Raw genomic sequence first — 71,200 nt, 5'->3', positions numbered from 1 at the left:
AAGATGTAAAGGAATCATTTAATGAAAAGTATAAAAGCCTTACCAAAGAAATTAGACAGGACACTAGGAAATGGAAAGATGTCCCATGCTCATGGTTAGGGAGAACCAACATAGTGAAAACGGCTGTACTGCCAAAATTGATATGCAAATTCAACGCAATCCCCATTAAAATCCCAAAGACATTCTTTACTGAAATAGAAGATACAATCCAAAGATTCATATGGAACAAGAAAAGACCTAGAATAGCCAAAACAATTCTAGGCAAAAAGAGCAATACTGGTGGTATTATAATACCAGACTTCAAACTGTACTATAGAACCATAATAACAAAAACCACATGGTATTGGCATAAAAATAGACCAGAAGATCAATGGAACAGAATAGAAGGTCCAGAAATAGAACTACATACCTATAGTCAACTTGTATTTGACAAAGGAGCCAAAGATATAGAGTGGAACAAACACAGTCTATTCAATTATTGGTGCTGGCAAAACTGCAGCCACATGCAGAAAAGTAAAAATTGACCCTAGCCTTTCGCCATGCACAAGCATTAACTCAAAGTGAATCAAAGACCTCAACGTCAGTCCGGAAACCGTGAAAGTGCTACGTGATAGAGTAGGAGAGACACTGGAACTCATAGGCACAGGAAAAAGGTTCCTGAAAAGAATCCCAGGATCACAACAGATTGGAGAGAGACTCAATAAATGGGACTACTTAAAAATAAAAAGTTTCTGTACAGATAAAAGCATAGCCACAAAAGTAGAGACAACCAACCAACTGGGAAAAGATATTAACCAATTATACATCTAACAAATGCTTAATATCTAGTATCTACAGGGAACTTAAGAAACTAATCCCCCGCAAACCCAACAGACCATTCACTAAATGGGCAAGGGAACTAAAGAGAGACTTACCAAAAGAAGAGATTAAAATGGCAGAAAATCATATGAGAAAATGTTCATCATCCATGGTCATAAAGGAAATGCAAATAAAAACAACCCTAAGATGCCACTTTACCCCAACAAGAACGGCCAAGATTTTGAACTCAGGCAATGACAGATGCTGGTGGGGTTGTGGATATAAAGGAACCCAACTTCACTGCTGGTGGGATTGTAAACTAGTTCAGCCACTCTGGAAAGCAGTGTGGAGGTTCCTTAAAGAACTGAAAATAGACCTTCCCTACGATCCCACCATACCACTTCTGGGCATCTACCCTGAACATCATAACCCAGGAAATGATAAGGACACCTGCTCAGTTATGTTTATCTCTGCTCTATTCACAACAGCCAGGCAATGGAAGCAATCCAGATTCCCTACTGCAGATGAATGGATATTGAAAATGTGGTATATATATATATATACACAATGGAATTCTCCATAGCCAACAGACAAGATAAAATAATGGCATTTGCAGGGAAGTGGATGAATCTAGAGCGAATCATGTTGAGTGAGATAAGTCAAGACCAAAGGAACAAAAGGCCCATGGTATCCTTAATATGTGGCTATTAGACCCAAAGAGTACAAGAGCAAGGACTCAATAGTTGCATACCCAATGCTATTGACATGGTATTGGAAATATAAACACAACTACATAGATATAAAAATCTATAGACCTAATGTTTTATTTCATAGATTCTTATGTATCTATGATATGCAAACTCTTAGCCTAATTTTGATTATGTTATAAAAACTAAGTGCCAATGATTGTATATAGAGATTCCCTTCCTGAATACTTGTTTGTTAAACATGTCATTTGAAATATGATGTAAAAATCAATGTTAATAAATTCTTTAATAAAAATAAATAAAATAAAAATGTCAATAATCAGAAAAGGAGCTGCTTTATAAGAAGTAACATTGTACTCTGTAATGAAAAACCCTTAAAAATTTTTTATTAGACTTCATTGATCATACAAAATATTGAATGCATTATTGAAAACAAACTTTCAAATGTACAGTAAGTTATTCAGAGCCAGGTAGAGTGCAAATGTATAATGTAGGCCCTAAGGAGGATGAGGCAAATCAATTAAAATTTTGTGATCGGCCTGGATTACAAAGCAAAAACCTTAAAGTATCTATTAATCTATCTATCTATCTATCTATCTATCTATCTATCTATCGGTCTATCTATCTTAAGAGGGTCCAAAAGTTCCATGAGACAGAATGTCAGTTTTTAACAAATGAATAATTTAAAGTAACCTGTTTAAAAAGAACAGATATAAAATTTTCATGAATATTTTGAAAACAGGAAACATGGCTACTGACAAAAATTTTAGAATATGAAATAAACTCCAAGTATATTTTCTTTAGGATATCTCAAAGTTGTTAGATGGAATATTTTACTGAGAATTTCATATATAATAAAACGCACAAAGACATCAAGGAAATAAATGAGTTCTCAGGAAGTCTCAACATTCAACCAATAGAAGTATCGAACAAAATCAGAAGAAGCAAAATCTTCAATTAACTTTAACAAAATCTTCATAATTTAGTAAGAGTACTTTTTAAGTACTTCAAGCAATTGAAAATTTTATATTAGGTGAAGTTAAATGGTAAGCAAATGAGAGAGAGAACTTCTAGCTTCAGTCTAGAATGCAGCTAGAAAACAATTAAACACACTGAAAATTCATAGCCATTCCCGACTACATAACACAACTCATAGTGAAAGTAGCTAACTTGTAATCTAGAGGACAAATACCTTCAGGGAAAACTTAACTAGGGTAATGCAACCTGAAGCCTGTAAGCTGTTAGGGAAAATAAGCACAAAAATGAATACCTAAAGGCTAAACATGAATTTGTGTGAATATAAAACCACTGGAGGCTATAGACACATGGGATTCTTACCTTCTTGCAAGGTTTTCCTCTGAGATATGTAGAGAAACAAAGGCTGAAAGTCTCCCTGAAGTCATAATTTTCATCATACACCATGCCATCGAGAAGAGAATTGAAGGGAATCTTTAAATTGTTATAATCAGGAAATAGTAAACAGAATTGATGTAGCAAAAAATAATCTTGGAAAGGAAGGAAGAAGAAACCAGATATGATAACTGACATGTAATTCTAGCTGTCCAGGGACAGATAATAGGAGGATCATAAATAGAGGCAACCTTGGATAAAAGTCTGCAAGGCCCAATCTTAACCAAGAAAATTCTGGGTACAATAGCACATGCCTGTCATTGTAGCTATGAGAGAAGGGTAAATAAGAATATTATGGTTCAGGCCAGTCTGAGCATAAATATATAATCCCATTTGAAAATAAAGCACAAAGACCTGGAGTTGTGGCTCAGGTAATAAAGGATCAGTATAGCAATTGCAGGGTGCTTAGTTCAAATCTTAATGTCACAATTATTTTTTAAAAATAGGAAGTGCTATATACTATATAGATATGATATTTTATTACATAGATTAATATGTATAACATATAAACTCTCATCTTAATTTTAATTATGTTCTAAAATCTTTGTGCCAGTGGTTGTATATAAAAATTCCCTTCTTGAATACTTGTTTGTTAAACATGACAATTGAAATATGATGTAAAAATCATGTTAATAAAATATTTTAAAAAGGGAGGAAGATGTATAGATTATCTTAGCAAGTAATATATGAGAAAATGTATTTCCATTATGTATAAGCTACCAAAATTTTACTGAAGTTCGTTGGTCAGATAACTATGCTATAGGATAGGACCTTGGATATATACAAAACATGATATAAATGGAAGCAAAACATAAGCTTTTGAAGTCTTTGCATCTCTAAGTCTTTTTAAAGCCAAATAGCCATACAGTGTACATTTATAGAATAAATAAAGATGAAAGGCATGACAGAAGTGGCAAAGGGGATAGGAAGTTGTCCAGTGGAAAGGTAAATAACACAGCACAGTGCTGTGTTTATTACTTTAGGGAGGAATCAAATTAGTTTTAATGTATTTGGCAAATATCAAGATAACTGTTAATAATTTTAAATGCAAATGGTCTAAACACAGATACAAAATACACTAAAAGCAAGTCCCAAATATATGCTGTGTATGAGGAATAAAATTTGAAAAGACAATAATGTATTAAAAGGAAAATGATATATAAAGGTGTATTTTGGAAAATGAAACGAAAAAAAGGTGAATCCTCTGGATGAAGTTTTCAAAATGTACCTCAGAATAAAGAAGATTTCTCTGGTGGCTCACATCTGCAATTCTAAGATACTCAGGAGGCTGAGATCTGAGGATGGTGGTTCGAAGCCAGCCTGGGCACGAAAGTCTGTGAGACTGTTATCTCTAACCACCAGAAATTGGAAGTGGCACTGAGGCCTGAGGCTCAAGTGGTAGAGATCTAGCCTTGAGCTGAATTGCTCAGGTCCATCTCCCAGGCCCAGAGTTCCAGCCTCATGGCCCAAAAAACAAACAAACAAACAAACAAAAAACCCAAAATCTCATATATAAAGTTAAGGTTGTTATATATGATTATATATGCTAAATTCATCTAATTTTTAAATATGAATAAATTCATTTATGTATGTGTTACATGTCTCTAAGGCTAAAGCTTAAAAGTACACAAGAGGGGTTGGGAGTTTGGCCTAGTGATAGAACGCTTACCTAGCATATATGAAGATCTGGATTTAATTCCTTAGTACCACATACATAGAAAAAAGAAAGCTGGAAATGGTGCTGTGGCTCAAGTGTAGAGCTCTAGCCTTGAGAAAGCCCAAGGACAGTAGTGCTCAGGCCCTGAGTTCAAGCCCCAGGACTGGCAAAAAAAAAGTACCCATGAAAAAACTGATAGGTATAAAAGAAAAAATGAAGAAATTCACAGTTGTGAGGTTTGAAGACCTCTTTGTCATTAGTAGGAGAATTACATAGAATATCATCATCAGGGTAACAGATGGTATCAGTAGCATTAGTAATCTATCTAACAAGCACTTACAAAATACGTACCAATATTAGCAGAAAACATTTTCTGATGTATATACACAAAGCATTCAACAAGATTTTACAACACAAAATAAATCTTAGCAAATTTAACATTAAAAATCATTTTACTGGGCTGGAAGTTTAGCCCAGTGGTAAGAGTGCCTGCCTATCATGCATGAAGACCTGGGTCTGATTCCTCGGTACCACATACAGAGAAAAAAGCTGAAAGTGGTGCTGTGGCTCAAGTGGTAGAGCTCTAGCCTTTAGAAAAGTCCAAGGACAGTGCTCAGGCCCAGAGTTCAAGCCCCACAACAGGCAAAATAAAATCATTTTACTGACTTCTAAGAGGTCTAAAAATGGGATGCTAAAGACAATTTTATGCTGAAGACAATTTTGATAAGTTAGATGAAATGAATTTATTTCTGGTGAAATTCAGAATTATTAAAGTTACAGAAAACTTAAGTTCCTTTATATTATATAAATTGAATTTGTAGTTAGAAACTCGACAAAATACAGTAATAATTCATGTATACATAGATTAATTGGTATGTACCAATAAATTGGGAAATTTTATTGGTACTTACCAGTTCTACCATTTGTGTGTGTGTGTGTGTGTGTGTGTGTGTGTGTGTGTGTGTGTGTGTGTGTGTGTGTTGGTCCTGGAGCTTGAACTCAGGGCCTGGGCACTGTCTTTGAGATACTTGGTTCACAGCTAGCATTCTACCACTTCAACTATACTTCTGACTTTTTGGTGATTAATTAGAGATGAGAGTCTCACAGACATTCCTACCCAGGCTGGCTTTAAACTGCAGATTTCAGATCTCAGCCTTTGAGGAGCTATAATTACAGGTGTGAACCACCCAGGCCCAGCTCTACTTTCTTTCATAAAGAATCATTTATGTTCTATACCCTTTTTTTTTGCAGAAAATACAAGAAAGGAGACAGTTTTTAGCACATTTCTCAAGGCCAACATTATCCAAATACCCATGAAAATAAGCTACAGTTCAATATCCATTGTTCAGATACTCAAAATGCCCTCAACAAAATACTAGGAACATAAACCAGAACTATGTTTTATAAAATATTTCATCATAGTCAAAATAGGTTTATCTCAGGAATGCAAGGTTGGTTCAGCATTGGGAAAATAAATATACTTCACTGCATTTACAGACTACTTTGATAAAATTTTGCATCCACTCAAGATTTTTTAAGTCCAAAAATAAAGTGGAAATAAAATTCAAATATCTTAGTTTTATAAAGTATACAGAAAAAAACCAGTTAACACAATACTAAGTAGTAAGGAACTTAAGGGTTTCTGCTTAACATTGGGCAAAAATATGCGTTCATCACTTTTACTCAATACTGCAGTTGAGATTGTAGCAATCACAAAACAATAAAGAATTTAAACATCTTTAAAATTTGCAGGTGACACAGTTGTCTTGGTAGAAAATGCAAAAAGAATTCCTAAAATCAGTAAATGAGTTATTATAACAGCATATGACATGAATATAAACTGCCAATAATATTTGTGTATTGGCAATGTAGAATTGAAACTTGAAATATCAAGGAAACATGTATCACATATAATATTATCAAAAATTGTGCTTTGGATAAAATTAGCAAAATATGTAAAAGGTATTTTTATGTCTCAACAAAATACAGATTCAAGGAATCAAGAAGATCTGAACAAGTAGAAAAATATACTCTAGTTGTAGATTATGGAGCTGCAAATACAAAAACTAAACTAAAACATTCAAAAGAGATCTAGACCACCAGATTATATCAAGTAAAGGAAAGAACTGGTAAACTCAAACATAGGCCATGGGAATTGAGGATAGGAAAAATAGTACATATGTCACAGGTTTAGGAATAACCATCTAGAGAGCTACCTCAAGAGTTAGAAAAATGCTTGCTTTAATGGAAAATGATGAAGACGTAATAGTTGAAAACTTCTTAAACCTGAAGGTACGGACATTTAGATAAAGTTCAAAAATCCTCAAAAATTATAATCTAAAAAAGGCTCCAATAATATATAGTACAACCAAATACACTTCAGAAACTAAATGCTAAAATAATATATGAAACAGCGAAAAAAAGAAGCCTAGTATATACAAAGGAAGTTCTAAAAGGCTAATAGTGGATTTCATGGCAGAAATTTTGCAGGACCAGGTGATGCATTGAAGATGAAATGAGCTATTCAAAATGCTTTAAAAAAATAATCAACTAGTTTCTGGGAGTTTGTCTAGCGGTAGAATGCTCGCCTAGCATGCACAAAGGCCCTGGGTTTGATTGTTCAGTACCACATACATAGAAAAAGCCAGAAGTGGTGCTGTGACTCAAGTGGTAGAATTCTAGCCTTGAGAAAACCCAAGGACAGTGCTCAGGCTCTGGGCTCAAGCTCAAGACTGACAAAAAAGAAAAAAAAATCACCTAAATTACTATAAGGCTGTCTTTTGTCAATGAATGGGAGAAAAGTACCATCAAGGAAACAAAGGATGAGGAATTTCATCATCACTGAAATTGCCTTATAAGGAATTCTAAAAGAAACTTTTAGAAATCATTATAGTTAATAACATGAATATATAAAATTTAAAATTCACTGGTAAAATGGAGTCAAATTAGAATACTCTAATATTGAATTGTGGTTTGAGTTCATTCATAACTTCAGTATAAAAATATATTTGCTATTATTCACTCATAATATTATTAACTGATAACTTTCAAATAAAAACAATATAAATTTTGATATCCAAAACAGAAAATGTGAGAAAGAATAAAATTAAAGGGCTATCAGTTGCATCAGTTCATTTCATTCTCAAACCATTCATGGATATTTTATATTATAAAATAATTCATTTTGAATTATATCTCATGCCATATGAAAATTTAGTTTGAGCTGTTTTAATATTGTTTGTGACTGGTGAAACAATCTAGATTCTAGAGGAAAACGAGAGTATGTTCATGATTTGGGAGTTTTTTGTTGTTGTTGTTGGTTGTATGCTGAACTTTGGGCCTGGGCGCTGTCCCTAAGCTCTTCAGCTCAAGGCTAGCACTCTACCACTTTGAGTCACAGCACAGAATTTCATGTCTGGGCTGGCTTTGAACTGCAGTCCTTAGATCTCAGCCTCCTGAGTAGCTAGGATTACAGGCATGAGCCACCAGTGCCCGGTGGGATTTTTTTTCAGTATACAAAAAGCACTAATTCTAGAATGAAAATAATAACTAATCAGGCTTAAAGTTTAAATTTCTGTTCATTCAAAGTAAGAAGCATAAATGAACTCTAGACTTGGAATATCATACTTAGTCTCAACAAAAAGTAAAATATAATACTAATAAGCAAGAATTTGTACTCATTTTTCTGGCCAGGAGTGTGGTCTAGTGGCAGAGTGCTTGCCTAACACGAATGAAGCCCTGGGTTCAATTCCTTGGTACCACATACACAGAAATGCCGGAAATAGTGCTGTGGCTCTAGTAGTAGAGCACTAACCTCGAGAAAGATCAAAGACAGTGCCTAGGCCCTGAGTTCACACCCCAGGACTGGAAAAAATAAAGAATTTGTACTCCTTTGGGTAGTCTGATACTCAATCTAGTTGTAGTTAAAAGTTTATTTCATATTCACATGGGAAGATGATTAGTAGGTAAACTCAGTCACTTCTCAGCTTTTACAGGAAATCCTAAAGTGTTCATTCTTCTTGATGTGGCTGAGGGAACAGTCTTGGCCTTCTGCACATTTTTAATTTTTCCTGTCTTATCTAAGGAGCTCCTTATCAGCATAGCAAAATGTCTCATTCAATAGTTCTAGGTGATTTCTTCAACCTAGAATTGCCAAAGATGATTCATAATAAATCCCCTTGTCGCTATGAAAAGTTCTGTTTAATTAATGATTCCAAAGTCAACCTTCTTATGTGACTCCAGGGACTGCCTGGCAATGAGTTAGAGGGATTTTTGGCTCCTTGACTCAATCTGTCATCCACTGGCTCTCTAAATCCAACTGCCATTCTCTGATTGGATACATAAGAGGATCTTTTCTTCAGAAAATGCTAGCAACCACCTAGTACTCATTGAAAAAATTAAGTGGACAGGAGACTGTGATCTGAATTAGGGAAGATGAAATTGCTAAGAGATTTGCATGCTTGAAGATGACCCACCCCAATAGAAATTAGAAAAAATGTTCTGAAGATTTGTCTATAGTGTCTTTCAGAGCCTGGGAAAATGTATTTATTTTTTCCCACCCAGCCTCCTAGATTGAAGACTATACATATCCCCCATCTGAAGAAGTGTGGTGCCTACTCTCTTGATGAGAATCACCTGAGGTAAGATGTGTTCGCTTCTCCAGGGATTCAAGCCAAGAGCTTCTTTTTCCTTATTCCATCTTTTCATGGATTTCTGAGACATTAATTTGATTTCCAGTTCTTCTCATTTCTTTCTTGCTATTTTAGAGCCAGACTGGCTCTCCTTATACTAAGATGTGCCTCTCCCTCTAAGATGTGCCTTTCTTCTTTTTGAAGTATTGATCATTTATTACAAATTGAAAGGCATATTTTAGTAATCCATTTTGGCCAGGATAGTAGTAGAGTGCTTGCTAGTATGCACGAAGCCCTGGGTTTGATTCCTTGGTACCACATACAAAGAAAAAGCCAGAAGTGGTGCTGTGGATCAAGTGGTAGAGTGCTAGCCTTGAAAGTTCAAGGACAGTGCTCAAGCCCTGGGCTCAAGGCCCAAGACTGATAAAAAAAAATCCATTCTTTTCTGTATACCATATAATTGAATTTGCAACGCTGCAAGTATTTTTATTTTAACTGTGAAGATAGGTAACATGCAATCAAAAGCTGAAGTAGATTTGCAAAGCTTAAAGAACTGGATAATAGCACACTTGGGGTAAAGCCCTTCACACATGTGTGTCTCCAAGGATCGCTGGTATCCTTTTCTTCTCTTCTTACCTTTTGGCATTGAGTCTGTATTTCTGCAGGGTCTGGAAAGATTAGAAGTGCTCAGATGATCACTCAAGTGGGTAAAAATATTAAGTGAAGATTTCTAATTATTTTAGAGTAAGTCTCCTTTATTCTTTGATATCTCAAGATCTGTTTTTTGGCACTTAGAAAAAAATTATAAAATCACATCAGGTCAGTTACAGATTAACTTTCTTAATGTAACTGTATGAGTGGTCAGTGGTTTTCTAGTTTAAGATCTGATGTGATTTTATAATTCTTTTTTCTAAGTGCCAAAATAGTATCTTTAAGAACTGCATATATTGCAACAAAAAGCACATTTGGTGCTCTTGTTTTCATAAGTGGAAATCTTGCAATGGCTTTTTTTCTACATTTGAAAAGCCAAGGAGTCAAAACTGACTATACAAAATATAGTGAATTTAGACCAGTAGAGTCTTAATTGCTTCACAATAAAAGTTGGAATTCCTTTCAGCACAAACATGCTGAAACTATACTTAAAATTATTTAAGGTGGCCCCAATTAAAAATTATCCCAAACAACAGTTTGAGAACTTAAGACTGGCTTTTAATTTCTACTGAATTATATTGACTGTGAAAATATGGTTTTGAAATGGCAACTGGGGATCCACTACCCTCTTAGCTGTGGGGGCTTCTAGCACCAAGGGTGGAGTGTTCACCACTCAAAAGTATTTTCCCCAAATAGCAGTGTTCTTTTTTCTAAAAAAGTTTTGTATATAAATATATATAGGTATATTTATATTTATTTATATATCTATGTTTATATCTATATTGAGAAATATATATATGACTGAAGGGATTAGAGGGGGCAAAGGAAAAGAGAATGTTGGAGAATAAGCAGTATCAAAATGATTGAGAACTGTAAATAAAGATAACAAAACAAAACACAGAAAGCTGGGAAGCAATAGGAGGCAGTAGGGAAGAAGAAAGGGAGAGTGAGTGAGGGAGTCCATCTGATGAAAATGTAGCTTGCACCTGTGTGACATATCGCTGTGATACCCTGACAAACAATTAACATGTACTTTTAAGAAGTGAATGACAGGGCCAGGAGTTTGGTCTAGTGATAGAGTGTTTGCCTAGCATGCACAAAGATCCGGGTTTGATTTCTTGGTATCACATACACAGAAACCTGGATACATAAGGCCATATAGGATGAGGCTAAATGAAGGGACCTCCAGAATATGGAAACAAGAGCCATATAATGTGCAATTGTTGTTCTTAATGTATTATGTTATTTCTCATCTCTTTTTTGTTCCTTGGATATTCTCATATTGTTACAGTATATTACCTTGTTATCTGGTATAACAAGGGGAGGGGGTGGAGGGAGGGAATTAGGGACATAAACATGAGAAGGGGTATCAATGTGTGTGAAGTAATGCACCTTCTATCTGGCAAATATAACTGTAACCCTTCTATTAATTATAATAAAAACATATATGAAAGAGAAAAAGGAAAAGCCAGAAATGAGGCTGTGGCTCAAGTGGTAGAGCTCTAGCCTTAAGAAAACCCAAGAACAGTGCTCAGGTCCTGATTTCAAGCCCCAGGACTGGCACAAAAAAAAAGAAGCAAATAACAGGAATGTAAAAAGAGGGGTCCCTGGTGGGAGTGGGAAGGAGTACAGAGAGGATGAAGGGTGGCAAAGATGGTCTAAGTACTTTATGTATGGAAGTGGAACAATGAAGCTTCTTAAGATTAGTTTGGGGAAGAAGGTGGTGAGTCTGGCTGAATACATTGAGGGGCCTGTCAATGAAACCCCAGTCTACAACTAACTATTGAAAATAAAAATGTGGAAAAATAAATGGATAAGCAAATGTATGTAAGTTGCATAGATCAACAATGGTGGTAGTTCAGATACCAGCTGGTCTAAATGTAGGTTTTCATTTTAGTTTTTATTTTTAAAGACTTTTCTTGCCAGGTGCGGTGGCTCACTCCTGTAATCCTAGCTACTCAAGAGGCTGAGATCTGAGGATCAAGGTTCAAAGCCAGCCCGGGCACAAAAGGGCCTGAGACTCTTATGTCCAATTAACCTCTAGAAAACAGGAACTGGAACTTGGCTCTGGGTAGGGCGGTAGCCTTGAGCTGACCAGCTCAGGGACATTGCCCAGGCCCACGGGTAGGATGGTAGCCTTGAGCTGAAGAGTTTAGGGACAGTGCCCAGGCCAAGTTCAAGCCCTGTGGTCCCACACCAAAAAAGATTTTTCTAAATAAATAATTTGGGAACCTTACAAAATAATTTGATTTGGTTAATGTTTAAATATCTTTAAGGAAGAAATGAAGAAAATGAAGACTAGCATGACGTTTATTCCATTGGTACTCAAGATTTTTCCATTGATCAAAGACTGAGTTTCTCCTCTGTTACCAGCAGCACCAATTTATCTTCTCTTGCTATCCTTTTCCTAGCAACAATGGAATTCTTTCTTCAGTCTTAACCCCTGTATTTGCTTCAGTCTTAACTTTGTATATTTAAAATGTTATGTTTTGGACACAGCAAATATCTCTGACCACATGAATTGCATCAACAAGCTTAGTTTCTTTTAGGAAGAATTAAGTGGAGCTTCTCATTATAGTTTACAGGATCTTTTCTGCTGGGTTGCACTGTGCTCGGAGGTAGCAAAAGTAGGGCAGTTTTGGTTGGTGGTGCCTTTCAGATCACATCGCAGAGGTGTGACTCATGCTTCTGTGAACCTTTGAGAGGTTACTTTGAGCTGGGGATGATGGGAGCAAGGGAGACCCTATGTCTAAGAGTGAAAGGAAAAATCAGTCAGTTCCTCATGCAATGCAATAATTGTTAGGTATTATCTATGATTTGCCATTTCTGTGTCACTAATGTCGAGTATCATATTGCTTACTTTCAGTATGACTTCTCCTTTCAAACATTCTTCTCAATGTTGATTCTTACAAGCTGAGCAGTGTATCACTTTATGGATCTGAAAGCAGAACCTTGTGGATACCAACTGAAAATTCAGGTAATTGAATTTTGTACATTACTGCAAGAGGGAGGCTTTTCTATCCAGTCAATCATCATTAGTCTTGATGGATGAACTAGTACAGAAAGAAGGCCAGCATATTGAACAGTTATCTGAATATTAAGACAGGTGAAATCGAGAGAATCAGATCATTATGGGAAAATTTACACAAGTGAAAAACAGTGAGAATAGAGTTCAGATAATTGCATGGAGCTTTCAAGCCTGCTATAATAGTGGAAGTGGTGACTTCATAAATCAAATATGTAAACTATAGGAAGGCAATTCTAGATGATTCCAGAGTATTTGATACCTTACTAATTTTCTATTATAATTTCTTATGCTTTATGGCCCCATTACCATGATTGTATGCTATCACTACCACTACCAACACCTTCTAAATTTCTTATAGGCATGAGGGCATGCCTCATGTACATAAACATGCACAGCCAACAATCTCATTTAAACTTACTTTCTAGTAAGTTTCTACAAATGGAAGCAATGAAGCAGGAACTCTCTTAACTTCTACCCAGTCCAACATTTGACTTTCCCTTCTAGTTAGATTTAGCCAGTTCTGGAAAGTGAAAGTGTGGCTCAAGTGGTAGAGTCCCAGCCATGAGTGAAAAAGCCAAATGGGAGCCTAGGGCTCTGAGTTCAAGCCCCAGTACCAGTTTGAAAGATATAATTAATAAAAGAGAATAGACAACCTCTGTTCTACATTCTAGTCCATTTTGATGTAAATTTAATCCTTTCTGTATTTCCCAAGTAATTAACTTCTTTTCCATTTCATTTCAGAAATTATCCTTGTATGAATCACTTCTGCCGTCATAAAAATAAGCACTCTAGCTCACATTGGTGATTTAGAATATAAATATCAATATAGAATATCAAACAATAATGATGAGCAAGTTAAGCTTGTAAATGTCTGAACATGGGTTTGGGGCTAATATTGAGAAGACATTTATAGGGAGAATAAGGTGGGGGTCTGGGGTAACAGTGGGATACTGAAGGTCTCTTGATGGACTTTGTTTCTTGTGTTCTAGACGGAATCCTTCTCTATATGGCAATGAAAAACTACAGTGCTGCCAGTGAATTTATTCTTCTTGGACTATCTACTGACCCCATCATTCAGCCTGTACTCTTTGTGTTCTTTCTTCTGATTTACCTCCTCACTCTGACGGGGAATTTCCTGATGCTGTTGGTGATCACAGCCGATTCACATCTCCACACACCCATGTACTTCTTCTTGAAACAACTGTCCTTCCTGGACCTCTGCCACTCATCTGTCACAGTTCCTAAGATGCTGGAAAATCTGCTTTCTAAAAAGAAAACCATCTTTGTGGAGAGCTGCTTGGCTCAGGCCTTCTTTGTGTTTGCCACGGGTGGCACAGAGGCCTGTTTGCTGGCTGCCATGGCCTATGACCGCTACATCGCTATCAGCTCCCCTCTGCTCTATAGTCAGATGATGAGTAACCAGCTCTGTGTTGGGCTGGTGTGGGTCTCCTGGATCCTGGCTTTTGTTGATGCTCTCATCAATATCCTCCTGGCTGTCCATTTAGACTTTTGTGAGGATCCTACAATTCCCCACTTCAGCTGTGAGTTGTCTTCTCTCTTCCCTCTCTCTTGTTCTGACACCTCAGTCAACTTCACCATCCTACTTTGCTCTTCTGTCGTGCACTTCTTTGGAACCCTTGCTCTGATTGTTTCTTCTTATGCGCGCATTGTCTCCACCATCCTGAGGGTCAGCTCCATCACAGGTAGAAGCAAGGCCTTTTCCACCTGCTCCTCTCACCTCACGACCGTGATCTTGTTCTATGGCTCAGGTTTCATCAGCTACCTCTTACCGTCTTCAGGCTCAGCTCTGGAAATGTTCTTCTCTCTGCAGTACAGTGTGATCACTCCCATGCTGAACCCCCTCATTTACAGCTTGAAGAACAAGGAGGTGAAAATGGCTGTAGGAAGGAGAGTCAGAAAATACTTTCATTTTCTTATGTAACAGAAACACACAGACCCTGCACTGTTATGCTACATGATCAGATGCTAGACTTGGAGAGTTTTGGGTTGTCCGTATTGGGTGATGCTCCTGGAAACATGAAAACTTTGCTTGTTTTGGCGAAGCTTGTGAAGAGAACAGAGGACTCTTGAGAAGATCAATCGTATTCAGAAATGGAAAAATTAATCAGTTAACACTATCCAGAGGATCATTAATGAAAGCATTGATTTATTTTTCATAATTATATGAACCTCATTGGATACTCATTAATAGTTTACATTTTTTTCCTAATAATTATATCCTAAATTCTTAGGATACTTATTCTGTCAGATTCATACGGTAATCAAGAAGGATGAATGTTCCTCTAACTCAGGATAGGTTAATTCTTCTGTCCCTTTCTGCTGACAATGTGTTGCAGCAGGAGTGAAATCAATACTTCAGTGAGGTTGTTCAGAAGCTTCCTTTAAGAAACTGAAATAGTCAACAAAACAAGAAAGAAAGCAAAGATTTGGAGCAGTCAGACTGCAAGGCCTCAAGAAACTGAGAACTATAGCAACTGTCCTTTTTGCAGTCATATTTTAATAAAAGTAATATTAGCAAATATGTTACATTTCTTAAACTTCAGCCAAGAAGAACACTCAAGCTCTTGTGGCAGAAAGATGTCACCCTCGCAATCTCTGGAACCTGTTCAAAAGATGGAATTAAGGTTATGGAATAGGAAGGGTATCCTGGGTTATCCAAAAGCTGTGAACACTCTCCAAGCATAGGCAGAAAGGAAGGTCAAGATAACACAAGCAGAGGAAAGATTCCGTTCCTGTTGCTGGCTTTCATGGTGGAGCCTAAAATTAGCCAAGAACACCACCCGCCATGAACCAGCCCACAAAAACTTCAGCTCATAGAATTTATAACTGAGTTCTGACAACACCCTGACTGAGCCTGGGAAGGAGGCTTGCTAACACATTGATTTTTGGCTTTGCGTAATATAGAGTTTGAAACAGATGACCCCATCTACACTCTCATCTAAGGAACCATGACATAACCTATTTCTGTCATTGCAAACTGCTAAATTTGTGGCCATTCGTTGTGGTAGCAATAGCCAATTAATACAGTACCTTACGACCTTCTAGAATCCTACTTAATCATACCACTAGTCTATGGGATAAATGAAGTTGTCAGTTTTCCTTTATTGTTGAAGAAATGAGATATGAGATGACTGTGCACCCATTTTGTGCTTCATAGCAAGATGGTGTATAACCAGGTGCAGTGGTTCACACCTGTAATCTCAAGAGGCAGTGATCTGAGGATCATGATTAAAAACCTGTGAGACTCTTATCTCTAGTTAACTACCAGAAAACCTGAAGTGGCACTGTGGCTTAATGGATAGGGCGGTAACCTTGAGCTGAAGAGCTCAGGGACAACGCCCAGGCCCAGAGTTCAAGCCTCATGGCTGACCTGAAAAAAAAGATGGTGAACCTGTATCTGGAACTCAAGCTGGAGTAGTCTGACTGGACCAATTACATTCACCAGATAGTAGGTACGTTATTTCTCAGACATTGATACCCCTTCTCATGTTTTTGTCCCCATTTCCCTCTCCCCACCCCCTCCCAGTCATCTTTTTTCACCTTCTTCCCTTTCCTATTTCAAGTCAACAAATAAATGTATATACAATATACCAGGTAACAAAGTCAGATACAGCAACAATATGAGATTAACCAAAGGGCAACAAAGGAGAAAAGAAATAACATAGTACATTAAGAACAACAATCACTGAAGATAAAGCTCTTGTTTCCATATCTTGGAAATCCTTTCATTTAGCCTCATCCTATATGACCGTATGTATCTAGGTTTTGCCCTATTGTAATCCTCTGCTAGGAGAGTCCTAGATGTGTACTAATTATTACAAATGAGGGAATCCATGTATTTATATAAATATCACTTGAACGAAATACTTGAATGGAATGTTACCATTCAGTCTACAGGCCAGGTGCTGGTGGTACGTCTGTAATCTTAGCTACTTATGTGGCTAGAATGTGAGGATCAAGAAAGTCTTTGAGACTCTCATTTCCAGTTACCTTGCAAAATGCCAGAAGTGGAGCTGTGGCTCAAGTGGTAGGATGTCAGCCTTGAGCAGAAAAAGCCAAGTGAGATCTGGAGACTCTCATTTCAAATCCTCACACTGGATCACATATACATGATGAACTTTATTATGTGTTAAATATCTTATCTCTTAATTTTTTGCTGGTCCCAGGATTTGAACTAGGGCCTGGGCTCTGTCCCTGAGCCCCTTTGTGTTCAAGGTAAGGTCTCTACCACTGGAGCCAGAGTACCACTTTAATTCTTTTTTTTTTTTTGTAAGCATAAAATTCCATCTTGTGAATGTGCCATTTGCTATATTTAGATTTGCTTTGTCTCTTTTTAAATCACTACAAACAATGCTGCAATAAACACTTTCAAGAACGCATAACACAACATGACATTTGCAATATGATGTAAAAATCAATGTTAATAAATTCTTTAATAAAAAAATGCAACACAACATTGGAATGTCATTATTTCTTTAGGATTGATTTCCAGACAGGACTGTGAAGTATATGTAAATTTTAATAATGTGTTGCCAATGATTTTGTCAGTGTGCTGTAACATCTTACACATCTTTTCACCACCAAAAGAAAATAATGCCTTGGGGCCGGGAGTGTAGCCTACTGGTAGAGTGTTTGCCTAGCATGCATGAAGACCCGGGTTTGATTCCTCGGTACCAAATACATAGAAAAAAGCCGGAGTGGTGCTGAAGCTCAAGTGGTAGAGCTCCAGCTTTGAGAAAGTCCAAGGACAGTGCTCAGGCCCTGAGCTCAAGCCCAGGACTGGCAAAAACAAAAACAAAAACAAAAAACAAATAAACAAATGAAAAAACACCAACAATAATGCCTATATCTCTTTTTGAACCTAGAGTATACTAGAATTTTGGCAGAGTAATATTTCATTATTATTTCAGTTCCTGAGCTAGGATTACAGGCATGAGCCACCTCACCCAGCATGTTATTGTTTTTTGAAAGGTAGCAATTAAGTCACACACTAAAGTAGCTATATAGAGGATTTAAATATATTTGTCATAGATGATAAATGTTTGAAGTGATACACTATCCTGATTTGATCATTATATAGTGTATATAGATATATCAAAATCATACTTGCCTAATAAATATGTACAATGGTTAGATTTCAATTAAAGAGGAAAGACAACTTTCACATAAAAACCTTGAGTTAATGAGCCGTGAATGTGGCCTCGGGCTATGCCTCCATGGAATACCAGGCCCCATGAACGCCCTCCTGGGATCCAATACCGCTGCCCTTCCACTGATTACTTAAGCCTGCTGATTCGCCTGCTTGGACCAGAGAATGGTAGGTTTTGATGATATTCTCAGGTACTCAGATGGTATGGAAGCTAGGTGTAAAGCAGAAGTAAATGTGTGACAGGGCATTTCAACTCCTTAGTTTATACTGGGAGTAAGTCTGAGTTTAGGAGTAGTTTTGAACTGTGTGTGTGTGTGTGTGTGCATTCACTGTAGTGTGGTTTTGGGTGCTCTCCCTTAGCTTTTTTTCTTTCTTTTCTTTTCTTTTTTACTCAGGGCTGGTACACTACCCTCGGAACCATATCTTTTTCCTGTAGCATCTGGGTGGTTAACTGAAGATAATCATCATGGACTTTTTTTCTGATGCTGGCTTTAAATTGTGATCCTCAGATAGCAGCCTTCTCCTGAGTAGCTAGTATTACAGATGTGAGCCACTAGTACTTAGCTTCTGAGCATTTCCTTTGACAGCAGAGATTCTTAGAACTTCAATCAATGTTCTTTATATAAAAAAGTATTCCTAGATGAGCCAGAAGTTTGGCCTAGTGGTAGAGTGCTTGCCTAGCATGCACAAGACTCGGGTTCAATTCCTCGGTACCACATACATAGCAAAAAGCCGGAAGTGGTGCTGAGGCTCAAATTGTAGAGCTCTAGTCTTGAGAAAGTCCAAGGACAGTGCTCAGGCCCTGAGCTCAAGCCCAGGACTGGCAAAAAAAGTATTCCTAGAAAAAGGAAGAAAACATTCCCAGATTTAGATAGGTATGAATAGATTTCCTGAAGTCAAACCTGTTTGCCCATCAAGGCAGGTACCTGGGCTATGCTTGTTCAATCTACAGAAGACTGCGCATGGTACAATTCCTGAATACTTTTGATTAGCTCTGAGTTGCTTATTTGTCTTTCTTTCCTCTTTCTGCTTATTTTGCTTCTTTGACACAGCCTTCCTTTCTCTTTGGGACCTCTAATCACTTAATTTACTTTACTCACACCAAACTCTGACCTCTCTGCTTGCTCCTTACCTGCAGCTTATTTCTGTTTCTTTGTTTTTCTATAGTTTGGTAGAAATACTGAATTCAACGTGGTGGCCAAGTCAAAAATACAAGTCTTGGCTGTTAGGTACTGTCAAGCAATGTTTATAAATTATTCTCATAATTTTGCCAAGAGTATTGTTGTACAATTAGTGAAATGAGAAGAAAAAGAGTGGTTAAATCTTTTCAGAGTTACGAAGTGAATATATAGTTGAGATACAGGAGTTTTAAATCTTTTCCCAAGCCCAGTTTTATTCCCTCTCCTGATCCTCTTCTACCTCATCTCCAGAGCAGCCGTCAGGTTTCTTCTGAAGATCCATGGGGGATCAGAAGACCACCTCTAAAAACTGTGCTGTGGAGAATAACGATATGGAAAATAAAATTTTCCAGCCTTGTTCTAGATATCTAAATCCAACACCTAAACTCTATGGGATCTAGAGAGGTGTGTGGTTTTTGTTTGTATGTTTTTAAATTTATGCCTGTACTGGAGCTTGAACTCAAGGCTTTGTGCTCTTGCTAGACTTTTTCACTCAAGGTTGGTGCTTTATCACTTGAGCGACTTCTGACTTTTTGTTGGTTTATTGGTGGTAAAAGTCTCTCAGATTTGTCTGCTCTGGCTGGCTTCAAACTAGGATCCTCAGATCTTAGACCCCTGGTTAGCTAGGGTTATGGGTGAGCCATCAGCACTCAGCTGAGTTGTTCACTCTGTTTTTATAACTGCCTATCATCTCTGTTTACATTGTGTCCATCCGCCTGGCTTATGTGTAAAGACAGAGCAAAAGAAAGGTATCGAGGTAGTTATGGTTTTGTATAGTATGGAAGCATTTCTTCCATGTTGAGAAATGTTGAAGCTGGTTCTTCTTTAAAGGTCTGGTAGCATTCAGCAGATTACCTATTTCACCTACATGTTTGTATTTTATCTTACCTATGTTTGTTTGTTCCGAGACTATTGTTGTTCCAATCTCATTTCCCTTTAAATATATGTTAAGGTTTCTATATACTCTTTGTTCAATTTTGGTTTGTCATATATGGATAGAAATGTATTCAATTCTTGGAGCCAGGAACATAGCCTAGTGGTAGAGTGCTCACCTGGAAATGTATTCAATTCTTCTAGAGTTGCTAATATGTTTAGTGCAATTTTTTAGAGTATTCATTAATTATGCTCTGTATTTTGGTGCTGTTTTTACAGTTTCCTATTTTGCCATTATTAACTTGGGTCTTTTTGTTGTTGTCATTACAATATTGAGCTTGAACTCAGGCCCTTAAACTTCCTTTGCTTTTGTTGTTTCCTAAATAGTGTCCTATTTATTTCTTTAGCCTAGGGCCAATGACAGTCTTTCCTACATTTCCAGGTTTGCAATTATCATGTCTGGCTTGTCTGTTGAGGTAGGGTCTTGCTAACTTTTGGCATGGGCTGTCCTCAAACCACAACCTTCCTATCCTCTGCCTCCTAAGCAAGTGGGATTATAAGCATGAACCACTGCTTCTGCACTACTTCTCTCTCTCTCTCTCTCTCTCTCTCTCTCTCTCTCTCTCTCTCTCTCTCTCTCTCTCTCTCTCTCTCTCTCTCTGTGTGTGTGTGTGTGTGTGTGTATTAAAGGTTAAGGATTTGGTTATCTTTATGTTTTTACAAATCCAACTCTTTTACCAATCCATTGTACTTCTTTGGTTTCCAATCCATGAATTTCAACTCTGATTTTTGCAATTTCCTTCCTTCCACTGAGTTTAATTTGATTGTTCTTGTTCTATCTTCTAGGTACATCATCGTATTTATTTGAAATCTCTGTGATTTCAAGTGGGCACTCATAGCTATAAACTTTCCTATTGGGGAATGTGAAAAACACTTTTTTGTTGTCTCTGAAAATACAAAAACAATGCCATTTCCTTTTTGACTCCTAGGCACTGTGGGAGAAATGACTGGAAGAAATGATTTATTGTTGTTATTATTTCCTATCAAGCTGTTTTATTATGTTTTCAGGAGAGAAGAGACACATGTGAGGATGAGAAACAAGGGAGACATTGGGAACAAACTATTATTTGTGAGTGAGAGTAAAAGAATCATATGGAAAAATACATTAATTAAATGCTTATTAGCATCCACATATTTACCAGCTTAGGTTGCTGGGATAGAATCCAAAGGAAGTGTGCAATAGTCTATAAAATCCAACCAACTCTATTCTAATGTAGGTTCTTAACTAAGCATGAGGAGCATAAAGTAAACTGGCACTGAGAAAACAATAAACAATTTTCCTGATACGTGAGTATCACTCACAGCAACTCGAGGCAACTGGAGGCATAACTACAACATCATTTCACCACATATCTTTGATCTAATTCCTTCTAACTAATCTTTAATAGTTATTATTTTCACATCAAAATAAAAAGAAACCAGTGTGGGGCCAGGAGTTTGGCTTACTGGTAGAGTGCTTGCTTAGCATGCATGAAGGCTCAGGTTCGATTCCTCAGTACCACATACATAGAAAAAAAGCTGGAAGTGGTGCAGTCGCCCAACTGGTAGAGCTCTACATAGAAAAAAAGGCTGGAAGTGGTGCTGTGGCCCAACTGGTAGAGCTCTAGGCTTGAGAAAAGTCCAAGGACAGTGCTCAGGCCCTGAGTTCAAGCTCCATGACTGGCAAAAAAGAAAGAAACCACTGCTTGAAAAGTAGCATGTGATTACATCAACACTTGACCAGTCATTTTATTGCCCTGGTTTCTTCCAAAGAAACTTTATTACACTACACTGTAGTTACAGTCAACAATTATACAAAGCATAAGCACAATCAGAGAATTTTTAAAATCTGTCTCCATCCCTGCTTTTCTCCCTTGTCTAGCCAAGACCTCTTACTGCAGTGACTCTTCACATGAATTCCAAATTGCAGCCTACTGAAGCCATGAAGTGAAAAACTCACTCTCCATCTACATCGTTCATGCCTTCAGTTCTTTTCAGAAGAACATGACCTAAATTAAAATAAGAAAATCCCAGCAGCTATGGCACTATGGGGTAGTGGACTGATTTAATGACAGTTGTGTCACTTACTTTGATGTCTGGATCAACAGTCAATGAACTTTGGATTTCATGGCCATCAGGAAATACTGTATTTGAAGAAGAAAACCAAGGCACCAAGTAATTGGGCAGAGAAGAAGAAGTTTTATGTTTTTTTCTTTTCTTTTTTTTTGTTGGTCATGGGACTTGAACTCTAGGTCTGGGAGTTGTTCTTGAGCTCTTCAGCTCAAGACTACCACCCTACCCCTTGAGCCACAGCACCACTTGTGCTTCTCTAGTGCTTAATTGGAGATAAGAGTCTTACAGGCTTTAGTGCCCTGACTGACTTTGAACTTCAGTCCTCAGATCCTCTTGAGAAGCTGGATTACAGATGTGAGCCACTGCACCCAGCTTGTGTGTGTGTGTGTGTGTGTGTGTGTGTGTGTGTGTGTGTGTGTGTGTTTTAATTCTAAGAGAAAGTCCCCTGCCCAGCTATGAGAAACTTGAGTGCCAACTCTGGCTTCATCCTCCTCGGGCTGACTGCCGATGCCCAGGTCCAGACTGTACTCTTCATGCTGTTCTTTGTGATCTATGTCCTGACGCTGACAGGAAACTTCACGATGCTGCTGGTGATGCTGACGGATACACATCTTCATTCGCCCATGTACTTCTTCCTGGGTCACCTCTCTTTGCTGGATCTTCTGTATTCATCAGTCACTGTGCCCACGATGCTGGAAAACCTCATGTCAAAGACAAAAGCAATCTCTGTGGGAGGATGTTTTGCCCAGGCCTTCTTTGTGTTTGTCAGTGGGGGCACCGAGGCCTGCTTGCTTGCAGTCATGGCCTATGACCGCTATGCTGCCATTTGCCACCCTCTACTCTATGGCCAGATAATGAGCAGTAGGCTTTGTCGGGGGATGGTGGGGGGCTCCTGGGGCCTGGCCTTCCTGGATGCATTCATCAACACCCTTCCAGCCATAAACTTGGAGTTCTGCGAGTACAGGATCATTCACCACTACACCTGTGAACTTCCTTCTCTCTTCCTTCTGTCCTGCTCTGATATCTCCAACAATATCACCATCATGCTCTGGTCTTTTGTCATCCATGCCTTTGGAACTTTTCTCCTGATTTTATCTTCCTATGGTTGCATTGTCTCCACCATCCTGAGCATCAGCTCCACCACAGGCAGAAAGAAGGCCTTCTCCACCTGTTCCTCTCACCTCACTGTAGTGATCCTGTATTTTGGTGCCTCATGTTTACGCTATCTCATGCCAGCCTCGGGGTCCCCCTGGGAGCTCATCTTTTCATTGCAGTACACTGTGATCACTCCAATGCTGAATCCCCTTATCTATAGTCTGAAGAACAAGGAGGTGAAGACAGCCATAAGAAACATGTTTAAAAAATACCTCCAGGGGCCGGGAGTTTGGCCTAGTGGTAGAGTGCTTGCCTAGCATGCACGAAGAACCGGGTTCGATTCCTCAGTACCCCACATACATATCAAAAAGCCAGAAGTGGTGCTGAGGCTCAAGTGGTAGAGTGCTAGCCTTGAGAAAGTCCAAGGACAGTGCTCAGGCCGAGCTCAAGCCTAGGACTGGCAAAAAAAAAATACCTCCAGCATCCGCAGTAGCTAATCATAGACACAGCATAAAGAAGCTACTTGAGAGAACTGATGTTCTTCTGATGCAGAGTGTTTCAACCAAAATGACAGTCAAGTCTGATGCTCTTGGAAAACATTGCCTTTCTTTTTTCACTAATGAGATTTTGCTTGGTTGCTTTGCTCTCAGAGTCAAAGCATTGACTCTTTCATGAAATTACTTTAAAGCATGTTGATTTATTATGTGCTTTGTAGTGGACACTTCTTGGTTTGCTCCCCCAAGTGCTTGCTTCTAATAATAGGCCCATTTCATTTGGCAAAGGACCACTGTCTCATTTTGCCTGATAATTATAGTGCCATGTCCTCTACTCTACAAGGAGTGAGCATAGGACCTGGTGGACTAGCCATTTCCTTTCCAACAGAGACTGGTTCAAGAGAAGGTTAATTAATTGCAAAACTGGTTCACATTCTCTCCATTTCCTTACCACCATATCCTTTGAAATGTGGTTTTGCAGTTCTTTCCATTAAGAGGTCTATGTTCCCATCTGCTGAATCTGGGCTAACCTTGTGGCTTGCTTTGACCTGTAATGCTAGCGCTGAGTCTCAGGTGACCTTCCACATATCGCTTTAGAATTCTGACATCTAAACAAGCTAAGGCTGGACCTGGAGTTTGGCTGGGAGTTTGGCCTCATGGTAGAGTACTTGCCTAGCATGCATGAAGACCTGGGTTCCATTCCTCTGTACCACATACACAGAAAAAGCTGGAAATAGTACTGTAGCTCGAGTGGTAGAGCTCTAGCCTTGAGAAAGCCAAGGACAGTGCTCAGGCCCTGAGTTCAAGCCCCAGGCCTGGAGAGAAGGAGACAGACAGACAAAAGAGAGAGAAAGAGACAGAGACAGAGACAGAGACACAGAGAGAGACAGAGACACAGAGAGAGTCAGAGACAGACAGAGAGACAGAGACAGACAGAGACAAAGACAGACAGAGAGACACAGAGAGAGAGACACACAGAGAAAGAACAAGCTAAGGCTAGCCAAGAGGTAGATAAGAAGTCAACCTAGATAATTTCTTAGAAAGACAAAAATCCCAAAGTTCAGTAAAATAAAACACCTGGCATGGGGTGGGGTCAAGGGGAAAGGAATAGAAGAATAAAGAGAAGAGGATGAGAATGCAGACAAGAATCCAATGTCTGGCCTACAAAATTAGAAAGCATAAGGGAGTTGGGTGAGGAAGGGTGGGTGAGAATATTGACAGCGGTGACATGGAGCAAGATATATTGTATTCATAAGCTGCTTTGTTAAATGGAAACTCCTTTGTACCACTACTTAAAATAATAATAATAATAATAATAATAATAATAATAAAAGTATCATGTGAGAAAAAAAACCAACCCAACCCACTGACGGCTGATCCCCATATGAGAGAGCCCAGGGAAGGCAGCAGGACTTTCTGCCTTCCCCAGGAATGGTTGCCATAGCACAAAGCCACTCAACCAAAAGGAGAATGGCTCAGACAGGCTGTAGATTCCTGCCTTGTAACAAATGTTTATTGGCTCAAGCTGCTGGTATTTGCATTTGTTCTTTGCTCAGAATTATTGTAGCAATAGATATGTACTGATACAAAAAATGAGCTCATAAACAAAAGTAGGCCAATATTACTTTTCCTCAAGGGAAATTGTGTATTAGCCAGTAACAAACAAAAAGAGAAGGTAATTGAAAGTGATACAGTCTGGAAGCAGGGTACTGAGAGAGTCCATTCAGTTGTATACTGAGATCACAACTAGTTAGATTATTTTCTTACTCAGAGTGAAATGTTTCCGTAGGAAAATGATTACAAGCATTTTTTAAAAAGTGATCTCAATTCAATGTGTCAGTTTATGAGTACAATAAATTTTGATCACTGTCATCCCTTCCATTATTCTCCACATCTCTTTCAACACCATCCAACTCCCCAAGTTATCTGGTTCCATTTTCACACATGTGCATTGAATACTATGACTGAATTTGCCCCCTAATCCTTTCTTCATGCACAACATGTTTCAACTTCATTTTGTTAAACTGTCACTTAATTACAACAAGCAGCTCAAGAGATACATATGCCAAGAATTCTTCTAAATGCTTCATAGATTATTCTATTTCCAATTTCAGCTGACCTAAAAGGTATTAGATCCCTCCAGTGTAGAAATGGAGATGTCAAGGTATGTAAAGCCTGTCTAAGACCTCAGAGAGAATAGATGGTAGACCTAGAATTGCTTTCAAGCCAGGGAGTCTTAATTAAGAATCTGGGTTCCTAGTAATCACTTTGTTCTTCATTGTCCATTTTTGTACATCTGTTAGTTGCTCACTACCATTCCACACATATCTATTGTCATCCTATGGGAACCACGATTAGATTCTTTTGATGGTTACAAAATCCAAACTGACTCTTTGCTCTCTGCCGCCAACATGCCGTCCAAACTGAGGAAGACCTGGAAACTTTGGGGCCATCAGAGGCATGGCCACAGCTGCATTGGCAAACACCAGAATCGCCACAGAATCAACGTTGACAAACATCACCCAGGTTACTTTGGGAAAGTTGGTATGAGGCATTACCACTTGAAGAGGAATCAATCAGAGCTTTTGTCCAACTGTTAACCTGGTGAACAAGCAAACAAGGGTAAAAGTTGCCACAAAAAAGACTGGAATTGCTCCCATCATTGATGTGGTTCAATCAGGCTACTAGAAAGTTCTGGGGAAAGGAAAACTCCCTAAGCAGCCTGTCATGTGAGAGCCAAATTCTTCAGAAAATCCAAGGAAAAGATTAAGGTTGTTGGGGATGCCCGTGTCTTGGTGGTGTTAATGCACACTGGATGTTCATTAGATGCTTACATTCTTTTAAAAAAAAAATCCAAACTGGTGGTATGACCCAAACTAGAATGCTATGACTACTTTAGCATGTTGCATTTTTGCCCCATTATATTACCTCTTTATTTTCTTAATTTTGCATATACATGCCAGAGTCTATAGCTTACAACAAAAGAAAACATATTTTTGAACCTGATGCACCATTCACCAGAGGCAATAACTATGGAAGCATGAGGACAATTAAAATTCATTATTAATTGTGACAATGAATTGGAAGGAAATAGACATCTAGTTATACTTTTCAGGGACAAGAAAGAAGCACCTAACTTATGGGGAAGAACCTCTCTGATGCCCCTTTCTTCCCACTCTGCAGGAATACAGCACATTCCCTTCTGGATTCTGTTCTTTGCTTCCTTTGCTTCTCTAGCAGGGATCTTTCAATGCAGTGAAACACAGGCCTCCAATCTTCTCAGTGTCTTCTTCCTCCAGATGTTTTCTAGACCACAGATTTGGGATGGAATTGCTTCTCAACAGAGGAGTAGGCAAATAGCCAAACAGAAAAATTGATCTGGTGGATACATTTCTAAAGTCTCCACCTAACGCTTCTTGAAAATGGCTTCTTAGGTCAAGTTCAGTTTTCTTAGCATGCAAGGGCAGAAACAGAATGGCAGAATGGTTAAAGCAAGAACTACATACAGTTTTGTGGAACTGGGTTTAGTTGATGAATTTGAGGCAAATGGCTAGAATATTAATGGTGTATTACTTCTCTCCAAAGGTGTTTTTTGTTTGTTTGGGGTGGCGAGGGGGGGGGGAGGTGTGGCCAGGTGTGGGGAGGCCATAGCCAGGTGGGGAAGGTGTGGCTGCACTGGGTCCGGATGTGACCTAGCCGGATGCGGATGTGACCTCAGAGCCTGGGACTCTCCCACGGTAGGAGGAAGGCGGTCCCGGATGTGACCTCAGAGAAGGGGGCGGTAACTGCCTCGAGGCCAGCCAGTTAGGTGGGTAATGCGGACACTGGGCGGAGACTTGACAGTGTGGGCGGTGCCAGAGCGGCCTGTCTGGGGCGGACCTTACAGAAAGCACTGAAACTTCACTTAAAGATGTAAAATTAAAACCCTGTGTACTGTGTAATCCTAGCAACTCAGTTGTTTATTTTTTCCCATTTTCTTATAGGACCACTGGTGTGTGATTTTTTTTTTTTTTGCCAGTCCTGGGCTTGAGCTCAGGGCCTGAGCACTGTCCTTGGACTTTCTCAAGGCTAGAGCTCTACCACTTGAGCCACAGCGCCATTTCCGGCTTTTTTTATGTATATGGTACCGAGGAATCGAAGCCAGGTCTCCATGTATGTTAAGCAAGCACTCTACCACTACACTAAACTCCCGGCCATGAATCTTTTTATATAACAATGAATGTATTTTTTAGTATTTTATGACATATCAAATATGTTTTCTGCTTCTGAATATCCTCAGTAGTTCTCATTTTAATCAATTAGAAAACATTCTGAGGCCAGGAGCATGGTAGAGTGCTCGCCTAGCATGCAGAAAGCCCTGGGTTTGATTCGTACACAGAAAAAGTCAGAAGTGGTGCTGTAGCTCAGGTGGCAGAGCACTAGTATTGAGGGGAAAAAAAAGTGTCCAAGGATAGCTGTCAGGCCATGAGTTCAAGCCTGGCAAAAAAGAAAGGAAGAAAGAAAGAAAAAAAGAGAGAAAGAGAAAGAGAGAACGAAAAAGAGAAAAGTAAAATATTCTGTTATTTATTTCTGCTAAAATGCACCTGACTAGGCTTGGTGGCTTCCTCTTATAATCCTAGCTAACTAGGAAAGAGGACCAGAAGGATTGTCATCCAAGGGAAACCGAAAAAAAGTTCATAAGACCTCATCCAGACAAATAACATGGGAAGCATAAATAGGAGGGTCAACATTTAGACTAGACTAGGTATAAATACAAACTCCTGTCCCCAAATAAAGCAGAACATCTGGATATGTGACTCAAGTGATTAGATCACCTGCCTTAACAAGTACAAGGCCAAGTCCAAAAATGTAACTGTTCTTGTTAGTAGACTTTATAATGGATTCTAGAGTTACTCTCCTGAAATAATATCAGAATATGTATTTTGCGCATATAGACCTTTTCTTCTTCTTTTTTTCTTTTTTTTTGTGGATCATAGGGCTTGAACTCGGCATGGGCATTGTCCATAAGCTCTTCAGCTCAAGGTTACCACCCTACCCCTTGGCCTGGGTATTGTCCCTGAGCAATTCAGATCAAGGCTACCACCCTACCCCTGAGCCACAGCCCCACTTCCCATTTCCTAGTAATTAATTGGAGATAAGAGTCTCATGTTCTTTAGTGCCTGGGCTGGCTTTGAACAGTGATCCCCAGAGCTCAGCCTCCTGAGTAACTAGGGTTACAGAAGTGAGCCACCATGTCCGGCTAGACCTTTTCTTTTGAACCATTTGTTTATAGTAAGTTTCCTAGACATATATATATATATATATATATATGTTTTTTTAAATTTTCTCTTGTTACCAAGGCATAATGATATGCCAAGACCATACAAGGGAATATAAATCCCTTCAAAGCTTTCTATCCTTATCACCAAAGCTAGTTTATTTCCATATAAATTGAGGTAGAGCAGTATTGTTGTCTTGCTTTAGTTTGCAAGTTTTTTATTCTAGAGGAGAAATTTTACACTATTTTGATAACATATGCATAAGATTTCAGGCTATTCATACTACAATTTTCAACTGTAAATCATTTACAGGAGAGATCTGTACACAAAGGACCAATGACAAAGCCCTAGGCATCACAGTATCATAAATCCTGAAGAGTAAATACTGCAGAAATAGGGGAACATAAATGTGTTCAGATGACAAATAGAATGGGAGAGACTTTCCTGTGCTCCAAAACATGTTTAGATCACACCAAAAAGAATCAGCCACAGTTCAAACAGTGGTAAGTTGCATTTGTTTTTATTTATTTTTATTTATTTTGCCAGTCCTGGCCTTGAGCTCAGGGCCTGAGAACTGTCTTTGGGCTTTCTCAAGGCTTGGGCTTTCTAACACTTGAGCCACAGAACCACTTCTGGCTTTTTTCTATGTATGTGGTACCGAGGCATTGAACCCGGATCTTCATGCATGCTAGGCAAGCACTCTACCACTAGGCCAAACTCCCAGCCCAGTTGCATTTATTTTGAAAGCAGAGTTACCCTATTAAGGACAGTGGAATGTGGGACAAAAACTCATGGCTCTCCATTCCATGAATTCAGACATCAGCAATATTCCAGTTTGAAGTTTATATCATACTGTGGAATCTTGAAGCACAGATTAGGTAGTAACAAATCACAGTTATTTCAGTGGACAGAGAAGTATTTCCTTTTATTTCTTAGTCATTGTAATTTGGGGTCATTTGTCATCACAACACAACTTAGCCTAAACCTTTACCTTCCCCTTACTCTTCTGTAATTTCAACAATCTCTTTTCAACTCTGATTTGCCTCTATTTCTCTCTCTCTTTTGGTCAGGATCTCTTTAGTGCAAGGCTACTGCCCTACCCCTGGGCCTGAATGTTGTCCCTGAATTCTTCAACTCAAGGTTACCACTCTACCACTTGAGCCACAGCACCACTTCCCATTTTCTAGTGAGTAATTGGAAATAAGAGGCTCATGGACTTTCGTGCCTGGGCTGGCTTTGAACTGTGATCCTCAGATCTCAGCCTTCTGAGTAGCTAGGATTATAGGCATGAGCCTCTGGTGCCAGCTTCATTTCTTCTTTCTACAGTGCAGATCTGGTCACCAACAGACAATCTTTGTGAGACCACTTCCATTTCTTCTTCTTTTTTTTTCACCACTTCCATTTCTGTATCCTATGAATTATCCATATAATTTATCTTACTCTAACATCATCTTGAGCGTCTACTATCAGGGGTGAAGAAAGCCTCTATAAAACTGAGTTGACCAAAGTCCACCAATCAATCATATTCTTGCTCTGCTGAGACTCTACTCCTTGATCCATGCCTCTAACTCAACAACCATATTCTTTATGCCTCTCAGACTTCTGAATGCAGTAAGTACATTGTTCCAGGTGCAATAAGGGGAGCAGAAAAAGAGGTAACAATGGACTAAAAAGTGAATGGTGAATGAGAAGAACACCACATATTAACCATTCTTCAAAAATTTAAGATAGCTGGGTGTGGTGGCTCATGCCTATAATCCTAGCTATTCAGGAGGCTGAGATCTGAGGATCAAGGGTCAAAGCCAGCCCAGGCACTAAAGAACATGAGATTCTCTTCTCCAGTCACTCTCTAGAAAATTGGAACTGGGGCTTGGCTCTAGGCTAGAGTGATAGCCTTGAACTGAAGAGCTCAGGGACAATGCCCAGGCCCAGGGGCTAGGGCAGTAGCCTTGAGCTAAAGAGATCAGGGACAGCCCCCAGGGCGAGTTCAGGCCCCATGACCCACAAAAAAAACTTACTAAGGTAAACAAGGAAAGACAAGGAAGTGGTTGTGAAATCAACCAGTCTGGAGCTCTTATGTTTTCTTGGTACTCTAGACGCTTGCCTTCCCTCAAATTCAGATACAGAAGAATAAAAGTTTTTTGGTTTTTTTTTTTTTGCCAGTCTGGGGCTTGAGCTCGGGGGCCTGAGCACTGTCCTTGGACTTTCTTGAGGCTAAAGCTCTACCACTTGAGCCTCAGTACCACTTCCGGCTTTATTTTCTATGTATGTGGTACCAAAGGAATTGAACCTCAGTCTTCTTGTGTGCTAGGCAAGCACTCTAACACTAGGCCAAACTCCGGGCCCCAGAAGAGTAATTTTTAATTTTTAAAGGTAAGCCAAAGTTACGGTTTCATTTTATTTTTATGTGTATGTGTGTACTGGTTCTGGGACTTGAGAACTCAGACTGTGAAAGCTATTCCTCCATTTTTATGCTCCAGGTGAGCACTTGAGCCAAACCTCTACTTCTGGCTTTTTGATGGTTAATCAGAGACAAGGGTCTCACAGTCTTCCTGCCCAGACTGTCTTTGAACCATGATCCTCAGACCTCAGTGTTCTGAGTAGCAAGGATTACAGGCTTGAGTCACTGGTACCTGGCTTGGTCTCTCTCGTCTCTCTCTCTCTCTGTCTCTCTCTCTGTCTCTCTCTCTGTCTCTCTCTCTGTCTCTGTCTCTCTCTCTCTGCCTCTCTCTCTGTCTCTGTCTGTCTGTCTGTCTGTCTGTCTGTCTGTCTGTCTGTTTGTCTGTCTCTCTGGAGGCAGGTAATGGGTTGTGTGCATAAGATATATTTCTGTATTGTAGAAGGTCTTTCCCTGGCATCCTCAGGTCTGGTCTTTGGAAGCTGACTCCATGTGTAAGAAGAAGGGGCTACTAATTGTCTTCACTTTAGTTTTGAGTAGAAAACCCTTGAGCAATAATAAGCATAAAAGTCAACAGAGAAGAAGAGAGTCAGTACAATTAGAGAAAGGAACATTATGTCTGTGAAATAGGAGGGAAGAGTGACATAAGAGCTGGAGAAGCAAGGGTAGTGAGTAATATTTTCGTAGGAACACTGGAAAAGTTCGGTTATGCATACCGGTTATGTATTGTGCATATAGGGCATGGACAAACTCAAGAATCAGAGCACTGTCCAAGAAAAATCCTTTACATTTGTGGCAAGAAGCTTTCTGTACTTCTGTGTCCTAAGTTGGTAATAACCATGTATTATTAGCCACTCTGTCCTGGGACCAGTGGCCACTCTGGCTCTGGCTCTTACCTGTCCCTTGAGCAGTGAACCATACCTCACTCTCTGGGGCTCCTTCTTACACATCCTCTCCCAGAGTCCACCTGACATAAGGCCCCAGTGGTTTGTAGAAAGAAGTATAAGTCATACAAACTGACCAGGATCTTTCCTTGGGACTGAGAGACTCAAGGTGAGGGATTGGGAAGGGAGGAAGGGGGAAGAAGAAAAAGACCCAAGCTAGCTCTGAAAAGATGGTTATCAGAGGTTTTTGGCTAGTATTTGGCTTTGAATCACCGCCTGCCTATATGTTTCTGTTCATATTATATATGTTTCTGTTCATATTACTGATGGAGAAACAAAGGTTTTGGTGGGGGACAGGGGGAATCTATTAAGAGGCTCTCATCTTTAGTTATTTCTGGTCTCCTTCCAGCAAAGTTGACAGGCTGTGGCAGACAGCCTGACTTGAAAGTCAGGAGGCTCCTCAGATGCAGAAGAGTCCCAGTCAGGAAGGTTGGTGGGAGACATACCCAGAGGCATTCCCTCCCTCTCTCTCTCTCCCTCCCTCCCTCCCTCCCTCCCTCCCTCCCCCTCCCTCCCTCCCTCCCTCCCTCCCTCCCTCCCTCCCTCCCTCCCTCCCTCTCTCTCTCTCTCTCTCTCTCTCTCTCTCTCTCTCTCTCTCTCTCTCTCTCTCTCTCTCTCTCTCTCTCCCCCTTTCTCTCGCCATCCCTGGGACTTGAGTTCAGGGTCTGAGCACTGTCCTTGAGCTTTTCAAGGCTAGCACTCTACCACTTAAGCCACAGTACCACTTCTGCCTTTTTCTATGTATGTGGTACCTTGGCATTGAACCTGGCTCTTTGTGCATGCTAGGCAAACACTCTGCCATAGGCCAAACTCCTGACCTCTCCTCCCTTCTCTCTCAATCTCTCCCCACCCCCTCCATGAGGAATCTGCATAGAGATCTGTGGAAGTCCTTCATTATACATAGGATGAAAGTAGACCCAGATTAGGGAAGTGTCTTCCTGAAAGCCAGACACCTCTACCTCAGTCAGTTAATGGCTGAGTTGGAAGACTTGAGACACATCTGCCCTTCATCAGCCTGGAGTCTTTCCATGATGTTCCTCAAGACACATAAAAATGTTAGCTTTCTACTTTACAATATGCTATTGACTGCATAACCAGATGGGCGGTAAGAGGGATATTCCTGAAGGATTGGAAATGGAAAGAGGGATAAAATAGTGGGAAAGATAATTTTATTTCTTTTGGCCACAGAATACCTCATTTTAGAAAATGGAGTAGTGAGAACCCTTAGTAATGGAATCCTTTGGTTCAGTAAAATTCTATGGTCAAACCAAGAGTGAGTAACTAGATCAAAGGAACAATAGGGCTACTGAGGTGGTTGTGAGGGACCAGAGACACCCTTGAAGTCCTTACTCATCCACAGGCAATGGTGGTCCCTGAAGCGCTATGACATAATGAGCAGGATGACATTCAACACACTTGCATAGTATTGCCCTAGTAATGTTCTGGAATGCTGTACTGGGGAATTCCAAGAAGGCAGTTGTCCAGGCCTGTAGACTCAGGTGGAAGCAAATTACTGAAGTATCCAGTGGGGAGAAAGAAGACACTGTAAGGTCATTTCTTCCTTAGGAGTCCAGCTTTCTTCGCCACATGGCTTTTCTCTCACACAATTTTTTCTTTTTAGGGAAAACAAAGATAAGCCAATAATTTCCTAATAGATTTTGAGCCTTGTAAAATTCCACGTCAACACATATATTGCATTTATGTGGAAAAATATACAGTAGGTGAACTGTTCAAGAGAAAAATGGCCACTATCCTACGATCCAATGGAGAAATCATTTGTATTTATTGTTCTGTCGATATTCCCTCTCTCTCTCTCTCTGTCTCTCTCTCTCTATATATATATATATGTATATATATATACACACACACATATGTATACACACACACAAATAATACACACACATGTGTGTGTATATGCCATAGACTATATAATCCCAGAAAAGTACTTCTTTAAACTACTCATTTTTTGCCAGTACTAGGCTTGAATTCAGAGCCTCATGCAGCTTTTTCCACTCATAGCAGATGCTCTACCACCTGAGCTACAGCTTCAGCCCAAATTTTTGTTTGCTGGGTTATTAGAGATAGAGTTTTGCAGATTTTTCTGCGTTAACCGGCTTCAAACTGAAATCCTTAGCCTCTTGAGTCACTAGGGTTTTAGGCACGAGCCTCTGGCACTTGGTTCACTCACTTTTTACAAATAAGTCTTGTAAAACTAACTTTTCCCAGATGATACTAGTAGAATAAGTGAACCAAGATTTAAATTAAGGTTAGTTCTTTAACCTTTCTGCTTTTTCTATTTCAGCATCAGCTGACCCAGAGCTATAGAGCCCACTGGCTGAATGTAAGAGCCAAGCAATATTGGTGTATAATTTAGGTGAATGCCTCACTAAAGAAGTTGTATCTAGCTGGGCACAGTGGCTCAAGCCTGTAATCCTAGCTACTCAGGAGGCTGAGATCTGAGGATCAAAGTTCAAAGCCAGCCAGGGCACAAAAGAACCTGAGACTCTTATCTCTAATTAACCCCCAGAAAATGGGAAGTGGGGCTTGGCTCAATGGTAAGGCGGAAGCCTTGAGCTGAAGAGCTCAGGGGCAACACTCAGGCCCAGGGGTACGGTAGTAGCCTTGAGCTGAAGAGCTCAGGGACAGTGCCCAGGCCGAGTTCAAGCCCCATGACCCACATACACACACACAAAAAAGTTGTATCTGACCTCTCCATACCCCCAACCCACATAAGACTCAGTCGTAATAAATCCACCAAGGGAGGTATGCAAGGAAGCATACAAGACTAATCTGGACACCTGGCTCATGACCCAGCCTTAAAAGGCTTTACTATAAGACAACATTTAATGCAATCCCTTCATTTGTTTAAAAAAAAAAAGTGGTTAAGGGGCCGGGAGTTTGACCTAGTGGTAGAGTGCTTGCCTAGCATACACGAAGATCTGGGTTTGATCCCTCAGTGTCACATATACAGAAAAAAGCTGGAAGCTGGAAGTGGTGCTGTGGCTCAACTGGTAGAGTTCTAGCCCTGAGGAAAGCCCAAGGACAGTGCTCAGGCCCTGAGTTAAGGCCCCAGGTCTGACCAAAAAAAGTGGTTAAACTTTATTATGAAAATATCCTCACATATTTTGCATCCACCATCTTACTATTCTGAGAAAGAATCATTTTTCCAAGGGTGTCTCAGGCTATCTTTACTCATAAAGAGCTTTCCAGGTTATACCAGTAGGCAGTTCTCTTTGTTTTGATTGATAAAGTAACAAAGGTTGATGAAGTTGCATGAGGAGTTAGCCATTATGCTGAGACAGTGCTAATAAGTAGAGAAGAGGGAAAGTAAAGGAATGGTATGTGAGGAAACATGTTCTGATGCTGAGTTTCCTATTTTGGTCACTAGGAAGTGGACTCTGGCTAAGCAGAGGCTTACGTTCCTTGAGAATGACTTAAGTCAATGTTCCACCAAATGGAGAATCAAATGTTTCAACTGAAGGCCCTGTGAGCAACTATGAAAAATGTCAGTCTTTCTGAGTTTGTCCTCCTGGGACTTTCCAGTGACCCTGAGATCCAGATTGTGCTTTTTGTGCTCTTCCTGGTGATTTACCTTCTGACTGTGGTGGGAAATCTGGCGATGATTCTAATCATCAGGAATGATCCTTGCCTTCACACACCCATGTACTTCTTCCTTGGACATTTATCTTTCTTAGACCTCAGCTTCTCCTCCATCACGGTTCCCAAGATGCTACAGAATTTCCTCTCTCAGAAGAAAAGCATTTCCGTGTGGGGCTGCATTTCCCAGAGTTTCTTTTTTACTCTTACTGGGGGAACAGAAGCTTGTCTGCTCTCTGCCATGGCCTATGATCGCTATGCTGCCATCTGCCACCCCCTGCTCTACACCATGATCATAAACAGACCCTTCTGCACAGCTACTGTGAGCACTGCGTGGGCAGTGGGATTCCTGATTTCCTTACTGAACTGTCTCTTCATCCGGAAGTTACACTTCTGTGGTTCTAACATCATCCAGCACTTCAGCTGTGAGCTGCCGCCACTTTTCCCTCTGTCCTGCACTGATTCCACTGTCAATGAGATTCTTTTAGCAGGGTCGTGTGCATTTCTGGGACTACTGACACTTCCTCTGATCCTCTTCTCATATTCCAGAATCATTTCTACGATATTGAACATCCATTCCTCTAGGGGTCAAGGCAAAGCCTTCTCTACCTGCTCCTCTCACCTTACTGTGGTTCTCTTGTTCTATGGGACAACATTTTTTAGGTACCTAAGCCCCACATCAGGCTCAGTTTTGGAACGTGTGGTCTCTGTCCAATATAGTGTGATCACGTCCTTGCTGAACCCACTCATCTATAGTTTGAAGAACCAGGATGTAAAGACAGCACTACAGAGAATGCTGAAGCAAGCCCAATGTGCCTTTGGTTAAGCAAAAGTTATGTGATTCTGCTCAGGAGATAAAGAAATCATCTTTAAGGGAGAAAGATTTTTGATCTTGGACATAGTGGGTTTCAACTGAATTCAAGAGTTTGACCTCCAAAGTTAATAAAAAAGGAAGACAAGAGGATGAACTGGCGTCTATCCAGTGGCCCTTTGCAACATAAGTTGAGAGGGGTGTTGGCTCCATCTAAGGCTATGTTAGGGTTGAGAAAGATGAACTCTGCTGGAGCCAATGCAGAATCTCTGGCCAACTTACTATTTTACCCTTGAGATTTTCACAAAGGTGCCCAATAAAAAAACAGGTTCTATAACAAAGAAGAAACCCAATATAGATATACAGTACTATCCTATAGAATGGAGCTATTCAGACTTCTATTCACCTGACCTAGTTTCACTCAATGGCATGAGATGACCAATGTGTTGTGTATAGGTGCAGAAAAATACAATAGAAAAATGAACTGATTGCCCATCATACTGAAGGTCAGTATAATATGCCTGCTTTGTTTTCTCTAAGTTCTTCTGTACGGGCCTTACACTTAAGAAATACAGTATTTGCCTGTGATTTAGTGAACATTACTGTAAAAGAAGCCAGGTACAGAGACATGAATACTGTCTGCTTTCATTTGTCTGATCTATTTGTAGAACCTAAAAACTTTAGTATTATTGACAGGTAGTGACAGTTACCAGAGGGCTAGGGGAGAGGGTGGGGAGGAAAAGTGGGGAAGAGTCAGTAAAAAAAAAAAAAGGTACCAGGCTTAGTCTGTAGGAATAAGTTTTTGAGATATATTATATGATCATTTCATGAGTGTGTGTGTTTGTGTGTGTATGTATATGTGCCTGTACTGGGGCTTGAACTCAGGGTGTGGGCAATTCTGGATCTTTTGTGCTGGAAGCTAGCACTTTACCATTTGAACTACTATACCATTTTTGGTGTTTTGGTGGTTAAGTGGAGATAAGAGTCTCATGGATTTTCCTGCCCAGGCTAGCTTCCAACCGTGATACTCAGACCTCAGCCTCCTGAGTAGCTAGGATTACAGGTGTGAGACATCAGTGTCCAGCTCTTGTGTACATTTTAAAATCACTAGAAGATAGATCTTTAATGTTCTCTCACTAGTAAATGATAGGTAATTACCTTTATTGCATCTTTATACAATGTATACACAGATCAAATCCCACATTGTATCCCAGCAGTATATATTTTATATAGTTTGTCAACTAGTCATTTGTCTACCATAGTTTGTGAAATAAAGTTAAATAAAATATGTAACACAATAAAAATGTTGAAAAACATTCTTCCTATGAATGTAGTATATTATTTTGTAAAGTATTTAAATTTGTGCCTTTCCGCCTTCCAGAATACAGTCTAATGGAACTGGGTTTTTAGTCTAGTGACAATAGATATATCTGACATAGTAATTTCATTTCCTTTGCATCAAGTGGTAGTTTTATTGTTCACTTTTTCAGGAAGCTCCCTACTGTGTTCTAAAATGGCTGCATTAATTTACAGTACCCCCAACATATCTGCATATCTTGACCTACATTTGTTGTCTTTTTAATCATAGTCATTCTAACAGGCTTGAAGAATTACTTTTTGTAGGTTTAATTTGCATGTCTCTGATGATTAGAAACTTTGAGTATTTTTTTGGCCATTTCTACATCTTATTTTCAGATCTTTTGCTGATTTGAAAATTAAGCTACTTATATTCTTAGGGGAGGGACAGAAAGGAGCAGTGACTTTGTGCCTCCCATCCAGTAAAACCATGTTTATCAAAGGAAGTGGAAAGAAGAGGCTTTGTTCTTTGTTGGTTTTGTTTTCTTTTTGTCTTGCTCATTTGTCTGTTTTTGGAAGTGCACAGGTCTAGAAGGACAAAGGGTGAACAGATGTAGCTGAGTTACTCTCTGAAGAAAGTGAACTATCCAACTTGTGAGTAGGGACAGGAGGGAGAGAGTGAAGAGAAGGGAGACACTGCCCCAGAAGAAATGCACTCACTGGCTGATATATATAACTGGAACCCCTCAGTACAGTACCTTTATAACAACAAGAAAAAATTGTTTGCTGGGTGTGGTGGCTCACACCTGTAATCCTAGCTACTCAGGAGGCTGAGATCTGAGGATCAAGGTTCAACCCCAGCTGGGGCACAAAATGACCTGAGACTCTTATCTCCAATTAACCTCTGGGAAATGGGAAGTGGGGTTTGGCTCAAGGGCAGCATGCTAGCCTTGAGCTGAAGAGCTCCGGGACAGTGCCCAGGCCAAGTTCAAGCCCCATGACCCACAAAAAAAAAAAAAAAAAAAAAAAACTTGTTTGAGCTCCCTATAAGCTTTAGCCATTTGCTCTGTCTGATTATGATCTACACATATTTCCACCTAATCCACGGGCTGTTCCTATTCAGTTTTGTAGCCTATGCTTTTCTGGAGTCCCTGCTCAAGAAATCATTACCCAAACCAAATGCTAGACATTTTCAAGTCATAATGTTTGTCAGTTACCATACTGAGGTGAGAGGAGAGTCTGATTTCTCTGTGTGGCTATCTACTTTTCAATTCCATTTATTTAACAAAAAGTCTTTGGCCATTATGTGTTTTATCACATTTGCAAAAAACCAATTAACTTTCAATTTGCGAGTTTATTCCTGGACTTTCTTTTCTTTTTTCTTTTTTTTCCCAGTCCGGGACTTGAACTCAGGGCCTGAGCTTGTGCTTTCTCAAGGTGAGGGCCCTACCACTTGAGCCAGCACCATTTCCAGCTTTTTCTGTGTATATGGTTCGAAGGAACTGAACCCAGGGCTTCGTGCATCCTAGGCGAGCTCTCTACCACTAGGCCATGCTCTCAGTTCCTATTCCTGGACTTTCTTTTCTGTTCCACTGGTCAGTATGCCTTTATTTTGTGATTACCATATTATTTTCATAGTAGAACACTTAAACTAAGCATGTATGTTTTAACAATTCTTCCAATCCACGAGAGCATGAAATACATTTCTTTGTATGTGTCCTTTTCAATTTCTTTTATTGATATTTTCTAGATTAGTGCTCAAATATTTTACCTCTTGAACTAAATATACTCTTTTTTTTCCCTGTCTATGTGGGGCTTGACCTCAGGGCCTAGGCCCTACTCCCTGAGGCTAGCACTCCACCACTTTGAACCATAGCTCGACTTCTGGTTTTCTGGTAGTTACTTGAAGATAAGAATTTCACAGACTTATCTGCCTGGGCTGGCTTTGAACTGTTATCCTCAGATCTCAGCCTCCTGAATAGCTAGGATTATAGGGATGAACCATCACTACCCTGCTAGACATACTCTTATGGATTGTTTTCTGTTTTTTATTAATGATACCGTGGTGAGATTGCTAATTTTTTTGAAAGTTAGTTGTACGTTGATTTTAATAACTTTTTATATCAGTTCTAAAATTTTTTGTGGGGTCCTTAGGGCTTCTAATACATAAAAACAAAGACAATGTTATTTGTCCCAATCCTTATAATGTCTGTTGTTTCTTTTTTTATGCTGCTTAGCTAGAAATTCTAGTAAATAGGAATGGTGAGAGTGTGTGTCACTGTCTTGTTTCTGTTCCTAGAAGACAAGTCTTTAACCTGTCACTGTTGAGGACGATGCTAGATAATCAAAAGGGATTGCCTGTCTAACTTTTATTCTGGTAAGGTACACTACTTCTACACCTATGTCTTTTTTTTTTTTTTTTGGTCATGGGGCTTGAACTCTGGACGTGGGTACTGTCCCTGTGCTCTTCGGTTCAATGCTTCCACTCTGCCACTTGAGCCACAGCACCACTTCCAGTTTTCTGGTTTTTCTGGTGATAAATTGGCGATGAGTCTTATAGACTTTCCTACCCAGGCTGGCTTTGAGTCAAGATCCTCAGATCTCAGCCTCCTGAGTAGCTAGCTATACATATGTCTTTTAGGATCTTTGTTTAATTTAAGTCATAACTGGATGCTTACCTTTGCCAAGTGCTTTTTCTTCAATTGCATTTTTTGTGAGTGTTTTAACTTTCATTCTGCTAATATATCACAGTTTTTGTATATTCTATGTTCATCCCTGACATACCTAGGGTAAATACCATCAGATTATAGTGAGTGATCATTTCACTGTATCGTTGAATTTGATTGATTGGTATTTGGTTGAGTATTTTTGCATCTATGTTCATCAGAGATTGTGAGCTATAATTTTCTTTTTTCAAGTTGTGTCCTTGTCAGTTTTGGTATCACAATAATGCTAGTCCTAAAAAATGAGTTTAGAAATACTCTTCCTTCTGTATTATTTTGAAAGAGGTAAGAAGTATTGACATTAATTCTTTTTAAATGTTCGATAAAATTCAGCAGTAAGCCATCAATCCATCTATTCAAATTTGTTGTTGTTGTATTTTTATTCAGTCTTGGAAGCATTTCATTTCCAGGACTTCATCTATTTCTTACAGATTCAATTTGTTAGTATATATTTGTGTGCCATTTTCTCTTATGATCTTTTACATTTCTGTGGTAGCAGGTGTCAGGTAACCCTCAGTTCTGATATTGTGTCTTTTTCTTTTCTTTTCTTTTTTGCTCTAGCTAAAGATTTGTCCATTTTGTGATTTTTTTTCCTTGCCAGTTGTGAGACTTGAACTCAAGGCCTGAGCACTATCCTTGGACCTTTCTCAAGGCTAGAGCTCTACCACTTGAGCCACAGCACCACTTCCAGCTTTTTCTATGTATGTGGTACCGGGGAATCGAACCCAGGTCTTTGTGCATGCTAGGGAAGCACTCTTCCACTAGGCCAAACTCCTGGCCCCAGATCTGTCCATTTTGTATATTAAAAAAACTTATTTCCATTAGTCTTCCCTACGACATTTTTTATCTCTCTTTTATTTATGTCTTCTCTGGTTATTGCTATCTCTTTCCTTCTGCTAACTTTGGGCTACTTTTTCTAGTTTATGGGAAAGTATTAGGTTTTTTATTTGAATTTCTTTTTCTTTTCTGTTGTAGGCACTGTTTTTGTCAGTTTCTGGGGCTTGATTCAGGGCCTGGGCACTGTCCTTGGACACTTTTTTCTCAAGGCTAGTGCTCTGCCATTTGAGCCACAGCACCACTTCTGGCCTTTTCTGTATATATAATACTGAGGAATTGAACCCATGGCTTTGTAGATGCTAGGCAAACACTCTACCACTAGGCTATACTCATGGTCCCTGTTGTAGGTACTTCTGGCTACAGATTTCCCTTTCTGCATCATTTTTCCCCATCTCATAAGCCAGTGTTATGTTTCCATTTTTGTTTTTTCCTAAAATGTTTTAAAATGTTCCTTTTAATTTATACATTAATTCAATAGTGGTGCCAACAGTATGTTGTTTATTTTCCATATGTTTATGAGTTTTCTAATAAATAACTTCAAGTAACTCATCGTAAGATACAACTAAAAACGTCCACGTAAACAAGAACAACCCAAATCTCTGGTAAATGAAGACAAATCAAGGGTGCTGGGAGCGAACCTGGTCATTCCTGTTTAAAAAACAAAAAACAAAATAAGTAAACAGATTTATTATGCTTGAGATTGAACCTTACTAATGCTAAGCAAGTGTTCTGCTTTTGACCCATATACCCAGCCCTCCTCCCATTGTTAATTTACTGTGTATGCCATAGGGAAACAGAACAGTTAAGTTTCCTATTCTGCCTTGCTGCAGACATCACCACCGAGAGAAAAGCACTAACTATAAGAAAACTGACAAGTACTAGTATATTAAAATCAAGAAATTTTATTTACCCAAAGACTTCCTAAAAATGAAAAGGCAAACTACATAGTGAGAAAAGGTATTTAAACCCATATGAATAGTAAAATTTTAGTGTCCTAAGAAAAATTAATCATCTTATTGAAAAATGGGAAAAGGCAATGACAGGAACTTCATAAGAAAAGACAGGATTATTAATACCAATTCTCCTTTAAGTCATTCCAAAAAATAGATTGTAAGTGATGAGTTATCTAAATTACAATATGAAATAAATTTTGCTCTATATTATAATATAGATCTTAAGCACACACACACACACACACACACACACACACACACACACACTTGAAAGCCACTGGTTTCCTCCACCTTCGTATTGTTGCCCTAAGTTGGATTTCTCTTCTTCCCTAAATCATGTGCAGTTGCTTTGAATCACATACCATCAAACCCTTCCATACATTACCTGTCATTCTCCTTTCACTGGCAACTCCATCACTCTCCATAACCTATTGTCATTTCTGGTGGCTTCAACATCTACATGGACAACTATCTAAGCAGACAAGTATAAGCAAGTATGATTGCATCACTTGCAAAAACACAAAAGTATTCTCATAGTCACTACCAGTCCTCTTGAGGGTCATACACCAATAATTGTGATTGAACCCATGGTCTCTGAGCCACCAAGATTCACCAAATGCCTCCGTGCAGAATGAACAGCATTTGGGGTATCACGTTTATGACTTGAGTCCTCTAGAGCACTACATTGAATCACATCTGAGGCCACTGAAGCTTCAGCTAGCACAGTGCTACAATGTGGGGAACAGACTTGGGGTGCTATGAGCAATGGGTCCTTCAGACCCATTCTCAAACATCTGACCTCTTACACTAACAAACCTGAGAGGTGTAGAGCCCATTTGAGTTCAGATTTCCATCAATATTCTGACCCCAATCACTTAGGTAATCTCTGAGAAATTCTAGACTTTTCCTTAGTCTTCTTTTTATATTTTTTCTCTCATTCTTTTGATTTCTTGTCGTAGTAACCTTAGGAATTGGTGGCTCAGCTACAGCCTGAATGTTCTTATTCTTGAAAATTCTCTTTTATGATCTACCATATGATCAGGCTGAGGGTTTTTCAATTCTTTTTCTTCTGCTTCCTTTTTAGTAACGATTTCTCCAAGTTATCCCTTTGTGCTCTCATTTCACTACGAGCATTTAAAGGTAGTCACCTAGCAGCCTGAATGCTTTGTTGCTTAGAAATTTCTTCAGCTAAATATCTTGTTTATTTGTTTATGTCTTTTATGCTCTGTATTCTATATAGTCTTCAGGTTTTAAACACAATGTAGCCAAAGTCTTTACAGCTTAACTGTGAGTCTTGTCTTCATTCCAGTTTCCAATACCTTCTTCTCAGTTCCATTTTGCCATAATGGCCTTTATGAGCTAATATTCTGGACCCAACTACTTAGGCACTATCTGAGAAATTCCAGATTTTTATTCTCTTCTGAGCCTTTACCAGAATTGCCCTTGGTACTCTGCTCAGAGTAGCAAAGTTTTTTTTTCCCTCTAGTTTTCAACTCAGAAATCTTCTAGCCTTTACCACTACTGAGTTCCAAAGCCACTTCCATATTTTCAGGTATTTGTGAAACACTCCACTGTTGGTAACGTTTTTTAAACATGCCCCATTGTCAGTTTCTGTAATAAAATAGCAGAGTCTGGTAAATTGTAAATAACAAAGGTTTATTTTGCTCATCATCCTGGAGTTGGGTGGTACTTCTCAGCATCTTGTAAGGGCTTCCTTTTTTCTTTTCTTTTTTATATTTTTTATTGTAATTAATAAAAGGGTTACATGATATTTGCCATATAGAAGGTGCATTAATTCAAATACACTGATACCCTTTCACATGTCTTGGTACCCTTAACCCCCCCCTTCTTGGCTTTCCCCCCTTCCCTATCAGAAAGGGCTTCCTTACTTCATCATAACATGACTGAAAACTCCTTTCCAGTTTCCTTTCTTTCCCTTTCTCCCTGCCTGCCTGCCTGCCTGCCTGGCTCCCTTCCTCCTTCTCTCCCTTCCTTTTCTGAATGTACCAGGGTTTGAAGTCATGTTTGCTTGGCTTGTTTTCACAGTTGGTGCTCTACCGCTGAGCCAAATTCCCAGTCCTCTAGGTCTCAGCTTCCTGAAAAGCTAGGATTACAGGTATGAGCCATCCACATCTGGCTTCGACAGCTATTGTCTTGACACTAAACTAGGGATACAGATAATTTACCTCCCTGATTTATGATGATTGCACATACACAAAAGCACTCAACAAAATATAAAGTGCCTTATAAATGTCAGCAAACACATCTTTGTGAATGACTTAGAGAGGCTTCCTCTGCCCAGGAGTCCTAATGCAAAACTTTCCTCAGTCTTTCCCTTTCCTTATAGCAGGAGACATAGAAGAAGCAACAGTCTTCACTAGCAGTCTTCCAGACAGGCAGGAAATTCATCTCTTACACAGAGCCTTAAAACTTTGGAGTAGAACCAGGTTCCAGTGGCTCATACCTGTAAACCTAGCTACATAGGAGGCAAGCCCAGTCAGTCCTTGAGACTCCATCTCCAGCAGAAAGCCAGGCTGGAGTCATTGCTCAAGTGTAGGAGACAAGCAGGGTAAGCAAACTGAGCAAATGCAAGGCACTGAGTTCAAACCCCAAATCTAGCAAAAAGAAAAAAAAAACCTAAAATTTACGGAGAGATGGTGGTTAGGTAGTTAGTAACCGATGACATAGTTTCATATGTCTGAACAGACATTTAAAGGCTAGGCTATAATTCATTAAATCAACGAATTAAGAAGAATCCTTTTCTAACACTTCCCTTAAAGTGGTGAACATCTGCATTTTATTTCCATTTTTAAGCCACAGTCAAATGAGAATCCAGAAATGAAGGAGTCAAGGCTGATATATCACTCTATTACTTCTTCCTCCCCTTAAAAAAAAGTCTCAAGATATTTTGAAAGATTGTTTTGGTTTTGGTTTTTGCCAGTGCTGGGGCTTAGACTCAGGGCCTGAGCACTGTCCTTGGGCATTCCTCAAGGCTAGCGCTCTACCACTTGAGCCACAACACCGCTTCTGCCTTTTTCTGTGTATGTGGTACCTAGGAATTGAACCCCGTTCTTCGTGCATACTAGGCAAGCACTCTACCACTAGACTATGCTTCCGGCCCCAAAAGTTTGTGGAGAACGTGGAACCCTAACTTTCTGAGACATCTTTCCAATTCTGGGGGTGTGTCCTAAGGAATACTGTGTCCTAAGGAATAGTGTCTTGTACACATTCGAATCTAGGTGTGGGCCCAAGACATTCTTTCTCCTCACCAGACCTTTCACAAGGGGGCTGTCCAGGACATCCCGGCTTCCTTGAGAGGCTATAATTACAACCATCAGAGCTGTCTGTTTCCCCCCCCTCCCCCCCCCGCCCCTCCATTTTTTTGCCATTCCTGGGACTTGAACTCAGGGCCTGAGCACCGTCCTTGGATTTTCTCCAGGCTGGAGCTCTACCACTTGAGCCACAGCACCACTTTCGGCTTTTTTCTCTGTTTATGGTACCGAGGAATCAAATCTGGGTCTTACAGGCTAGACAAGCACTCTGCCACTAGGTCATGCTCCTGGCCTCAAAGCTGTCCCTTTCTTGTAAACACAGATGGCATCTCTTCAGAATTGCCCTTGGTACTATGCTCACAGCAAATAAAAAATCCTTGTCCTGCCATTCTATTCCTTTTCCTATTTTATTTTTCTCTACTTTAGGCTGATATGAAGTTGGTATACAAGAGCATACCCATTTCTGCCTTCTGGTGCTGCTTTATTATCATTCACCTTCTAAGCTGATTCTGAAACCTTTCCACACCCCCTCCCCCAAATCTTAGAAAGATAGAATCCAGCTCCTGTAGTTTTCCACGTATTTAATTACGCAGCCTTGCATTATTGCCTGGGAGTTTGAACTTTCATATAATGAATGTGAAAGGTAAGGAACCTCTCCAGAGACTGGCGCCTCAGATTAGAAATCAGACAAAGGTTCCGTTTTCTATGTGGCCTCTGCTTATTATGATTTTTTATTATGACCACGAAATAACGAATCCGATTTATGAGTTATAAACGGATTCTAGCAAGGAGACCCAGGATTGAGTCCCTGTTTGTTTTGTAGGTCTTTCTCATGTTCTCCAGTCAGCTCCATTCGAATGCTACAGGGCAGCACCGTCCATCAGAAATACAATGCAAGCCCCTTCTGTAATTAGAAACCATTCACAGCCGCATTAAAAAGGCTAAAAGTAGTCGGTGATGTCAACGTTAATTACAAATTTAGTCCAGTGGATTCCAAATGTCGCCCATGAGCTCTTCCGCATTATTTATTCATTTTTTCCAAATGAAGTCTTCTGAGAGTGGTGCCGCCCAGTCTTCTGACACGCCACATGTGAAGAGCGCACAGGCCACGCGCGGTGCCGGACAAGGCGTCCCATCTTGGGCCCGCGGGCAGCGCGAGGGGGCACGACCGGCAGCCTGGAGGCCAAGCTTCCTGCTCAGAGCCCCGCGCCCGGGCCCCGGCCCTCCCACCAAGCGTTCATGAAACCCAGGGGGATGCGCGGGGCTCCACGCAGGGAGCCCGGCGCCGGCTCGGTGGCCTGGATGGAAGATGGTCCACGGGGGACGCGCACGGCCACGTCGGCGGCCGGTCAGGGACCCGCTGCGTCCCGGGCTTCGAGGTCCCCGCAATTCGTTCCCCGTTACCCCCCTTCGCCCCCCCCGTCCCGCCCCCTCTCCCCCGCCGAGCCCCGGAAGCGGGCGGGGATTTCCTGTGCCCGCCCCGCCCGCGCCCAGCGGGCCGCAGTCGCCGCTTGCCGCCCGCTGTCACCACGCCGCAGGCCCGCAGAGGGCGGAGGAGGGCGGAGGGGAGGGAGGGGAGGGGCGGGGCGGGCGCGGGGCCGGCGCGGGGCTGCGGGCCAAGCCGACCTGGGGTGAGTGAGGGGCGGGCCGGGAGCGCGTGGGGCGCCGGCGTCCCGGGGAGGGAGGCCCGGCGGGGGTCGGCCACCCGCGGCGGAGGGCCGGGAGGGGCGCGCGGCCGCCCGGCCGGGCAGCCCGCCGCCGACAGCCGCTCCCCGGGGTACCCCAGCCACCTGCTTCCTTCCCCAGCTCGCGGGAAATCCTCGTTTGCTCTCCTCGCTCTGCCTGGCTGGGATTCTCTGAAATCTTACCACGCGTCCCGGGCGCCGTGGCCGGGAGGGGGGGACTCCCCGCACACCCCGCGGGTCCCCGCCAGCCACACCCCCGGCGGGGGCCAAGGTCCTCTCACGCTTGTCCCAGTGTCCTTGGGCCACTGCGTGTGTGTGTGTGTGTGTGTGTGTGTGTGTGTGTGTGTGTGTGTGCGCGCGCGCGCGCGCGCGCGCGCGTGTGTGTGATAACGTGGCCCTTCTGTCCCACAGCACTCATTGCAAAAAACTTCTCTCTCCGCAGATGCCTTTGCTAGCCTGATGTGTGAGAAAGAAAGAAAGGAAAAAAAAAAAGATGGGAAGGAAATTCCCGGAACCCAGACTCCAATAGACATGGGATCGTCCTGGAAGTAGAAGTCAGGTTAGGATGGCTCCCTTAACCAACAGCCCAGCTGCTGCTTCTGCCCTGAACATCTTAGCAAATGCAGGCTGGGAATGTGTGTCCACCCCTTCCGACGCCCAGATTGTCGCCAGCCTTTCCTTCTACAGGTTTTCTGTCAAAAGCAGTATGGGTCCACTGAGCTCTGCAGAAAGAGGTTTCCCATCAAGGGACTATTCCACTGGGGAGGATGAGGTTTGAGACAGCAGTCCAGATACTTTACTAGAGGTTAAAGACCTGGGAGGAGGAGCATTTGGCAAAGGAGCTGGAGAGCATGGAATGGGGAATGAGACCCTTGTGTTAAACAAGGGGCCTGGAAATTAAGAGCTAACATGGAAGCTTCCTTTTTAAAATTATAAATAATATTAATTATTGCTTATTAATATTTATTTCTTGTGCCAGTGCTGGAGCTTGAACTTAGGGCCTGGGTGCTGTCTCTTAGCTTTTATGCCCAAGAATGGTGTTCTAACACTTGAGCCACAGTTCCACTTTTTTGACTTTTTGATGGCTAATTGTTTTGACTTTAAACCAGATTTCAGCCTTCTTGGTAGCTAGGATTAAAGGCATGAGTTACTGGTGCCCAGCTCCTTTTATTATTTCTTTACTGAGATTTTCCTTTTATATGAGGAGTCTCTGAAGAGGAAACCTCCTCAGCTGGGAATCAGTCTAAGATGCTTCCATGAGGCCTGGAACTATCTCTGGACTTCTTAGCTGGCAAGAGAATGTCTGTCTGTGCATTAGGCCTGGAATTCCTTCACATCTCTTTTATCAAAGACAGGTATGCAAGGAAACAAATTACTTGGCACCTGTCACTCCCTATCCAGGTCTTTTGGGTTCTTACAGATATTCTAACCTGTTCCTAGAAGTCTAACCTGTTCTAACCTGTTCCTACAATTCTTTTATGGGTTTAGTACTTTAGTATTGAAGAAGTGTAAAAATAGGTTACCAAGCAGAAAAAAAAAATTCTGCACAGACTTAGACTCTTTCTCAAGAGTCTAAGTACTGCTCTACAAATGTCTAAAGAACTCAGTCTTATGTACTGTAGAGTTATTAGGAAATTGTTAAACTAAATCTCCTCTTTTTGTAAGAGAGAAGTGAAAACTCATTTCTTCTATTTAATCAATAGAATAACATCCATCAATAACTCTACACATGGACTTTCTTCCCAAGACAAGAGAAACTGTGTCTGTGGTTTCTATTGTTTCCATCTGGCTACATTTCTTATCCCTTTCTTGGCTTTACTTTCTTCCAAAGAACACTTGTTGGCTTCTCTATACCTTTCTTTAAAATTTAATATATTGGGGCCAGGAGTTTAGCCTAGTGGTAGAGTGCTTGCCTAGTAAGCATGAAGCCCTGAGTTTGATTCCTTGGTACTACATATACAGAAAAAGCAGAAAATGGTCCTGTGCCTCAGGCTAGAACTCTAGCCTTCAGAACGCCCAAGGACAGTACTCAGGCCCTGAGTTCAAGTCCCGGGACTGGCATAAAAATTGAATATATTTTTTCCTAATGGGATATAACTAGTGCCTGCCTGCCTGCCTGCCTGCCTGCCTGCCTGCCTGCCTGCCTGCCTGCCTGTCTGTCTGCCTGCCTGCCAAACAAATTTGTTCCAGTGTCTCAAAGCACTGGGCTATTTATTCATCCTAGGCTTGAGTTAGCAGCCCTACTCCTTTACTGTCCTAGCTCCAAACTCTTCCACTTTTTTTTCTGATGAAACTTCAGCTTCATGCTGACCAACAATTTCTCTTATCTGCTAAGGCTGTTTTGGAGATTTATACATAGTGTCTGAGTTATTGCTCTTTTACCATGTCTATAAATGCTCTTCTAAGAATGACAAGTCATATGTCTCTTTGTTAAGTGAGATAACATTTATTTCAACATTACAATATTTTTTTAAAAGAAACTCTTTTTGACACAGTACATCCTTGGGAGAAACCCCATGATATCTACCTTTAGTTGCTAAGAATGTATCCATCTTTGTTGGGGGTAGTTCTGTATGCATTCTTTCCTGTGTTGTTTCCAGTTTTCTTACCTTCCTGTATTTTCAGTGGTTGAACTTCTTTTTTCATTTTATTGTCAGAATAATGTATAGAGGAGTTATAGTTACATTCATCATTGATACCCCTTCTCCTTCTCATGTTTTTGTCCCTATTTCCCTCCTCCCACCCCCTACCAATCATCTTGTTTTCCCCATCCCTATTTCAAATAAACAAATAAAGGTATATCAAGGTGAAATACTGTAACAATCAGATAGGGCAGGGGGGAAAACAAGGTGAGGGGTGGGGGTGGGGGGAAGGAAATGGGACCAAGACATAAGAAAGGATATCAATGTTTGTAAAGTAATGCACCTTCTATCTGATGAATATAATGTAACCCTTCTATTAATTACAATAAAAATATATGGAACAAAGGTATATACAATATACCAGATAACAAAGTCAGATATAGCAACAACATGAGATTAACCATAAGGGCAAAAAAAGAGAAGAAATAACATAGTACATTAAGAATAACAATCACACAAAGATAAACCTCTTGTTTCATATCCTTTCATTTAGTCTCATCCTATATGACCTTATGTACCTAGGTTTTGAGCTATTGTAATCCTCTAAGAGAGTCCTAGATGTGTACTAATTATTACAAATGAGGTAAACCATTGAGCCTATGTTCCTTTGGGTCTGACTTACATCACTTAATACGATTTTTTTCTAAGTCTTTCCATTTCCTTACGAATGGGGTGATGTCAGTCTTTCTGATGGCTGCATAGAATTCCATCGTGTATACATATCACATCTTCTTGATCCATTCGTCTACTGAGGGGCATCTGGGTTGGTTCCATAAATAATGCTGCAATGAACATCGTTGTGCTAGGGGCTTTAGTATGTCTTTGTTTCTGGGCATTTGGGTAAATAACAAGTAATGGAATTGCTGGGTCATAGGGGAGCTCTATGTTTAGTCTTTTGAGGAACTGCCATACTGCTTTCCATAGTGGTTGAATGAGTTTACCTCCCACCAGCAGTGTAGTAGGGATCCCTCCTGAGTGGTTGAACTTTCATGGAGTTTTCCCAGATTACAATGAGGTACCCAAAGTAATAGTGACTTGTAGCATATTTTCTTTCTTTTCTGTCTTTTCTCTCTTTCTCCTTTCACTTCTCTTCTTCTTTCCACTTATCTCTGTGTGTGTGTGTGTGTGTGTGTGTGTGTGTGTCACCCGCACACATGCACACCTGCCTGCCTGCCTGCCTGCCTGCCTGAACATGAGTAGTGCTAGGGTTGGAACTCAGAGCCTTATGTTTGCCTGGCTTTCTTGCTCTACCACTTGTGTCACTCCTCCATTTGTTCTTTAGGAGACAAATTCTCCTGGGCTTTTCTGCCTGGGCTGTCTTGGAGCTACAATCTGGATCTTAGCTTTCTGAGTAGCTAGGATTACAGGTGTAAGCCAGTGGCTCACAGCTAGCACCTGCAATTTCTTATTTCCTTTAAGAAGCTTAACTTAGGCTCTGTTGATTGGAACAGATCAAACTTTTAGAGCTCGTCTTCCATAAGTCTCCTCTTGACCTCACTTCATATTTGATCCCTGAGGCTGATCTCTTTAACTTCTTTAGGAATATCAGTTCTGTTCATTTTTATGGGCATAGCTGTTCCTGATTTCATTGCTTTCTTCCAGGTCACAAACTTGGACTTGCCACAAAAATGCTTTCCGAACAAACACCAGCCCTGGGGACAGGATGGGAGTCAATGAATGTACAGCTGGATGGAGCAGTGTCCCATGCAGAAAGGGGAAACCGGGAAGAGGGGCCGTGGAGAGCTGCACCTGGGCCACTGGAGCAGCTGTGTCACCACCTTGAAGAGGAGCCACAGTCCCTTCAAGAGAAAAGTGAGGGTCCACGGCATGCGTGGGAGCACAGGGCATTGCGGGGCCTCCTCATCTCTGTTCAAAAAGTAGAATTACAAAAAAAATCCATGAAGAGTCATGGACGGAGCAGCATCCTCGGTGCTAGAACAGCCCGTTCTTCCCGGGTCCTTTTCTCGGGACAGACTAGGCTCTTGGCTCTCCACACAGTGTGACTGAACTGTTCCTGTTTCTTACATAATCACTGTCTTGACATGCAGGGGCATAATTAGTGGTATTGAACGCGGGAGAAGGAAAGTGGTAGCTGGATTGATTAACATTGGAGAACATAGCCAGTAAGATTCACTTGCTGAAAATTCCATTACATTCAAGTAATGTAAATCCAAACCACAGCTAGTGTAACTAAGAGCCACCTGGTACCCTGACAGAACATTTTCAATGAAGGCCTTTTTATTCTCATTTCTCTTTCTTCCCTCCCCCTCCTCCTCTTCCTCCTCCTCCTCCTTCTTTTCATCCTCCTCCTCCTTCTCCTCTTCCTCCTCCTTCTCCTCTTCCTCCTCCTCCACCTCTTCCTTCTCCTCCTCCTCTTTCTTCTTCTTGGCATAGATGTAACAGAAGATGAGATCTTCAGCTCCTGTAAAATGGGACCCAGTTATATATTGGAAAAGGATTCATAGTTCACCTCTAATGGCTTCTCTTTCCCCTCACCAGCTCAGTCTGCTCCCTGGGTTCCTGCAATTCCCCAGGAGGGGAGCACCGGAGACTGGGAAATGGCAGCTGCACTTCTTGCAGCTGGATCACAGGTGGGCTGTGTTTCCCTTGACCGCTCCCAAGGTCTCATCACAGTGGATCTTCTGTAGCTTTGGCATCATTCCACTGATGTGTCAGTTTACATTCACACAAATGGTATGTTCATCGTATAATGGAACAGCTTCTATCCCTTTCCCAGGGGCACATAAGACCCTTAGAACTTTTTGTGTGGCTGTTATCCACAGGTATGATTTTTAAGAACAATTGATTGTAAATAAATCTAAAGCCAAGCATATTGTGGCATGCTGGTAGTCTGAGGCTAGCTTGGGTGTCTTAATGAGATCCTGTGTTGAAAAGTAAAACAAAATGTAAGCCAAAAAGAAATACAGAAAAAAATAATGCCTCAAAGACTAGGAAAAGAGAATCTAAGAAAGTTTGGAAGAATATGAAATGGACAGAATTGTTAACATCATAACGCATAAGAGGAGAGAACAAAATCCATAAAGAGGGACAAATTAATATAGATTCCAGAGGGAATATAATGCCCATAGACAATAGCTACATTTCCAGAGCCCTTGTCCTGTATGCTCTTTTCTAGTGCTTTCCATAAACATTTCTGAGAACAACTCCATTTGTAGTTAGAAAATCAGGGCAGAGACAGAGTAAGACACCTGTACATGATTCTGCCCATATATGGCAAAATGAACAATCATTAGGTTCCAAAACCAGGACCCAGTCACCACATCACCATATTATGCCACCAGAAAAGATAAGGATTCAGTGTAGCAGAGAAGTGGGAAAGAAAATTTTGTTTTATCGTTTTTGTGTTGCTAGGAAAGGAAAGGATAAATAGAGGCAGGTGAAGATGATACAGATTTTCTTGGAATGAACAGAACAAGGCAAGTAAGAAGAGTCTGAGTAGATACCTGTGGTTAGACATAGGGAGTGGTGAGTTTGTAGTACCTCTGGCTTCTCATTGTTAAGATGGGGAAACTCTTCTATTGGCATTCCCCTTTCCCACTGCTTGAGTCATTGGTTTCTTCCTCTCATCTCCCTTTACCCAAACTATGTGTCCTATGCAGCAACCTGGGCAATTATTTCCGTAGATCCTTTGACCCTTTCTCCTCTACTACCTTAGCCTTTCATACTGAAATCGCATTTTCCATAAAGAACTGCTGCTGACTGATGATGCTCTGTTTCAGGGTCTGGTAACCATCAAGGATGTGTCACTGTGCTTCTCTCAGGAGGAGTGGCGGAGCCTGGACCCCTCTCAGACAGACTTTTATGGAGAATATGTCATGCAGGAAAATTGTGGAATAGTAGTCTCTCTGAGTAAGCATGATCTTCCTTAGCTACACAAAGGTTGTACCCTGGGAGGGGGGAGCCTTCTTTATGGCTCTTGGAAGTATCTACCTAGAGATCTTCTAGGGAGTCTGTTTAGGTTTTCATCACAGAAAGAACACCAGGTGAGGGGTAGCTCATAAACAAACAACAACAACAACAATAAAAAAGAAAACACCTTAGTTGGGAATTGTGACATTCTTGCAAAACAAAGAAAGGAACATCTGGATCTAGGTCCTTGTGAACTTGGGAACCCTATAGGGAAAGATGGGGGTACAGGGATGAGATAGTTATAGTAAGACTAAAAAATAGGACACAACTAAGACCAGAAAGGACTGAAAAGATTTGAGTGGAACAGGAAAGAGACTATGACTTTTCTGGGACAAAGAAGAGGCACCTAACAGAAATGGCTGAGGGTAAGAGACTCGTTATCTACCCTAATTTTACCTCTAGTATCAACAACTGAGCTAGGAAACAGTGTTGTTGTTGTTGTTGTTGTTTTTCTTAGACTAGAAGTACGGTTGAACTAACAAACATCTCTGTTTTCTTTTACCGGGGGCAGGATTCCCAATTCCCAAACTGGACATGCTTTCTCAGCTAGAAGGGGGCGAAGAGCGATGGGTCCCTGATCCCCAGGACTTAGAGGAGCGAGACATACTGAAGGTCACATACACTGGTGAGGATGCAGAATAGACTTTCATTTCCTCTCTTGGGGTGTCCTCATTACATGTCTAAATCAAAAGATTTTAGGTTCTTATTGTTCAAAAGGAAAACAGAATGATAGGGTCAGAGGGCAGGCACTGGAGCCGTAGATTTGGCCTCTGGAGCCTATGGGTGTGACCTGAGCTTTCCTCATCTATCAGTTACTGTAAGAATTTAATGTGTTAGCACATTAGAACAGTGCATTTATATGCCTAACACACAGTAAGCACTGGGTAAATGTTATTGTGGAAACTGTCGTTACCCTCGGACTCGTTGCAGGAATGACTTCCTCCATGTCTCTGGAATTGCTGACAAGTGGCCCCCAGCCAGTGATGATGGGAGCACATTCCTTCTGTCAGTCTCTTCTATACTTAGACAGGAAGTTTGTGACTCACAGTAGTGGACCACACGAAATGAACAATAAATTAAAAACAAAGCACAAACCACTTATTAAGTGTTTATTGTGAGAAGACAACTGCTCTTATTTTTGTTTTACAGAAGAAATGAAGGCTAAGAGAAATGAAGTGGAGTATCTGAGATTAAGAATTGGCTACTCTGCTTTTAAGCCTAGGTTTTTGAAAACTCTGTACCTATTGCTCTATCTTGTACATTAATGACAACAAACTGTCTCCCTCTTGGGGAGTAAGGTTTGACATCATACAGCCTGTATGGCATCATATATACCTGTGTCTTGGGTCCTGTGGGTACTCTCCTGTGACTCCCCTTTTAGGGCTTATATTTTCCCTTCTTCACAGGAGATGGAAGTGAACATGAGGGGGATACCCCTGAACTAGAAGCAGAGCCACCAAGAATGCTATCCAGTGTGTCTGAAGAGAATGTTCTCTGGAACCCGGAGCAAGATGAGAGCTGGGAATCCACACCCAGGAGCTCCCGAGCAATGCTCCTGGGACCCCCTTTCCTCCAGGAAGAAAGCTTCTCCAACCTTCTGTGCAGCACAGAGATGGATTCCCTGTTAAGACCCCATACGTGTCCCCAGTGTGGGAAACAGTTTGTGTGGGGTTCCCACCTTGCCAGGCATCAGCAAACACATACCGGAGAGAGGCCTTACAGCTGCCTCAAGTGTGAGAAAAGCTTTGGGCGAAGACATCACCTGATCAGGCACCAGAAAACCCACCTTCACGACAAGCCTAGCAGGTGCTCTGAGTGTGGAAAGAATTTCCGATGCAGTGCCCATCTGGCCAGCCACCAGAGAGTGCATGCAGAAGGCAAATCCTGTAAGGGGCTAGAGGTTGAAGAGGGCCCCGGGGCTCGGAAACGGCAGCGTGCTCCCCCAGTGCCAAAATGTCATGTGTGCACAGAATGTGGGAAGAGCTTTGGCCGAAGGCATCACCTTGTGAGACACTGGCTGACTCATACTGGGGAGAAACCCTTCCAATGTCCTCGCTGTGAGAAGAGCTTTGGTCGGAAGCACCACCTAGACAGGCACCTGCTTACCCACCAGGGGCAAAGTCCCCGGAGCACTTGGGACAGAGGGGCATCTGTCTTTTGAAAGGTGTTTCTGTTGCAGCTATGATCATGTCTATCAGCTGGTGCTACCAGTAGTCACTGCCAGGGCCACAAGTGTGAGCTCCGACCCTATGCCTAGAAAGGAGCCAGCCTGGGATAGAGCACTTCTCACCAGTTCTGTGAGGTAACACATAAAAACAGAGTTCTTTGGGCAAAATTTGGGGAAGTTATGCATACCACCTGGGCTACTGTTTGACCTGAGCCTGTTATCAAGGGTGCAGTGAAGCCAGCAGGTATGGACAGAGGTCCATTCTCATTAGCTGGAGTCTACATCATACTGGCTGTGAAATTTTCTCTATATCACCCTTTTCTAATAATTATAATTATACCCTCTCTATATACAATATATATATATGTATATAAAGAAAGAAAATCCATTTGACATAGCAAAGGCCCTGAAAACGCCTACAGCAAACTGCTTAACTTCTGTTAAGGCAGTGCTTACTGACTTTATTGTTTCATGTCCCACAGAACTGGTGACTTCATGAAATATGTTCCATTGAACACTGGATTATAAAGAAGTGAAGAAAAAGGAAAGAGACAATGATCAGAGCCCCCCTTTTATCCACGTGGAAATCAGGGGGCAGAGGTTACTTTTGTGTGGGTCTGTCATCCACTCCCATCATCTACAGCTGCTATACCTCTCACCCCCACCTTCTAAAGAAATAGAGTGATATTTCACCCCCTTTTCCTACTCCCTTCAGCACATACAGATATCTAGTGGAGAGATCATATGACAGTATAAAAGATGGACCTTATATACCCAAGTAATCCAGGCCCACACAAGTGAAAAACCTTACCCCAAAACTTTATCCCCTTGAACAGACCCCTCTCTAGACTGTGTCGTTATGTGTCTGTATACATGTGCAGGGTCTTTGAAGAGAGCATGCCCAGTGCAAACTGTACAAGCTAGGTTTTCTTGGGATTGTGTTCTGAGGGTGAGCTAGTAGGGATTGTGTGTATGTGTGGGTTTTGTTTCCTTTCAAGATAGGAAGTAATTTGCGTGATTAAAGGGGTCCCTAAGTAGAAATGGTCAAATGATGAGTTGTGCACAGTTTGCCTCAATGTTTCTCAGATGCAGTTGTGGACTTCTGTGTTAAAGTCTGAATTTCTGAGCTAAAAATTGTTACCTGGGTGGAAGAGAGAAAGAGAAGTTCAATGAGGTAAGCTGAGTCTTGTTGGTTTCGGGCAAGGTGCATATATAGGTTTGTGCTGTGTGAGGTTTTCAGTCTTGTCTTGTTTTAAGTGCTGAGAAGTTAGGACAGGAGTCACAGTGTTTGGAAGTTGTTAACATACTATACTCTTGTTTGGATGTGGTTCTTTCACTATGGGGGAAGAGTTATTTTTGAGGATCTCATTCTCTTGAGAACTTGAACTTGAAGGGAAAAGGCTGTTGGCTTCATTTTTCAGCTGATGCAGGGTAAATAAGCTTTCTGACTAGTTTCCCCCCCATTTCTGGGAAAGTGTTTACACCAAGACACTTAGGTCTAAGGCATCTCTTACTGGGGCTCATATTAGTATTCTGGCATCTTGTTAGTTGATAAGTAGATTATTGTTTCTTTTATGGATGATTTTAAATCTTACAATTTAAAATCCATCTTGTATAGAAGAACAGTTTGGGGTTAGGGAGGAAGAGAAGTGAATAGAATGAAAGTGGAGTGTTTTCTCTTTCATTTCTAGTTTTTCTCTAAGACACTTATTGATCAAACACAATTGAGGGTATTAGCCAGAAATGAGAGAGGAAGTGAATTGCATGAATCTACTTTATTGATTGTTTCATATACTCAAGAATAACTGGGTGAATCATAGATTCTCACAATTCTAGGCTCAAATGAAATAGAAAATAGGTTCATGTTGTTGACAGGGCTTCTTTCTCCTTGCAATCGGGCTCCTACCTCCCTCCAGCTATGGAGAGCAGCCTGCAATGCACTTGGGTTTCTGTATTAAAACTGAAAGCAGTGTTATACTATTTGTTTTATTATCCTACGTGAATATAAATCAGCTCTCTATAAAGTTGCATATAGAAGAATGTTTGGGGTCATAGACCCATTTGAAAATATGAAAGAAACTAGAAGCCCACTGTCTTTCTTTCCTGTCAATGGGCTTTGAACTTAGAGGCTTGCACTGTTACTTGACTTTTCCACTCAGAACTGGCACTCACTCTGTCACAGGAGCCTCATTACCACTTCTGGATTTTTGGTGATTAATAGGAGATTTAAGAAAAGAAAAAAAAAAAAGAGTCTCACAGACTTTCCTGCCTAGGCTGGCTTTGAAACTGGATCCTCAGATCCAGGAGGCTTGAGCCTCCTGACAAGCTAGGATTACAGGCATGAGCCACTGGCACCTGACCAGAAGTCTCTTTAGAGAAAAGAAGATGATTGCAATTCACTCCGTTTTCATAAACATGGAACAGGTTTAGAGCCGATTCACATAATCACTGAACTAGGGGTTGAAGGAATGGGATTTGCCCTGACTCGATATGTTGTATATCTGTGTCAGGAGTTACAAGGTAAAGGTCACTAAATATTTTAAGGATGAAGATGCCATATGAACCAATATGAGGGCAGAGTATGATCTTTAATGACTAGAAAAGCATTGCTTACATTACACTCTTACATTTTAAAGGAAGATTTGAGATGCTAACAAACTCAGCTTGTCACAAACTAGGGACTTGTGGGAAATGATTTTCCATACTGTTTGATTGTCTCTTATATAACTACATGTTAGCCTCCAGATTTTAATCTGACTTGGTGATTGTAGAAATAGAAAGTGAAGCCCCAAAGTGTAGGTACAGTTGCAGCACCCAGCTGAAAGCCCCCTGGGATCGAAGGGCCTTCTGCAGGAGGGGTGGGTCTTTGGGTCATTTCTTATGTACCATTGTCTTTTCTACCTCGGTCCAACACCACCCTCCTTGGACAAATAATAAAGCAAGCAACAGCCATCAGATGTGTGAATACGTTTCAATGATCTTTCCCGCAGGGATTCTGCCTGAAACTTTCATCTTCCTTTACCCTGATGAACAGCCTTTCCTCGTTAAATTAAAAGCATCTCCATATTTTCTATAGATGAATATCAAAAGGGAAGTCTAAGTTTATGAATCTATCACACTTTTCAATTTGTGGAGACATAAAGAAACTCTTACGGTCCCTCGCATAGAACAGAAGACCATAACCCAAAGTATCAGCTCTCGCTGAGGCAATTTACATCTTAAGCCTTGCCTTTGGTTCTGGGAGCAAATACTTCTTCCTTGTTAAATGTGATTTTATGGGAGAAAGAAGGGATAGTTTGGGCCAAAGCTTCTTCCTTCTCCACACTTGTGCATCAAAGACAAAGGGAGCCCTGACTCAGACTCAGAAAGACTAGAAGATAGTTTTCTTCAACCCATGTTCAGATGGTTGCCCAGAAGAGATGAGTGGGGCTCTCCAATAACGAAAAAGTGAAATCTACCCCCATAGGTTCCTTGGTGGAAGCTAGCAAACTTCCCTCTCTCCCCTTGTGTGCTTTCCCAGATTGTGGTTCTCAAAATGTGATTCTTGGAATCCTAAAAGCACTATTATGCTCCAAAAAATGTATAAACCAGATACAAATTAGAGAACCCTTGACTGGGAAGGGGAGATGAATTTCATTTCAAGCAGTGATATTTACCGCCCTGAAGCTAGTTGCCAGTTTCAGAAATGACCAGCTCCGTGTGAACACAGAGGACACATGTCCAGAAGTCTGAATGCAGCGAAGCTGACAACTCAAAGAAAGACTGTACAATTTATCCAGGGAAATGTCCATCTTTGCTAATTACCTGGTGCTTTTCCTTTATGTCCTGAAGACAGATGGAATGAGTGTGCTACACAGCAGCAGACAGTAAGTAAAGACCTATTGTGTCAAGCCCTTAATAAACCAGATTTTCTGAACTCATTGAATTAGGGGCCATGTGAGGGATTTCTAACCTTTTCCTTTGTGTAGAGTAGAAGGAGCATCAAATCCCAAGGCTTGTCAAGTAGGACATGACACAGGGTGAATGAAACCCAGATTCTCTTTACTAAGTGAAGATTGTAACCAATTAAGACATAGTGTAAACAATTCTCTGCTTTGAAGATTCTGTCCAGTTGAGGCTGAGAAAAGGGCACGGGGCCTGCCACCTCCAGTTCCTCTTTCAGGTACACCTATGGACAGACTACATGGTCACTTGTGAACAAGCCCACAGAAGCTGAGATGGGATAGCTCTATTGAGCCAGTACAGTGTGACTCCAGGCCTCTGGCTCTCTCTCTCTCCTACAACAACTTCCCTTTTCCAATAGGCAGCACTCTTCCATTTTTCCTTGTCACCTCTCTAAGATTTTTGTTTTGTTTCTTTTTGTTGTTTACTGGATTGTTTTACTTTTTCTTTTAGCTTTTTTTTTCTTTTTTGCATGAGTAACTGGTTCTTCCCAGGGGTGTTTGTTCTCTGTAGCTCTTTATGTTCTATAGTCCTAGATTCTCTTGTCCAGCTTCTGGCTAGTTCTACTATTTTTATGAGTTCACTCAGCACCTATTCTGCCTACTATCTATCTTCTTTTCTATCAGCTTTTGGCCTACTTATCTGGGGTCATTTTCCACTCCTTTCTTCCACATTCCTGGCTTGGCTATAGTGCTTCAGCTATTTCCTTCCTTCCTCTCTTTCTCCCTCTCCCTCCCTCCTTCCCTCCCCCCCACACAGTGTACCCTCACTCCAATGCCAGACCTGTTTTCTTCTTCTACTCCCTAGAGGCTCTTCTTCCCTTGGTGTTGCTTTTAAAGTCATTGTCCATGTTCTCCCATTCAGTTTCCTACCCTTGTGGAGCCTGAGAAGCAAATGGCCCCAATTCTACAAGCAGTGTTTTTGGTGCCTAATAGGTGTCAGGCACTGGGAGTCTCAGACCTGGGAAATCAAGTGCAACCATGATCTCCGTTCTACTATGAGAATTCCTTGGCCACTGCTCTTCTGCCATGCCTCAGGACACGGTGCCTGCATGCTTGTACCTCCTCTTCCAGGGCATTTTGGAATAGGCTCACCTGTTACACAGCACTGCTGTGCCTCAGCACCACTTCTGGCTTTTTTTTCCTCTTATGTATGTGGTATCGAGGAATTGAACCTGGGTCTTTGTGCATGGTAGGCAAGCACTCTACCACTAGGCCAAACTCCCGCCCCCCCTTACCATTTTTGCTCGAGATTATCACTCTGCCACTTGAGCCACAGCTTCACTTTCCACTCTTCAGTGGTTAATTGGAAATTAGTATTAATAACTTTCCTTCCTGGACTGGCTTAGAACTGAGTATTAGCATTGAAGTTATGAGCCACCAATATGTAGTTGCCATTTTTTTTTGGTGGATCATGGGGGCTTGAACTCTGGGCCTTGGCACTGTCCCTGAGCTCTTCAACTCAAGGCTACCATTCTACCCCTGAGCCACAGCCCCACTTCCCATTTTCTAGTAATTAGAGATAAGAGTCTCATGTTCTTTAATGCCCCCGTTGGCTTTGAACCCAGATCCTCAGATCTCAGCCTCCTGAGTAGCCAGGAATATGGGCATGAGCCACTGCACACATCATGATATTAAAGGTTCATCATCATTTACAAACATTTAAAATCATCTTGAATCATCCTAGCCCAATTCCAACACTTTACAAGGAATCTAAGAGCTTAAATGAATTTAAAGTGAGTGCACTAGAACTTTGACTAGACTCTTGGTATCCCTACAGTATGCATAGTTTTCTACTCTAGTATATGATAGCCCATCAGCAATTGTACATGTTTTTTATCTTTTTTTTCTTTTGCCAGTCTTGGGGCTTGAACTCAGAGCCTGAGCACTGTCCTTGGGCTTTCTCGAGGCTAGCGCTCTACCACTTGAGCCACAGCACCACTTGTGGTTTTTTCTATGAATGTGGTATGGAGGAATTGAACCCCGGTTTTCGTACATGCTAGGCAAGCACTCTACCACTAGACCAAACTCTCAGCCCCTTATACAACTTTCCCCATGCTAGATGCTTTCCATCACTAACTGAAGAGTCCTTTGTGAGACATAGTATTTTTAACAAAGAATCGAATTCAGGACAACAACTTCAAACAGTATAATCAATTTGGGAAGGAGCTTTTCCTAAAAGGAATTTTAGGGGAGAACACATTGGAACAGGGGGATGCTCAAAAGCTATATCTAACCAGGTGTCATTGGTTCACACCTATAATTTTAGCTACTTAGGGAGACTGAGATATGAAGCACATTACTCATAGCCAGTCTAGGCAGAAAAGTTTGTGAGACTCTTATCCCCAATTAACCAGTAACTGGAGGTGTTGCTCAAGCGGTAGATATCAGCCTTGAGCAACCCCCCCCCCCAAAAAAAAAAACCACAAAAAAGCTGAGAGAGTGCCCAGGCCCTGAGTTCAAACACCAGTGCAGGCAAAAAAAAAAAAAAATCTTTCTCCTGAGAACCATCCCTCTTAGCACTTGAATTTGACTTGTGTCTAACTCCGTTAAGTTGGTGGCTTTCTTCTACCCATGTTTTTTCTTCTTCTTTTTGGATCCTAGAGCAGGAACCGAATCGCAACTTCTTTTCCTCTCTTCACCTCACATGCCCATTACAGACCTGGCTTTCTCCAGCCCCCACCCCCAACCCCTGAACCCCCCCACCCCGCACCCCTTCCTCCCCCCACCCCGTGCGCTCAAAAGGAGGCAGCCTGAGCACGGTGGGATGGTCTGGTAAATAGCTTTAATCGGAGAGATCCGCGTCGCCGTGGGGCCGTGGGGCCGTGGAGCCGTGGGGCCGGAGGACTATGGGTTCTCGGCTGCACTCGGTGAACTGTCAGACTTGACGGAGGACTTGGTGCGCACCTTGCCCTGTCCCGGGCAGCTGCAGTCGCTTTTCACCGCGGTGGTCTTCTGCATGGGCTTCTTGGCCGGCTTCTCGGGGTCCAGCTTCTTCTCCTCCCTGGCCTTGGCGCTGGGCCTCCTTTCTTCCCGGGACCCGGGCCCGGTGTCTTCCTTCGAAAGACGTCCTCTGCTCTCGTCCTTGGCCCTCGCTTCCTCCTTGGCTCGGGAGCGCACCGACTCCCTGGACTTGGCCTTGACCCTGGCCTTGGTCTTGGGGGTGACCTTGGAGTTGCCTCTCCAGACATCCCTGGCTTTCTTGGCCGCCTGGCGACGCGCGTGCCTCCTCCGCGCGCCGGGCTCGGGCCGGACCCTTCGCCAGCGGTTGGCCTCCTCCAACTTGGGCCGGCCGGGCTTCTTCCTGCCCCTGGGGATCTTACACACCTTGAAGTAGCCGGCCGCCTCGCTGCCGCTGACTCGCAGCAGCGTGCCCTTGACCTCGGGCTTGGCCGAGTCCCCGGAGGAGCGGCCCAGCTTCTTGCGCACTTGGTAGCCCGCGTTCCCCAGCTCCTTCTTGAGCACAGCCAGGGTCAGGCCCTGGTGCTCGCCGATGGCCCTGAGCAGCAGCTGAGACACTTTGAGCACGGAGCGGGGGTCCCGTCTGGGTAGGCTTCCCAGAAATTTCTCTCCTGGATGCTGGATTTTAGCTTCGGCACGTTGGGGTTCATCGCTGGGCTCAGCTGCTTCAGCCATGGCCCCGCTTTCCCCTTTGCGGGGCCACGGACTATTCTGAATAGGCGTGGAGCAGGCTTTGAACTTCCCCTGCCCAACGCACAATCAACAGAGGCTGGTAGCCACGTCACAAAGGCAGGCGGGGCCTGGGGGGACGGGTCCCTCCCACTCGAGGGGAAGGAGTGGGGGTGGTATGAGCTAGGGCTTGAACTTGGCCTAGGTGCTGTCCCTGAGCTTTCTCACCCAAGGTTGGCGCTCTGACACCAGAGCTACACCTCCACTTCCAGCTTTTTGGTGGTTAATTGGAGATAAGAATCTCATGGACTTTACTGCCCTGGCCAGCCTCCAACCAAGATCCTTAGATCTCAGACTCCCCAGTAGGTAGAATTGCAGGTGTGAGTCACAGGCCCGGCTACTGTGTGTGTGGGGGGGGAGGGAGATGTGAGGAGGACTTATTTTTAATTTTCATAACCACCTGAATGTCTTATCCATCTAGGTCTCAACTAATCTGAACCTTTATGGCCTGTGCTTTCCTAACATTACCTGCATGAGCCCCAGGGTTTTGTTCTAGGCACATACACACATGGGTCTGCATACCATCTACCCACATCTTCCTGAGATGAGAGGAACTACTTCCAGCTTTCCAAAAACAAGCTATACAATGTCTGTATAAAGGAAAGGTGGAGCCAGGTGTCAATGGCTCACACCTGTAAGCCCAGCTACTCAGGAGGTGGAGACCTGAGGATTGTGGTTCAAAGCCAGCCCAGAAAGGAAAGGATATAAGCCTCTTATCTCTAATTAACCATCAGAAAACTGGAAGTGAGCTGGGCCCGGGTAGCCCCCGCCTGCAATCCCAGCTACTCAGGAGGATGAGATATGAGGATCACTGTCTGAAGCCAGCCTAGGCAGGAAAGGCTGTGAGCCTCTTAATTCCAAAGAACTACTCAGAAAAACAGTAGTACCATTTGTGCTGTGTCTCAAGTGGTAGAGCACTAGCCGCAAGCAAAAGAGCTCAGGGAAAGCACTCAGGTCCTGAGTTCAAGCCCCATGGGCCATCTTAAAAGAAGGAAAAAAAAAAAAGGAAAGGTGGTCAATGAAACACAACCTACTCAGAAACCCCATTTTTGGGTCTTGTCCATTACATTAAATAGTTGCAAAAATGGCTTCCCTGATTTTGCACACAAGACATTGAAGCAAAAGGAGGACATGGATTCTTTCTTTTTAAAATTACCTTTATTGTCTCTAAGTAAAAATCAGCTTGTAAATACAATGCCTCTTGATCAATAAACATTGATCCATACACCTAGGAAGTTATGGTTTCTCCTGTTAGATTGGAATAATTGAAGGTTCTCTTCCTCACATAAAAGGACTTTGCTTCCCATTTTGCCCAGCAAAACTAATAAACCTTTACTTCCTTATCTCTAAAACCCTGATGTCATTATGAATTAGCATTGAGTTCAGTGAACCAAATTCCTGGTATCAAGATTTTTTTCTCTTGTTGACATCATTTTTCCGTCTGTCTTAGTTTTCATAATAATAGATCCTCTTTCTTGGCTTACTAATTTTCAACTTCCTTTGTTGCATGCTTGAGAACTGTTTCCTTGGGCTTTCTCAAGGCTAGCACTCTACTATTTGAGCCACAGCACCACTTCCAGCTTTTTTCTCTATGTATGTGGTATCGTATAACAAAAACACTTCTTAGCAGAAAGAACAGCGCAGGAGGAATTTCAATACCAAACTTTAGACTCTATTACAGAGCTACAGTTATCAAAATAGCTTGGTACTGGCACAAGAACAGGCCTGAAGACCAATGGAATAGAACTGAAGACCCAGATATTACACCACAGACCTATGGCCACCTAATCTTTGACAAGGGAGCCAAAAATATAGAATGGAAGAAAGATAGCCTCTTCAACAAGTGGTGCTGGCAGAACTGGTTAAGCACCTGCAGAAAACTAAAGTTGGATGCTTCTCTGTCACCCTGCACTAGAATAAACTCAAAATGGATCAAAGACCTGGAGGTAAAACCCGACACACTGGAAACTTTACAAGAAGGAATAGGAGACCTCCTTGGCACTGGTCGAAACTTTCTTAATAAGGACCAAGAATCACAACAAATCAGAGAAAGGCTGGATAAGTGGGACTGCATTAAACTGCAGAGCTTTTTTTTTTTTTTTTGCCAGTCCTGGGCTTGAGCTCAGGGCCTGAGCACTGTCCTTGGACTTTCTCAAGGCTAGAACTCTACCACTTGAGCCTCAGCACCACTTCCGGCTTTTTTCTATGTATGTGGTACTGAGGAATCGAACCTGGGTCTTCATGCATGCTAGGCAAGCACTTTAACCACTAGGCCAAACTCCCGGCCCTAAACTGCAGAGCTTTTGTATGGCAAAGGACATAGCTAGTAAACTAACTAGGAAGACTACAGAGTGGGAAAAGATCTTCACCAACCATACAACGGACAAAGGCCTCATATCTAAAATATATCAACAGCTCAAAAAATTGAATCACTCCAAAACTAATCTCCAAAGTAACAACTATCCCATTAAAAGATGGGCCAAAGACTTAAAGAGAGTCTTCTCTGAAGAAGAAACAAAAATGGCCTATAGACACATGAAGAAATGCTCAACATCTCTGGTCATAAAAGAAATGCAAATCAAAACAACTCTAAGATTCCACCTCACTCCAGTTAGAATGGCCAGGATCAAGAAAACGAATAACAACAGATGCTGGAGGGGATGTGGCCAGGAGGGATCACTACTACACTGTTGGTGGGAGTGCAAACTCATTCAACCACTATGGAAAGCAGTATGGCAGTTCCTCAAAAGACTAAACATAGACCTCCCCTATGACCCAGCGATTCCACTACTTGGCATTTACCCAATCATCCAGAAACAAGGACATAGTAAATCTACCAGCACAACAATGTTCATTGCAGCACTATTTACCATAGCAAAGATATGGAACCAACCCAGATGCCCCTCAGTTGATGAGTGGATCAACAAGATGTGGTATTTATACACAATGGAATTCTATGCTGCTGTCAGAAAGAACGACATTGCCCCATTTGTTAGGAAATGGAAAGACTTAGAAAAAATCATATTAAGTGAAGTAAGCCAGACTCAAAGGAACTTAGGCTCAATGGTTTCCCTCATTTGTCATAATCAGTAGAAACCTTGGGCTCTCCTAGCAGAGATTTGCAATAGAGCAAAACCTTGATACAAAAGGTCATATAGTATGACACTAAATGAAAGGATCTCTAGGATATAGAAACATAAGCCATATAATGAATGATTGCTGTCCTTAATGTACTATGTTATCTCTCATCTCTTTTGCTGTCCCTTGGTTATCTCATATTGTTACAGTATCTCACTTTGTTACCTGATATATCGGATATATTTGTATTTGGTTATTTGAAATTGGATAGGGAAGAGGGGAAGACAAGATGAGGGGTGGGGGTAGGGGGTAGGGTAATGGGGACCAAGACATGTGAAAGGGTATCAATGTATGAGAATTAATGCACCATCTATCTGGCAAATATCATGTAACCCTTCTATTAATTACAATAAAAATATATGGAAAAAAGAAATAAAACATTGCCCTGAATCGAAGAAGAAGAAGAAGAAGAAGAAGAAGAAGAAGAAGAAGAAGAAGAAGAAGAAGAGGAGAAAGAGCAGAAAGGCAAACAGTAGTCAGGTTTTATTTGGAAAGCCAGCAAAACGTCCTTTAACCTGGCTGAAGGGGAAAAGCCCCTCTCCCCTAACTAAGGTTCCTTTAAATATTAGGCAGAAAAAGTGAAATGGGGGGGCATATAGAAGTGATGTGGGTGAGCAATGATATTTTGATGAAGGGATTTCAAGGTCCCAACGGGACCTGTGTCTACCAGGCGTGCCAGCGTCAGATGTGGCCTTGGTCTCAGGCTCTCTTCCAAGGGGCAGTTTGTTAGGGGTCAGCAGCAAGGGCAGTTCTAACATATGGCTGTCAGGGGGGAAGGCAAGTGATTTCAGTTTAAGTCATTTTCCATCTCGTGTACCATGCCTTTGCATTTTCCACCATGAACTAAAGCAGCATGCAGCCCTTGTTTATGCCATGCTCTTGGACTAACCTATCTTTAAACCCCTCTATTCTTTTCTTCTTGTCAGGCCCGGGGCCTGAACTTGGGCCTGGGCACTGTCCTTTCTCAAGGCTAACACTCTTCCACGTGAGCCACAGCACCACTTCTGGCTTTTTCTGTGTATGTGGTACTGAAGAATCCACCCAGGACTTCATGCATCTAGGCAAGGACTCTACCATTAGGCCATGTTCCTGGTGCCCAAACTCTGTATTTATAAATTATTCAGCATTGGGTATCTTGTAATAGTGATAAAAATGAATGAAGATATAAAATGTTAATTTTTCCCTGTCTGCAACTCCTGAAATTTAGCAATTATGTTTCTTTTTAAAATAATTTTTGCAACTTATTTTTCTAATTCTTCAATACAGGGATAGTGTGCAGGAAATAAAATGTGAATGTTCCTAAAAGTGCAAAGTCAATAACATGAAAGCATCTCTTCGCCAAGTGCCTGTGGCTCATATCTGTATTCTTAGTTGCTCAGGAGCCTGAGAACTGAGGATAATAATTCAAAGCCAGCCTTAGCAGAAAAGTCTATAAGATACCTATTCTAATTTACCAGCAAAAAGCTCTCACGTAGCAGAGTGATAGCTTTGAGCAAAATATCTCAGGGACAGCATCCAGACCCTGAGTTCAAGGGCCTAGGTCCAGGACTTGCACGAAGAGGAAGAGGAAGAGGAAGAGGAAGAAGAAGAAGAAGAAGAACAAGAAGAAGAAGAAGAAGAAGAAGAAGAAGAAGAAGAAGAAGAGGAGGAGGAGGAGGAGGAGGAGGAGGAGGAGGGGGAGGAGGAGGAAGAGGAAGAAGAGGAAGGGAGGAAGGAAGGAAGGAAGGAAGGAAGGAAGGAAGGAGAAGGAGGAGGAGGAGGAGGAGGAGGTAGAAGAAGAGGAGGAAGAGGAGGAGGGAGCAGGGGGAGAAGGAGCAAGAGGAAGAAAAGAAAGAAGCTCAACACAAAACAGACAAACAAAACCCCTCTGTTCCCTTATGGCCATTGCTATACGACTCACAATCCACCTAGGCTGCTGTTCAGAGAAAAATAGTACCAGAGAGGAACAGTACCAAACACAGACATGTCTCTGGGGACCAAAGATTGGAGGAAAATGTCAGACACTTGCATAGGGACAGGCTTGTTTTCTACTTCCCCATACATTCTTTTTTTTGGGAGGTTGGGGGGTGATCATTACGCTTGAACTCTGGGCCTGGGCACTGTTCCTGAGCTCTTCAGCTCAAGGATAGTGCTCTACCATTTGAGCTACATCTCCATTTCCAGTTTTCTGGTTGTTAATTGGAGATGAGTCTCACGGGCTTTTGTGCCCAGGCTGGCTTTGAACTGTGATCTTCAGATCTCTGCCTCCTGAGTAGCTAGGGTTATGGGCATGAGCCACTGGCATCTGGCCTCTCCATATAGTCTTCATTTCTCTATAATAATAACAGAGTGCTCTTTAGCAATTATTTCCTATACCTTCCTTCTCTTCCTATCTCTTTCTACCTCTTCCTTTTCTTATCACAATCCCTTACAATACTAAAATTTTAATACTTATACTTTTAACTATTGTTCAACTACTAGTTTATCCCTTTAGGAATTGAATTCTAGTCCTCTATAACCTTATTGGGGAGGAAGCTGAGGTTTCTACCTACTTTTTACTTCATTTAAGTGTTTGGTTTATTGTTCAATTGTTGAAGTTGTTACTGCTGTCAGCTCTCCTTATCTGTGAGAAAGTAAAAGGGAAACTCACCCCAATGGTATGAAAATCATAAAGTGGAAGAGCATTGATATAAAGAAGCAAGGCAATACTATGCCCACAAACCTCACTAACTCAAATAACTGAGACCAAATAATGGATTGACTAAAGTGCCGAAGAATTCAAAGTTTACTTTTGTCTGTGTGTTTTCCTACATCTCAAACTCAGATCCTAGGTGCTGTCAGTGAACTTTTAGCTCAAGGCTTTACCACTTGAGGCACAGCAGTACTTCTGGATTTTTGATGTGTAATTAGAGATAAGAGTCTCATGAACTTTCCTGAACAGGCTATCTTTGAACCATAATCTTCAAATCTCAGCCTCTTGAGTAGTTAGGATTATAAGCATGAGCCACTGATGCCAGTTTACTGTTTAAAAATGATTTTTGAGGAGCTGGGAGTTTAGCCTAGTGGTAGAGTGCTTGCCTAGCATGCACAAAGATCCGGGTTTGATTCCTCAGTACCACATACATAGAAAAAAAGCTGGAAGTGGTGCTGAGGCTCAAGTGGTAGAGTGCTAGCCTTGAGAAAGTCCAAGGACAGCGCTCAGACCCTGAGCTCAAGACCAGGACTGGCAAAAAAAATGATTGTTGATTTCAAAGGAAATTCAAATAAACCCATAAATGGAGTCAGGCAATCAAAGGCCTAAACAAGAAAGTCAGCAATATTGATGAGAAAATCAGTAAGGAAGTGGTCATTGGTTGGGGGAAACAAGCAGAAATGTTAAAAATGAAAAGCTCAGTGAATCAAATAAAAACCACAACAGATAGTCCTACCATCAGAAAAGAAAAAGGAAAAGAATACTAGAGATGAAGGATAAGATGAGGAACTATTGTCCTCCAGACCATTACAAAGAAAAAACAAGGAACTACAATTAGAACCTACAAGAACTTTGGAACACAAAAGAAATCTAAGGACCATGGGACTGCAAAGAAGTTAACATATAAACTGAAGGCATAGGAAACCCATTCAATGAAATACCAGAAAATTTCACAAATTTTGATAATGATACAGACACACGTATGAAAGATATTTGAAACTTCAAATAGACAATATCAGAAAACAATAATTCTGGGCCAGGAGCATGGCCTAGTGGTAGAGTGCTTGCCTAGCATGCACAAAGACCCAGGTTCATTTCCTCAGTACCACATACATAGAAAAGCCAGAAGTGGTGCTGTGGCTCACATGGTAGAGCACTAGCTTTGAGGAAAGTGCAAGGACAGTGCTCAGGCACCGAGTTCAAGCCCCAAACCTGGCAAAAAAAGAAATAATAATTCTACATCACAATAAAATTTCAAGATTAGAGAACGAAAGAAAGTATTCTGAAAGCTATAATAGAAAAATGTCAGATTACATACAAAGGTAAACATGTAAGAATCACCTCAATCTGAGTGTCCGTGGCTCACATCTATCATCTAAGCTACTCAGAGACTTAGACCTAATAGTTGCACTTTGGAACCAGCTTTGGCAAGCAAATCCATGA

The 71,200-nt window shown here is 41.3% G+C and overlaps 4 protein-coding genes and 2 pseudogenes across 6 annotated transcripts; 5 read left to right on the top strand and 1 right to left on the bottom strand.

The window, feature by feature from the left end:
- Positions 1 to 13,888: 13,888 nt before the first annotated feature.
- LOC150066759 (olfactory receptor 8S1-like) lies at positions 13,889 to 14,872 on the top strand (annotated as a pseudogene).
- A 7,798-nt stretch (positions 14,873 to 22,670) lies between these two features.
- Positions 22,671 to 23,627, top strand: LOC150066758 (olfactory receptor 8S1-like). Its single transcript, XM_090353206.1, has one exon. It carries the CDS (start codon positions 22,671 to 22,673, stop codon positions 23,625 to 23,627), a length of 957 nt encoding a protein of 318 aa, XP_090209332.1.
- A 2,588-nt stretch (positions 23,628 to 26,215) lies between these two features.
- Positions 26,216 to 26,674, top strand: LOC150066757 (large ribosomal subunit protein uL15 pseudogene; annotated as a pseudogene).
- A 9,226-nt stretch (positions 26,675 to 35,900) lies between these two features.
- Positions 35,901 to 36,827, top strand: LOC150066756 (olfactory receptor 5BS1-like). Its single transcript, XM_090353177.1, has one exon. It carries the CDS (start codon positions 35,901 to 35,903, stop codon positions 36,825 to 36,827), a length of 927 nt encoding a protein of 308 aa, XP_090209303.1.
- Positions 36,828 to 48,030: 11,203 nt separating this feature from the next.
- On the top strand, positions 48,031 to 59,255 carry Znf641 (zinc finger protein 641). 3 transcript variants are annotated; one of them, XR_016533648.1, is made up of 7 exons: positions 48,031 to 48,137; positions 51,823 to 52,032; positions 52,720 to 52,811; positions 53,961 to 54,090; positions 54,662 to 54,775; positions 55,557 to 56,452; positions 56,800 to 59,255. XR_016533648.1 is itself a non-coding variant. In XM_090324920.1 (6 exons), exons 2-6 carry the CDS (start codon positions 51,849 to 51,851, stop codon positions 56,309 to 56,311), a joined length of 1,275 nt encoding a protein of 424 aa, XP_090181046.1. In that variant the 5' UTR covers positions 48,031 to 48,137; positions 51,823 to 51,848; the 3' UTR covers positions 56,312 to 56,684. The 3 variants fall into 3 exon arrangements, 1 of the variants encoding a protein (XP_090181046.1); XR_016533649.1 differs by lacking the exon at positions 48,031 to 48,137 and adding an exon at positions 48,836 to 48,933; XM_090324920.1 differs by lacking the exon at positions 56,800 to 59,255 and having other exon boundaries at positions 55,557 to 56,684.
- A 3,778-nt stretch (positions 59,256 to 63,033) lies between these two features.
- Positions 63,034 to 63,977, bottom strand: H1-7 (H1.7 linker histone). The gene has a single exon (XM_090355605.1). The coding sequence runs from the start codon at positions 63,892 to 63,894 to the stop codon at positions 63,106 to 63,108; it is 789 nt and encodes a 262-aa protein (XP_090211731.1). The 5' UTR covers positions 63,895 to 63,977; the 3' UTR covers positions 63,034 to 63,105.
- Positions 63,978 to 71,200: the final 7,223 nt, after the last annotated feature.

This window comes from Megascapheus bottae, chromosome 2 (genome assembly GCF_031878675.1).
Source record: "Megascapheus bottae isolate mThoBot1 chromosome 2, mThoBot2.hap1, whole genome shotgun sequence".
Taxonomy (NCBI): Eukaryota; Metazoa; Chordata; class Mammalia; order Rodentia; family Geomyidae; genus Megascapheus; species Megascapheus bottae.
The sequence above is the reverse complement of the archived record's forward strand: the minus strand, read 5'-3'. Positions and strand labels throughout refer to the sequence as shown.

What these genes read in the sequence shown, in the direction of transcription:
- LOC150066758 (XM_090353206.1), top strand. Translation starts at nt 22,671, where the DNA reads ATGAGAAACTTGAGTGCCAACTCTGGCTTCATCCTCCTCGGGCTGACT.
- H1-7 (XM_090355605.1), bottom strand. Translation starts at nt 63,894, where the DNA reads ATGGCTGAAGCAGCTGAGCCCAGCGATGAACCCCAACGTGCCGAAGCT.
- LOC150066756 (XM_090353177.1), top strand. Translation starts at nt 35,901, where the DNA reads ATGAAAAATGTCAGTCTTTCTGAGTTTGTCCTCCTGGGACTTTCCAGT.
- Znf641 (XM_090324920.1), top strand. Translation starts at nt 51,849, where the DNA reads ATGCTTTCCGAACAAACACCAGCCCTGGGGACAGGATGGGAGTCAATG. An exon ending in ACAGTCCCTTCAAGAGAAAA is followed by an intron (nt 52,033 to 52,719) that starts GTGAGGGTCCAC and finishes TCCCCTCACCAG; the next exon opens with CTCAGTCTGCTCCCTGGGTT. An exon ending in TGGAATAGTAGTCTCTCTGA is followed by an intron (nt 54,091 to 54,661) that starts GTAAGCATGATC and finishes TACCGGGGGCAG; the next exon opens with GATTCCCAATTCCCAAACTG.